The following is a 72,089-nucleotide window of genomic DNA, read 5'->3' on the forward strand; positions in this document are numbered from 1 at the left end:
ACAAGAATGAAGATAAATCTAACCATAGCATTAAACATGTTGATCCAAAACAGCCCCTTACGAATCAACACATAAACAAGGGTTTAAGCTTCTGTCACTCTAGCAACCCATCATATACTTGCTACTTCCCAATTCCTTCCTCTAGGCCCAAATCATGGTGAAGTGTCATGTAGTCGACGTTGAAATAACACCACTAGTGGAAAGACAACATACATCTCATCCAAATATCGAGCGAATACCAAATTCACATGATTACTTATAACAAGACTTTTTCCATGTCCCCAGGAACAAACATAACTACTCACAAAGCATGTTCATGTTCAATATGAGAGGGGTATTTAATATCATTAAGGATCTGAACATATGATCTTCCACCAAATAAACCAACTAGCATCAACTACAAAGAGTAACCAACACTACTAGCAACCCACAGGTACCAATCTGAGGTTTTGAGATAAAGATTGAATACAAGAGATAAACTAGGGTTTGAGAGGAGATGGTGCTGGTGAAGATGTTGATGAATATTGACCCTCCCACGATGAGAGGATTGTTGGTGATGACGATGGCTTCGATTTCCCCTCCCTGAGGGAAGTTTCTCCGACAGAATCGCTCCGCCGGAGCCCTAGATTGCTTTTGCCTAGGTTCTGCCTCGAGGCGACGGTGCTTCGTCCCGAAAGCCTCCATATGATTTTTTTGTAGGTCAAAACCCTTCATATAGCAGAAGATGGACACCGGGGACTGGCCAGGGAGCCAACAACACTACAAAAAAAAGACAAATCTATGACATTTTGGGCCGAACAATTTTTTTCTGCCATGCTTATGACACTTCTATGATGATAATTGTGACAAAAGCACATATCATCATAGATGTGGTGGGCTCCTACTTCTATGACAAAAATCATGACATAAAATGGGCTTTTCATCCTGGGCGGGCCGGGGACGCACCTACATGACATTCTTTGGGCCGTCCATGACGGAAAAAATCGTGGTAGAAGCAAGGAAGAGGAAAATATCGGGGAGTTCCCGGTTACGATGGGTGGTCGGGGCCGAGCGATGCACAGAGGTTTGCACATTTCTCTCGTACATGTACGCGTGTGTGCGCGAGGCGTTGGGCTCTAACTAAACCCGAGCGAGGCGTTCCCTTACTGAACCCGAGCGATTGCACTAGCTACACGCGTTACCGAACCTGAGCGATCGACCCCTTGGCTGTTAACTGAATCCAATCGAGCGATTCCTTAGCTACTACTGCTAACTGAAGCCGATCGAACCTGCTGCCTCTTGATGAAAAGTGACCGTTGTTGGGGGTTGGATGAATAGTTCCCGGTGGGGGTTGGATGAACATGACCCTGTGGTAGTAGTGGACGTTGCCGCTGGATGAACATGACCTCAACCGAGAAGGTGGGGGTGGATGAACAGGACCCCATGGAGGGCTGGTTGAACAGTAGCCGGTGGAGGCTGGATGAACAGGACCCCGTGGATGAACATTAGTTGGTGGAGGCAGGAGGAAGGTCGCGGTGGATGAACAGTAGCAGGTGGAGGCTGCAGGAAGTCAACGGTTGATGAAAAGTAGCCCGTGGAGGCTGTAGCGACGCAGTAGACGGTGGATGAACAGTAGCCCGTGGAGTCCCGCTTTGCGGTATGCCACACCCCTCCTGATGAACAGGACGTCGTTTCGATCGTAGGTGCTCCAACACAAGTCCGTTTCTTCCACAACCCTCCCGATTAACAACACCCCATTTTGACTGTAGGCACTCGAACAGAAGTCCGTTTCCTTTGTTTTGCGGTATGCCATACCCTTCCCGATGAACATGACCCCATTTCGACCGTACGTAATCGAACAGAAGGCCGTTTCCTTTGTTCTGCGGTACGCCAGAGCTCATTTTGGCTATTCCATCAAGCCGGTTGGCTCCCGATGGATAGGACGTATTCCGACCCAGTCGGTTGCCTCCTGATGAAGACGACGCTCTTTCCTCCGTTCCGACCCAGCCGGTTGGCTGCCAATGAACATGACACCATCACTGTACGTGTTCGAGACCACACCCGTATGTACGTATGTGGCCGTCTTTTTTGCAGCATAGCCATTGTATGTGTACAGGATTTAGATGGGACTGCCTGAACTGCTACCGCTCCTTACTCGGCCATGGTTCATCATGGCAGACAGATCGATCGATCGGTATGTACACAGACAATGCTACATACGCTTCGACGGGTGGGTCCCAGCTGTCACGGAGGACAAGGAGGCACTTCCTTGCGTGCGAATATATAGCTGGCGGGTCCCTGCAGTCAAGGACAAAATCATATATTTTTTGCCCGTAATAAGGAGGCACTTCCTTATGTGCAAAGATGGTGTTGGTGGGTCCCAGCTGTCAGGGATAGGAATAAGGAGGCACTTCCTTCCTTGCGAAGATATATGTGGTGGGTCCAGCTTTCAAGGGCAGGAATAATTTTATTTTCGCGTACTAAGGACGCGGTTGCATGCGTGCGTCCATGGGCCTGGTGCATCTCCACTCTCAGCCTCTCCACGTACAGTCCTCTTCCGATGACTCTTGTTTGTTGACCACATTGACTGTCGGTTCTATATCCGGCATATCTCATAGTAGGGGTCCTAAGCTAAGCGTCTTGGAGCGATGGTAACATGGACACATGGTTATACCCAGCTTCGGGCTCTCTTGATGAGATAATACCCTACATGCTGCTTTTGATTGTATTTGTATGGGGTGTAGTACAGATTGTAGTAATGAATATTAGCTGATCTATTTTCTAGCCTGGCCTCGGTTTATATAACACACCGGAGGCCTAGGGTTTTAGGAGAGTCCTCGGCTTGTGCGCCAAGTCTTGTGGAAACCTCCTTGTATGCGACATGGGCTGCCCGAAGTGGCCCATGAGTGAACCGCCACGGGGGTCCTCGGCCTCATCCACCCGATCGGGGGACGACGTGGTGAGTACCCCCTAGTCCACGACACGTTAGTAGCCCCCTGAACCGGTCTTGAAGTTGGGGACACTCCTCGATTCTTACAAATAGTTCTTCATCTTCGGTCGTCGGTCTTGAAAATGGGTTCAACAAATCTTCTCATCTTTGATCTTGAGGATCGCCGAAGTTAACCCGAAGAGTTTACACGTCGGGTATACGAGGAGCCCCTTTAAGTTTTCGGCCTTTATCAATGCCTTGTTATTTTTATGCCGCACCTTGGGTTTGAAGTTGTTCCCGTGCGGTGGTGTCCTCTTGCATCCGAGCTCCAGTGCCAGACTGCTTTTGAGGTATCTTTTGCAGCCGAGCACCAACGCCGAACTGTATCCGAGCTCCAATGTCGGACTGTATCCGAGCTCCAACGCCGGACTATATCCGAGGTGTCATAGATCACCTTAGTTTCAAAAAGTTTGAAGGATGTTAAACCAAGCTTAATGCCGGAGATGCCCTCCATGGAGCCAGCCACTTGCAACTGAGCTTTATGCCGGACAGCATCCGAGGTGGTGTACTACCTTGGTCTTGAGCTGATTGTTTGTGGATTTTATTTTATTTTCTGATGAGATATATAGCTAGTAGCCCTCAAGGTGCGTGTCGGCCTAAAATCCGAGATGCACATTAGAGGAGATAGTGATCGGGGGACTGGCCCTTGAGAGAGGATTTTGAGTAGTCATCGTAATATATTAGCTTGATGCCGAATAGGTCCTAGATGGTTCCCATTGTTGTCCGAAGATGCGTTTGCCCATAGTTCGGTCAAGACGAACACTGAGCCCTTTGAATTTTCTTCATTGAATAGGCAATGCAGTAGCCCCCGAGACGCTGGTCGGGTGGCAACACCAAATCAGGGGATCATTGTGCCCCTTTAATATTACTAAAAGATAAGCTCGAAGCCCAGTAGCCCCCGAGCCTTAATGTGGGCACGGTTGGCCGAATTAAGGGTCGATATCCAGAGTAAAATCACAAAGTATGTGTAATGATTCCATGTATCCAAGTACTCTACATCATTAATACTTGGATCCGCATTGTACAAAACTTTGTTGACCGACCATCGGCTTCAACCTCCTCGGCCAGCAGCCAAGGAGTGTTTGTCCTACTTTATAAAGCCTTTATGAGGGCAAAGATTTACGGCAAACAAGGGAATTCGGCCATACAGTTTTATAAACAAAGGTGCATGGAGAGATATGCTATATTGCTTTTTAATATAAGAAACATCTTCCAAAGAAAATAGTCCCGCTATCGGTTCCTTTCTTTGGGTTATCATGCTAAGCATGATCATGGAACCTCAGCTCCGATCAATGTGGGAGCAAAATATTGAAGATTTAGTTTGGTAAAAGTTCCCGAACTCTGTGGTCTTTAAAGAACCTAAATTTTCACTTCCGTCGTTGCCGACCAATTATATCCTTTAAGATCGCTAGCTTTCGGCTTCACCCAGTCCGAGGTACTAACTCGGATGACCCGGTAGTAACAATCACAGAGGTGCTCCCTTTACCGCCTAGCCGAACAATCGGGAATGTAGGGTAAGCACAAGAGCCAGGTAACCCAGCTTGGCCAAAATCTGAAGTCAAATTGATGCATATATTTATGGCTTTATAACGATGATTACGAAAGGCAACCCTTGTATATTAAATACAAACGCTGATGATATGTTTATTTTGACTCCGTTGCGATCGTTTATCAGTTGAAAGTGTCCCATCATCGGCTTCCACCCCCTTGTAGATGCTACACAAGGTGTTTCCGCAATAACAAACAACCCTTAGCCGATATCTCGATGCCCGAAGGCGGTTGTGTTAGCAGAAACGAGGCAATCAGATATGCGGGCTTTATAACTTTCACTTAGTCATAGGAGCTTTAAAGTTGGGAGGCCAGCTACTAGCCCCTGGTTAGTGTGCGGCAAGAGCCGAGGTCAAGCCGTAAACACTTCGGCCAATGTTATGAACGGCCCATCATTTAACACAGTCATTGGATCACTGACCAGTTTACACTTATTGTGACAGTCAGTTTTTGGCTTTCTCCACTGAGGCGCTTAACCATGCAAGCTGGAAGCACAATCGTAGTGGTTCTCCCTTTGCACACCTAGCCAAACAAAGCGTAATGTGGGAGACAAGCACAGGAGCCGGGTAACCCAACTATTGACCGAAGACACAAGTCGAAACCGATGCATATATAGCAATATCCGAAAATGTTTTTGCCTAATCTCTAAAGGTGTCCGGCGTTTGCACTACGAGACTTATGCTGGAAACACAAAAACAGTTTAAAAGTGCCACAGGCTTGGAAAACCAAAAACTTTAGTAAAAACTTTATGCCCGAACTAAATCAAGTCATTTGGTGCCAATCCAAAAATTGGTCTTACTTTTGTGCTTCTGTCGTGCATTAATATGACACATCCAATCTCAAGACTTCAAGCGGGTCAGCCTTCGTCTTCAACCTCCCTATCCCGAAGGCGGAGTGCTTCTCCGAGGCCAGTTTAGCAAACAAAAATCTGGCGGCTTTGTAGAGAAGCCAGGCTATTCGGCTATTGACCATACACTCGAGTCGAAAAAGGAGTGGTAGAAAAAGATTTTGCAACGACCAAGAAGAAAACACATTTACTATGAAATGACTCATATAGATTTTAAGAGCCCCCAGTTAACATGGGTAAAGGGAATTTATTTTTAAAAAAACAACGTATGTGAATGGTCAAACCGAACACAAATTTAAAAATTAAAACTTTGAGTATGAAAGCAACTTAGCTGGTTAATGTGTTCAACATTGAATTGATGACGCTGACCCAGCTTGACGCAGGACAAGGTCCCAGGCCCCAAGCCGGTCCTGAGGTGGCGGAGCGAAGTTCTCGGCACTCCGAAGTGGCGACATAGCATGGCCAATGTGGCGAGGTGGAACCCCCGGTCCGACCGAGGCAACAGAGCAGGCCGAAAGTATGATGCCGAAGTCCCTAGCGTGGGTTAATGAAAAGATGACGAAGCCTCCGGTCCAGCTGAGGTGACGTGGTACGTCGGTACGCCGAGGTGACAGTGCTGCCCAACCCGGATCATTTACCTGTGCATAGAAAAGAGAGCAAGCTGGAGATAATAGTAATAAATTAAAAAAATCATTGCATAATTAATAATTTATGCAAAGTGAGTAATAAAAGAAATATGGCATGTGTGACGAACACTTGATGAGGTAGAGCTCTCTCAACGATGCCGAAGTCCCTGAGGCAACCGAGCATGTCGGTATGGCAATTCGACCAACAAAGTGATCACACGAGCTGATTTATGCCGATTGGGACGACGACGTCGGCTTGCCGAAGTGACCACGTGACACAGTCGAAGTCGATTACCACGACTTGGTTAACACAAGGGGGGCGATGAGTTCGGCTTGCCGAGGTGTTAGCGCAGCCAAACCTAAATAGATTGCCTGCACACACAAAGTAGCGCAACCAAGAAATAATAATAATGAAAAAAGGGTGCATAATTAATTTATGCAAAGTGAAAAAGTTTGGTAAATATGGCCTGTGCGCTGAGGCTAGCTCGACGGCGCGATGATGTTGTGGCCCGGCGATGTCGACGAAGGTCGACCTGCCCAGGTGACAGGGAGGAGCTGGCCGGACTGACGCTAGGTACAAGTGTCGACATAATATCTCTGCAGAAATAATGTAGTGCAAAACAACAGAAGATATTCTGTGTGCAATAATTTTAGGAGCTAACCGAATAGTTAGGAAAAATAAAACCTGTTCGGCGGCGATGACCTAGACTGATTGCAAAATAGGAGTTGGAAAAAAATCTCCCTAATGTGTGTTTGGAGGTCCTCGTCTCCATGTGGTCGCTCGGGACGTGCTGCCGCCGCTCCATGTGTGAGTTGCTGCATGTGCGCCCCTGAGAAGCCGATCAAGCCGGTGCTAGCGCCCATAATGTGGTGGCAACAATGGCAAAAAAAAAGAACTATTAAATTAGTAATCCAAGATGAATTAGTATATCAAAGTAAAAAGAGGATATCTATCAATTAAATAGGGAAAACATGATCAATTTAGCACAAGTAGTACTTCCCTTGCTAGTATATTTATGATTACGCTTTTACTTTGCTAGCTTGATTATGGGACTTGTGCGGGGATCATCTCCTCCTGTGACTTTATGTACGGATGGGGCCGCCGCATCGACGGACCGAATTTTAAATCGGTCGCTAAAGGTTTGCACAGAAAAAAGCATGCAAACTAGCAGAACAAAATCCAGTGCGTATTTAATATATATTGTGCGGTTAACTGGAAAAATAGAACCTGATATTCCTGTTCGAGTAGCTCGGCATAGAGCTCCGTGAGGAGCAAAGTGTGCAGACAAACAAACTTGGCCTTTGATCCAGCAAACTGTCTAGGGTGAGCCGCCGCCATGAGGGCGGCAGGGATACACGCCGCATAACTTTGCCGACCATTGGAGTTCGGAATCGTAGATGCGTTTTGCGTGGACTTGCATGCATGTACGCCGGCTGCCACCGATCTCTCTAGAATTAGATCGGATTGTCCTTGTCATCTCCACATAGACTCTTTCATCCAAATTCCTCTCGATTTGATCCGGCACAAATCTGTGCGCATAAAAAAATGCAAACCAGTAATAATAATCGAAAAAAGAATAGTCGATAATTAATTTATGCTAAGCGAATAATTTGATAAATATAGCCTGAACGTAGTGGTCGGTTTGGTGGCATGATAACGCGGCTGTGGACGATGATACATGCCAAAGTTTGGCGAGCGACAGTAACCAGGTGTTCGCGCTGGCGTCGTGACGAAGTTCAAGTACATAATGTGCAATATTTGCCGACCTGTGGACATCAATATAGGCTCCAAATTGCGAGCAATTAGCACACTTTGATAGAATAAACAATCAGACATAAAGATGTACAAGGAGACTAGTAGTAATACGTGCAAGGAAAGCAAACTATACTACCATTAGGTAGAAGCATACACGGCCTTTTTAGCTAAACAATAAAGAAAAGGAAGGGTCAAATCTCCCTCTGACTTGCAGCTTGACAGGCCTATGTCCGATCGGGAGTCCTACGCTGGAGCACCTCTTGATGGATTGGATTTCCTTTGTAGGATTTGCACAAACAACTCTCTGCGTGTTAGGCCCTGTATAGTTCCAAATAGGTCACCAACTTATAAGTAAAAAAAAGAAAAAAGTGACTTATTTTGCCAAACATCTCCAACTTATAAGTCACCTCAATTTATAAATCATAAGTTGCTCCACCCCAACTTAAAACTTATAAATCACCCCCTTTTATGTGGGTCCCACCACCTGCATGATGTGGATTAGTGTGGGAAAGTGTGGTGAGGTCACTTATAAGTCAGGTGACAACCAAACAGACGTGACTTATAAGTCACCTGACTTATAAGTCAGGTGATTTATTGGAACCAAACAGGCCCTTAGCCTCCTTGGGACCTTCTTGGAGCACCTGAGTTTAGTAACTGCAGCATAGCTCCGGTCCGGCGTATTGCCCCGCACAGGGTACGGCCGATGGCAGCTAATTTTTTTATCCTGATCTGCCTGTGACCTAAGTAGCACGGAGCGAGCGGCAATGATTTGAAAAAAAGAAGAAGATAATTCATGTAGAACAGATCTAAGTCAAAAGATATCACCTGATCATTGAATTTGATTTCCATCGAACCGCGACGAACACCTAGTAGGCTCTCAATGAAAGCACCAATGTCGGTTCTATATCCGGCATATTTCATAGTAGGGGTCCTAAGCTAAGCGTCTTGGAGCGATGGTAACATGGACACAGGGTTTTACCCCGCTTCGGGCTCTCTTGAAGAGATAATACCCTACATGCTGCTTTTGATTGTATTTGTATGGGGTGTAGTACAGAGTACATGTATCTATCACAAGATTGTAGTAATGAATATTAACTGATCTATTGTCTAGCCTGGCCTCGGTTTATATAACACACCGGAGGCCTAGGGTTTTAGGAGAGTCCTCGGCTTGTGCACCAAGTCTTGTGGAAACCTCCTTGTATGCGGCATGGGCTACCCAAAGTTGCCCATGAGTGAAACGCCATGGGGGTCCTCGACCTGATCCACCTGATCGGGGGACGACGTGGTGAGTACCCCCTAGTCCAGGACACCGTCATTGACCATGCCGCGCCGAGCGTACCAAGGTGGTGGACGACGGCGAGGCCCCGGACGGCAACGAGCCGGTGATGGGAAGACGCGGCAGTGGAGTCGCAAATGGAAAGGTGTATGAGGGTTAATTGGTTCTGGTGCGGCGTGGTTCTGCAGTCTACAAAGAATAACAGGAGGTGTGGAGGGATGGCTTGGCCGGCGGTGGGGTAGCGCTTCGCAGCGAAGCATGCTAAGCAGAGCTGCTAGCACCCGGAGGCGGAAGCAGGTGGTTCCGGCGGCGCCGGAGGAAGAAGACGAGAGATTGAAGATGAATGTCGGCCGTTGGATGTAAATCCAATAGCTATCAATGTCATAATCATTTGGTTGACTAAGTTGAAAATGCCTTGCGTTGGCTTCGACCTATTGGCCCACATTTCAGCCTCCAAAAATGCCGCACATATTCAACACATTTTTTTAGAATTTATAGTCCATTGGCTGCGCTGGGTGAACAAATAATGTAGCGTTCATGCGACGCATTTATTTTTTTCTAAAAAACTACAACCCATTTGCACTTTCTAGAAATACATGAATTTGCTGGCTTGGGTGAACATATAATGTAGCATCCATGCGGCCCATTTATTTTTTCCTAAAAAATTACAACCCATTTGCACTTTCTCGAAATACACGATTTTGCTAGGCTGGTTCTAATTATAATGTTGGGTTGGGCACAACTATGTTATCAAAAAATAAACAGGCGCTGAGAATTTTGTCATAAATAAATTAAAATAATAAGTGCTTTATTTACATTGGTCCTTAAATCTTACAAGCTTTTGTACAGTCACCTGTATTTTCGTTGACCTTAAGTAAAAAAAAACCCAGGATTTTATTGTTAAATATTTATTTTTATAAGTTCATAATATGTTGGATATTTTTTCTTATATATGTAAGTATCTGTTAAATATACGATGATAATAACAATAATATATAATAACATATAAAATAATATAAATATATATATAATATAGTTAGAAGGGAAACATAAGTTGGACCTGGCGTTCCTATTCTTATATAGAAAAATAGAACAGACCTCTGCGTTTTTTCTTCAAAAAATATATAAGTTGGGGTGCAGATGTTAAAAAAAATAAAACCTAGGATAGGAGGGCCATAGGCCGATCGATACATGATGACCCTCAAAAAAATACAAACCGACATGTCGTGGGCTGCACATGTTAAAAAAGAAAGCCTAGACTGCGCAGCCCACAACCCAGTCGATACTTGTTGGCCCACTGATAGGATATGATACCTGCCAGCTCCCCAATGACTAGCTTCATTGAAAATTTATCTCCTTTAGTAACTACGTTGACAAACCTGTGGCCCCCAACATCAGTATAGCATTAGGAGGAAGTATTTTTTCAATGAGGCACTTGCTTGCGTACGACCATGGACCTGGTGGGTCCCGACTGTCCGCCTCTCCGCCTATAGTCCTCTCCAGATTCCTCTCGGTTGTTGATCATGTCCACAACGGCAGACAATGGCGCCGCGGCGAGCACACAAAGGCTAAGGATGACATCCAGGCCCCGGACAAGAACGCACCGGAGCCGGGGAAGAAGTGCTACAGTAATGGTAGATGTTGTGCCCAATTTCTAGCGAAAGTACTTGTGACGCCCCTGATTCAATCGTACACTAATCATGCATGCAAATGTGTACGATCAAGATCAGGGACTCACGGGAAGATATCACAACACAACTCTAAAACATAAATAAGTCATACAAGCATCATAATACAAGCCAGGGGCCTCGAGGGCTCGAATACAAGTGCTCGATCATAGACGAGTCAGCAGAAGCAACAAAATCTGAGTACAGACATAAGTTAAACAAGTTTGCCTTAAGAAGGCTAGCACAAACTGGGATACAGATCGAAAGAGGCGCATGCCTCCTGCCTGGGATCCTCCTAACTGCTCCTGGTCGTCGTCAGCGGCCTACACGTAGTAGAAGGCACCTCCATTGTAGCAGGAATCGTCGTCGATGGTGGCGTCTGGCTCCAGGGCTCCAGCATCTGGTTGCGACAACCAGGTAGAAGGGAAAGGGGGAAAAGAGGGAGAAAAGCAACCGTGAGTACTCATCCAAAGTACTCGCAAGCAAGGAGCTACACTACATATGCATGAAGAATATATGTGTAAAGGCCATATCAGTGGACTGAACTGCAGAATGCCAGAATAAGAGGGGGATAGCTAATCCTGTCGAAGACTACGCTTCGGGCAGCCTCCGTCTTGCAGCATGTAGAAGAGAGTAGACTGAAGTCCTCCAAGTAGCATCTCCAAGTAGCATCTCCAGTAGCATCGCATAGCATAATCCTACCCGGCGATCCTCCCCTCGTTGCCCTGTGGAAAAGCGATCACCGGGTTGTCTGTGGAACTTGGAAGGGTGTGTTTTATTAAGTATCCGGTTCTAGTTGTCATAAGGTCAAGGTACAACTCCAAGTCGTCCTGTTACCGAAGATCACGGCTATTCGAATAGATTAACTTCCCTGCAGGGGTGCACCACATAGCCCAACACGCTCGATCCCATTTGGCCGGACACACTTTCCTGGGTCATGCCCGGCCTCGGAAGATCAACACGTCGCAGCCCCACCTAGGCAAAACACAGAGGCCAGCACGCCGGTCTAAACCTAAGCGCACAGGGGTCTGGGCCCATCGCCCATAGCACACCTGCACGTTGCGAGGGCGGCCGGAAGCAGAACTAGCCCCCTTAATACAAGAGCAGGCTTACGTTCCAATCCGGCGCGCGCCGCTCCGTCGCTGACGTCTGAAGTGCTTCGGCTGATACCACGACGTCGGGATACCCATAACTACTCCCGCGTAGATGGTTAGTGCGTATAGGCTCGTAGCCGACTCAGATCAAATACCAAGATCTCGTTAAGCGTGTTAAGTATCCGCGAACGCCGAACAGGGCCAGGCCCACCTGTCTCCTAGGTGGTCTCAACCTGCCCTATCGCTCCGCCACAAAGTAACCGTCGGGGACCGTCGGGAACCCAGGCCCACCTCTACCGGGATGGAGCCACCTGTCCTTTCAGCCCCCAACTCCGTACAGTATCACAGGTAATGTAACAGTGTAAAGTATATAGTATATGCCCGTGATCACCTCCCGAAGTGATCACAACCCAGTAGTATAGCATGGCAGACGGACAAGAGTGTAGGGCCACTGATGGAACACTAGCATCCTATACTAAGCATTTAGGATTGCGGGTAAGGTATCAATGACTGTAGCAGCAATGACAGGCTATGCATCAGAATAGGATTAACGGAAAGCAGTAACATGCTACACTACTCTAATGCAAGCAGTATAGAGAAGAGTAGGCGATATCTGGTGATCAAAGGGGGGGCTTGCCTGGTTGCTCTGGCAAGAGAGAGGGGTCGTCAACTCCGCAGTCGAACTGGTCAGCAGCAGCGTCGGTCTCGTAGTCTATCGGAGAGAAGAGGGGGAAGAAGTAATGAATACAGAGCAAACAAAGCATCACAAAATATAACAAGGCAATACGCGGTGTTCGGTGTGCCCTAACGCGGTAGTAGGTGATACCGGTGAAGGGGGGAAAACATCCGGGAAAGTATTCCCGGTGTTTCGTGTTTTCTGACAGATGAACCGGAGGGGGAAAGTTGCGGGTTTGATATGTTAGGGGTGTGTGGCGGACGAACGGAGGGTGTAACCGGATTCGTCTCGTCGTTCTGAGTAACTTTCATGTATAAAACTTTTTCATCCGAGCTACGGATTATTTTATATGTTTTTTTGAAGATTAAAACAATATTCGGAAAACCCTGAAATTTTGCTAAGTCTGAGAATTCGACAGTTTTAAACATTACTTGGCTGTTTTCAAAACACTACAACTATTGATCTATAACTCCTATGATTTTGTGCCTTATATCAATATGCAGCATTTTTCTGTGGTCTATAAGATAGTAGCACTTTCAACTCTGTTAGAGTCCATTTGATTGATCATTAACAGCTCTAAAGTAGCTATGAAATTAAAGCTATTTTCAGCTTTCTATTAACAGAACATTGGAATTTGTGATTTTTGTAGGAATTAAACCATACATCAAAAGGATTTGGTCCAGTTGGATAAAATGGAGTTTGTCATGTATGCTTTCTACTCATATTATTTTTACCCATGTTAACCGCTGGTTAGAAGTTGTTTAGAGGCTGTACAGAGGGTCAGATAATGTCAAATTAGAAAAGCTAGCACTAGCTACAGTAACTGAATGTTACTGTATCCGTGTAGCATAGCAGCAGGCAGAGCTGCAGCGAGCAGCACGGGCGCCTGGTGCGTGCGGTGCGTGTGGTGGGCGGGCCCAGGAGCTCAGGCGAGCAGCATGCCGCGGCGTGAGCAGCAGCAGAGGCCAGGGGCGTTGGGCGCAGGCGGCACGGTCGCGGCGACTACGGGCACGATCAAGGGCAGGGCTGGTGCGTGCGGGCGTGGTGACGCGCGTGTGGCGGGTCGGCAAGCGCCGTACGGGGCGGCGCTGGAGCAGTAGCAGGCGAAGTAGCACTAGACCACGGCGAGGCCGGCGCGCGTGCATAGAAGCAGCCACAGCACGCACGCACGTACGCGTACGCGACAGCTCGGACGAGCTCGGGGACGGCGGCCTACGGCGCAAGAATGGGAGGGAAGAGGATGTGCTCACCGAGCAGGCACAAGGAGGCCCGTTGAGTGGCTTAGGAGCAGCAGAGGTGGCCGGTGTTGGCGACGGCGGCGGCGACCGACACGGATGGAGGTTGAGGACGGGGAAGCAGCGGGTGTCCCGGTGGCTTCCGGCTCGATCTCGCCCATGTAGTCGAAGTAGGCGACGAAGATGGTGCCCCTGGCGTGGTCTCTGGCAGCGAGGAGGCCATCGGCGACGGCTACACCGACGACGCGTCCATGGCGGAGATCAAGAAGGAGGGGGATCTGAGGAGGGAGGCAGAGGGAGATGGGGGCGAGCAAAACTAGGGCTGGGCGCCGGCGACGCGGCGGTGGCTTATAGGCGTCGGGGAGGTCGGGGATGGCCGCCACGCATGTCCCTGGCGCCATGGATGGCTGCCACACCCCTCCATCGTCCCTGTAGCGAGGGGAAGGGGATAAGTGGGAGTGGGCTGGTATTGTACTCAGGTGGGTCGGCCAGTTGGGCCGTCTGGCCCAGTTGGCCAGGGAGGCCTTTCTCTTTTTTTTGTATTGTATTTTCCTGTTGTTTCTTTCTTTTTTGTTCTCTTTTATTTTTAGTTTTTGTAAAAATACTAAAGTGGCACCCAAAATAGATGTTACAATTTATACCACAGCCACAAACAACTTAGCACTGAAATAAAATAGTTTGAAATTGTTTGTCATTTTAAAAGCATTTATATAATTATTAATGCTGCTATTTTATTCCTTTTAGAGTGTTTAAACATTTTATAAAGGTGTGGTTTGACCAACATAATTACCTATGCATTATTTGGCACAACCCGAACATTTTAGTTTTAGTCTTTGAAAACTTTTGTTGTTTGCCTGATTTTTAAATTGAATTCAAATCAGTTTCGAACTAATGCGAGATTAGCCACAGTACTCGAGGTGATGTGGCATCATTAGCGGAGGGTTACTGTGGCGTAACTATCCGGGCGTCACAATTCTCCTCCACTACAAGAAATCTCGTCCCGAGATTTAAGAGGTGGAATAAGGGGTGAAGGTGTTGGTAGCGAAAAACCTAACGAGTCTTCTCGGTCTTGGCTTCCCTTTCGAAGAGGTTGATCCCTTTCGTTGATGTCTTCATTTCACTGCTTCAAGTCACCATGATCAATTTTTCATCCTTTCTTCGGGATCTCCATAGTACTTACGAATAGGTAAGGGGCAGCTCTACAACGATAGGATGTTACAAGGGAAAATCTTCTGGGGGTTTCCCAAGTATGAACATATGAGTATCTCTCGAGTTGAACAAATGAAACACATCGAGAGCAAAGTAAGACGGTGCAATAAGAAGTTTCAAGCGGATAGGCAGTCGTTCATTGCCTGAAACAGAGTGTGAATGGGGTTCAGAGCAACGGGAATAAGTATTGTGTCCGATACCAGAATTGATCACTAGGAAGGTGGCTCACAAATTACATACGAAGTCAAGCTATAGGAATAACTTTGGCAACAGGGTGTATAGGAGAGTCAGGTTTTGATCCTGTGAAACTGTGGGTTATGGGCCCACCATGTGGTTCTTTTTTTTTATAATAGGAGTAGTGACATCTTGCACGGTCATGATAGCAAGGCATGTCAGGGAGTACCATGTCAGCTATGTCGGCAACAACGTTGGTACCAAGGGCGAGGGACGAAGAGAACCATTTTCCTGCTCGTTGAAACGAGGCGGACCAATAGGCAAGGTTCCCGTCCATCGGTGGTTACCGGAATGTCATCATCAATAGTAACAAGGTCTTACTGACAGAGTTGTACATCGAGGTGTTTGCACAAGCAGTGGATTATTACTGCTTATATCATATAGATCATAGAAAAGGTTTAAACAAACAAATGGAAGGAAATATGATCATCAGATTAAACAGAACAATGGAAAGGAAAATATGTTTAAACACATATTTCGAGGGTATATCCTTCCCAAGGACAAGCAGAGCAAGATATCCATGACAGGATATAAAGTAGAAAATCATTTAGGTAAGGGGGGAGGAATCTCATGATATTACTCATACAACGGTGTTAGGATAATTGATAATTAAAATATAGCATCGTGCTTCAAACGTGCCTGTTGAAAATCGGAGTACCATTGACATGCTTCGAGATAGCAGTGACATGGTCTTCAGGTGAAGATCAGACTTTGGAAACACGAAGGATCCATCAAGAATAACTTGTAGAATAAGTCTTACAATTTCCTCATGGATGAATGGATAACCTTGCTGAAAAGGAATCTATAATGATAGGTCCTCCAGCCGGGGGGGGGGGGGGTGCTAGGCATGACATCATGTTACCGGGTCATCAAAGGATCAACGTCATAACTCTTGGAAAGTTGTCCCAACCATCATATCTGACCGAGATTCAGATCCGATTGGTGTCAGGATACCTGAGACTTAGGATACCTGAGAAGAAAAGGTGCAACGCAAATTGACGAGATGACATTGTAAGATTCTCGGGGAAATGAACTACGAAGTGATTTCCGTTAACAAGAGTCCATCATTAACCCAAGGAGAGGACAAGGAGGTGTCTGGTGAACTCAACGGCAATTCACCGAGATTACCAAAAGATGGATTTCCACCATTAAGTGAACAAGGAGATAACATTTGTCAGATCAAATGATATAAGGAAGTATGCTCGAGGAAAACATACACAATTAAACATTGGTTGAAAGGTGCGCCCGAAATATGGGTTGGGTTGCACGACCAATGTCAGAATGGTGATTCAATTAGCGAAGGACTTAGAATGAACTATTGCCCATTCACTTCAAAGCAATAGGGTTGTTAGAAGTTTTGAATTCACACGTCATAGCTCCATTGTCGGTATTCCGGTTGAAAACAATACGGGGACCAAGGAATGAACGAAGATGGCAAGAAGTATTATGTTATGAAGAATTATTAAGAGGTGGTGAAATTCTCACCACATTCTTGACAAAAAGAGATGGTAATACTACCGAGGTAAGGAAGATCGACTGCTGGGTAGCAGTGATCTCAAGGTTTACACCAAACATGAACAAGTTGTGTTGAACGGAAGGCAATAAAGTGGTCGATGAGAACAGGAATCATCGAGGGGCAAGGATGGTATTACCCATCATGAATTCAATTGAATTCCTGGAAGAGCTCATAAGGTTGATGATGATCACGACACATTTGTCGAGAGGTTACACAAAGATGTAATCGATCGACGATGACATCAAGTCAAACGAATGATGAAGCGAAAGGTTATTGGAACCACGGTTAGGACACAAACTCGAGATCAAGTTTGTGGTTCAAGGAGAAATGATATGACGACGAAAATCGACGCAAGCTTAGTTCATCATTGAAAGTTGTGCTCCGGGAATAAGGACCAGGTAGCAAAGTTAAAAAAAAGTATGATGATGATATAGCTGATCAGGCTAGGAATGACTTAAACGATTATTAAACTCGTAAGCAACGAAAATTACTTAGAGTTATTGAATGGGAGTGCTGAATCGATTCACTTATCGGTGTTCTCGGTTAACAAACAACCCAGAAGCATGAAGTGACAAAGACAGGGTAAAGGTAGTACTCCATCAAAGGACAGGGTAATGTAGTGCAATGACATGATATCCTCGAGATACCAGGGGTAATACTGGACGAAGATCAAAGTAGAGGTTAGACTGGGGTATTGCTCTACAGAAGACAAGTGCTTAAACTTGCACGAGAAATGGTATTTAAAGGAGAACATGGTCGGAACCACGATTGCAAAAGATCAATCCACCGATACCAAAAGGATAATATATCAAGGAAATAGTTACAAGAAGCTTCCATGATAGGATCTACATCGTGTCCATGGGCATGAACACAAAGTTCAAGGTCGACTCCCACTTTTCCAATGCATAACCTTTCATTCACTTCTCGCGTTCGATGAAGTTGCAGTGTTGAAATTTTTTCCGGCGAAACATCAGAAGAGTATGGCTCGTGAAAACTTTCGAGTTCACACATATTAAGGAAGGCATAGGTTCAAGCCATCGGGGCTTCTTAGAACATATACCACGAACTTTAGGAGTAATTAACACAAACTTGATAGTAGAGCAAGTTCAAAAGCAGATGATACAATTTACCAAAGGCATTATATACCCATGGAAAGGTTCTCAAGGTTATTAAATATGAAGGACACTGTCGGATAGAATCCAACAAAGGAACCGATGGTCCACAAGGGATCTGATGTGAGCATCGATACTCAACCAGAGGAAGAAGAATGCACGGGCATCATATTATAGAACATCTGAACAATTCGATGCTTAGATAACAAAGGAATTATGATTTCCAAAACAGGGGATCAGAAGCAGACGCTCTGATCAAGGATGGATAAGTTGGATAGACCAGAGGCACAATTGACGACAAATAGTTTGGTCAAGAACCAACTCATGTTCAAAAAAATGATGTCTGAGCCGAAAAGATAATTTAAAAGGATCAAATGATGATTGCGTGCTTTCACACACATGTTGAATCGATAGGATCAAAATGATCGTGTCAAGGGATACTAATGAATATTGCTACACATATGGAAAGCATCCATATTGCAAGCAGACAAGTATTTGCCGAGCAATAGTTTGAAGAGGATACTCGGAAGATCGAATAGCATTTGGAAGACTTTTATGAAACACATGAACAACTGGGGATGAGCGGATACTCGACAAGTGCGAGGATTTATTTGAAGGGGTATTCATGTGGCAAGGAACTGCTAGGTAGTAGGCACAAAGTATTCTCGGAATAATAGAGAAAACTTCGGGGTATCTTGTAATAACAAGATCAATGGGGGATGATCGTATGCATGGCAAGTGTAAGTAGTCATCGATAAGGATTTATCGGTGGTCGGGAATAGCAAAAGTGATGGGCACAAAGTCTCGAAAGAATATCAAAGAGTATCTTCGGAATCTTCTGATGTAGCAGGCGATCCTCTGCAGTAAGGGGCTCTCCGGGTGGATGCGATCACGAGATCCTAATCTTAGAGTTAGCAAATTCATTTAACCCGAATAGTAGAGAGATCAGAGTCCCAGAGTAAAGGTCGAGGAGTAAAAGATCCTAGTACCACCCGATGGCGACGTGGGCCCGTAAGGCACACAGCCAAGTTAGTAAAAGTTTTTGTAATGTCTAGACTCGACTTTGGCCAAGGAGTGTGGAAGGGGGATTCCTACAGGCAGTCGGCTCTGATACCAACTTGTGACGCCCCTGATTCAATCATACACTAATCATGCATGCAAATGTGTACGATCAAGATTAGGGACTCACGGGAAGATATCACAACACAACTCTAAAACATAAATAAGTCATACAAGCATCATAATACAAGCCAGGGGCCTCGAGGGCTCGAATACAAGTGCTCGATCATAGACGAGTCAGCGGAAGCAACAAAATCTGAGTACAGACATAAGTTAAACAAGTTTGCCTTAAGAAGGCTAGCACAAACTGGGATACAGATCGAAAGAGGCGCAGGCCTCCTGCCTGGGATCCTCCTAACTGCTCCTGGTCGTCGTCAGCGGCCTACACGTAGTAGAAGGCACCTCCATTGTAGCAGGAATCGTCGTCGATGGTGGCGTCTGGCTCCAGGGCTCCAGCATCTGGTTGCGACAACCAGGTAGAAGGGAAAGGGGGAAAAGAGGGAGAAAAGCAACCGTGAGTACTCATCCAAAGTACTCGCAAGCAAGGAGCTACACTACATATGCATGAATAATATATGTGTAAAGGCCATATCAGTGGACTGAACTGCAGAATGCCAGAATAAGAGGGGGATAGCTAATCCTGTCGAAGACTGCGCTTCTGGCAGCCTCCGTCTTGCAGCATGTAGAAGAGAGTAGACTGAAGTCCTCCAAGTAGCATCTCCAAGTAGCATCTCCAGTAGCATCGCATAGCATAATCCTACCCGGCGATCCTCCCCTCGTCGCCCTGTGGAAAAGCGATCACCGGGTTGTCTGTGGAACTTGGAAGGGTGTGTTTTATTAAGTATCCGGTTCTAGTTGTCATAAGGTCAAGGTACAACTCCAAGTCGTCCTGTTACCGAAGATCACGGCTATTCGAATAGATTAACTTCCCTGCAGGGGTGCACCACATAACCCAACACGCTCGATCCCATTTGGCCGGACACACTTTCCTGGGTCATGCCCGGCCTCGGAAGATCAACACGTCGCAGCCCCACCTAGGCAAAACAGAGAGGCCAGCACGCCGGTCTAAACCTAAGCGCACAGGGGTCTGGGCCCATCGCCCTTAGCACACCTGCACGTTGCGAGGGCGGCCGGAAGCAGAACTAGCCCCCTTAATACAAGAGCAGGCTTACGTTCCAATCCGGCGCGCGCCGCTCCGTCGCTGACGTCTGAAGTCCTTCGGCTGATACCACGACGTCGGGATACCCATAACTACTCCCGCGTAGATGGTTAGTGCGTATAGGCTCGTAGCCGACTCAGATCAAATACCAAGATCTCGTTAAGCGTGTTAAGTATCCGCGAACGCCGAACAGGGCCAGGCCCACCTGTCTCCTAGGTGGTCTCAACCTGCCCTGTCGCTCCGCCACAAAGTAACCGTCGGGGACCGTCGGGAACCCAGGCCCACCTCTACCGGGATGGAGCCACCTGTCCTTTCAGCCCCCAACTCCGTACAGTATCACAGGTAATGTAACAGTGTAAAGTATATAGTATATGCCCGTGATCACCTCCCGAAGTGATCACAACCCAGTAGTATAGCATGGCAGACGGACAAGAGTGTAGGGCCACTGATGGAACACTAGCATCCTATACTAAGCATTTAGGATTGCGGGTAAGGTATCAATGACTGTAGCAGCAATGACAGGCTATGCATCAGAATAGGATTAACGGAAAGCAGTAACATGCTACACTACTCTAATGCAAGCAGTATAGAGAAGAGTAGGCGATATCTGGTGATCAAAGGGGGGGCTTTCCTGGTTGCTCTGGCAAGAGAGAGGGGTCGTCAACTCCGCAGTCGAACTGGTCAGCAGCAGCGTCGGTCTCGTAGTCTACCGGAGAGAAGAGGGGGAAGAAATAATGAATACAGAGCAAACAAAGCATCACAAAATATAACAAGGCAATACGCGGTGTTCGGTGTGCCCTAACGCGGTAGTAGGTGATACCGGTGAAGGGGGGAAACATCCGGGAAAGTATTCCCGGTGTTTCGTGTTTTCTTACAGATGAACCGGAGGGGGAAAGTTGCGGGTTTGATATGTTAGGGGTGTGTGGGGGACGAACGGAGGGTGTAACCGGATTCGTCTCGTCGTTCTGAGTAACTTTCATGTATAAAACTTTTTCATCCGAGCTACGGATTATTTTATATGTTTTTTTGAAGATTAAAACAATATTCGGAAAACCCTGAAATTTTGCTAAGTCTGAGAATTCGACAGTTTTAAACATTACTTGGCTGTTTCCAAAACACTACAACTATTGATCTATAACTCCTATGATTTTGTGCCTTATATCAATATGCAGCATTTTTCTGTGGTCTATAAGATAGTAGCACTTTCAACTCTGTTAGAGTCCATTTGATTGATCATTAACAGCTCTAAAGTAGCTATGAAATTAAAGCTGTTTTCAGCTTTCTATTAACAGAACATTGGAATTTGTGATTTTTGTAGGAATTAAACCATACATCAAAAGGATTTGGTCCAGTTGGATAAAATGGAGTTTGTCATGTATGCTTTCTACTCATATTATTTTTACCCATGTTAACCGCTGGTTAGAAGTTGTTTAGAGGCTGTACAGAGGGTCAGATAATGTCAAATTAGAAAAGCTAGCACTAGCTACAGTAACTGAATGTTACTGTACCCATGTAGCATAGCAGCAGGCAGAGCTGCAGCGAGCAGCACGGGCGCCTGGTGCGTGCGGTGCGTGTGGTGGGCGGGCGCAGGAGCTCAGGCGAGCAGCATGCCGCGGCGTGAGCAGCAGCAGAGGCCAGGGGCGTTGGGCGCAGGCGGCACGGTCGCGGTGACTACGGGCACGATCAAGGGCAGGGCTGGTGCGTGCGGGCGTGGTGACGCGCGTGTGGCGGGTCGGCGAGCGCCGTACGGGGCGGCGCTGGAGCAGTAGCAGGCGAAGTAGCACTAGACCACGGCGAGGCCGGCGCGCGTGCATAGAAGCAGCCACAGCACGCACGCACGTACGCGTACGCGGCAGCTCGGACGAGCTCGGGGACGGCGGCCTACGGCGCAAGAATGGGAGGAAGAGGATGTGCTCACCGAGCAGGCACAAGGAGGCCCGTTGAGTGGCTTAGGAGCAGCAGAGGTGGCCGGTGTTGGCGACGGCGGCGGCGACCGACACGGATGGAGGTTGAGGACGGGGAAGCAGCGGGTGTCCCGGTGGCTTCCGGCTCGATCTCGCCCATGTAGTCGAAGTAGGCGACGAAGACGGTGCCCCTGGCGTGGTCTCTGGCAGCGAGGAGGCCATCGGCGACGGCTACGCCGACGACGCGTCCATGGCGGAGATCAAGAAGGAGGGGGATCTGAGCAGGGAGGCAGAGGGAGATGGGGGCGAGCAAAACTAGGGTTGGGCGCCGGCGACGCGGGGGTGGCTTATAGGCGTCGGGGAGGTCAGGGATGGCTGCCACGCATGTCCCTGGCGCCATGGATGGCTGCCACACCCCTCCATCGTCCCTGTAGCGAGGGGAAGGGGATAAGTGGGAGTGGGCTGGTATTGTACTCAGGTGGGTCGGCCAGTTGGGCCGTCTGGCCCAGTTGGCCAGGGAGGCCTTTCTCTCTTTTTTTTGTATTGTATTTTCCTGTTGTTTCTTTCTTTTTTGTTCTCTTTTATTTTTAGTTTTTGTAAAAATACTAAAGTGGCACCCAAAATAGATGTTACAATTTATACCACAACCACAAACAACTTAGCACTGAAATAAAATAGTTTTGAAATTGTTTGTCATTTTAAAAGCATTTATATAATTATTAATGCTGCTATTTTATTCCTTTTAGAGTGTTTAAACATTTTATAAAGGTGTGGTTTGACCAACATAATTACCTATGCATTATTTGGCACAACCCGAACATTTTAGTTTTAGTCTTTGAAAACTTTTGTTGTTTGCCTGATTTTTAAATTGAATTCAAATCGGTTTCGAACTAATGCGAGATTAGCCACAGTACTCGAGGTGATGTGGCATCATTAGCGGAGGGTTACTGTGGCGTAACTATCCGGGCGTCACAGTACTGGAGTAGCCCAGTAGCCAAGTTCCACTCCCTGACCGCTGCTCCGCCCGGGTTCGATTCCACATGATGTAGTGAAAATATCCACAAATTGTTGCCACTGCCTCTGACATGTGGGTGCCCATTGCCATCTACTCACACCACCTCCAACACTTGCCAAAACTTCCTCCCTCGGTTTCTCTGTCATTCGCATACTCAACATTGTGTGGGCATTTTGAAAATAGCATATCTTTTTGACTATGCATCATATGAAGATGTGTGATGCATGACGTTGATCAGCATGATGTTAGCTGGCTAGTAGTTCCATTTTCGACCATGAATAAAACTTCCAACATGATGTTACCCTTGTTTGAAAAGGGTGTGTTAATATAAATGCTCTGCCTCTAAAACTTGCACTTTCTTATCTGAAACTGAAACTTGCAGTTTCTTCTTTGAGAATCACATTGTCTTCACTTTTATATGAAACTACATTTTTTAAAGTGTTAAAAATATATCTCTAGAATTCATAAAATACTTCATACACCCAATACTGCAATATGAAATTCAAAAGACATTCATATCTGAAAGTACTCTCAACTCTGAAACACAAAGCACAATTCACAACCTACAAATACTGACAACCCTAAGCTCCTCCTCAGACTATTTCGGGGGGGGGGGGTTCCCTCCCGTTCCTCAGCGGTAGACAGCCGCCCCATGGGACAAGGTGAACGACTTTGGAGAGGATGGCGGGGAAGTGTTGTCACGCCCAATATGCGACCCTATCCAAAAGGAACTCGAAGGTCCCACCAAGGATAGACCCGCATAATGAAACGCTTTTGCAAGGTGAATATCATTACATCAACATTACATAATAGATGGGGATACATACATAAGGCATACAATGCCACACGAATACAACATCATAATACATAAGAGCATCATCCGACTACGGATGAAACACAAACAGAAACTCAAACAACATCCACCCTGCTAGCCCAGGCTGCCGACCTGGAACCTATCCCCTGATTGAAGAAGAAGCAGAAGAAGAACTCCAAAACAAGCAAACATCACGCTCGCGTCATGATCATCGCATAACCTGTACCTGCAACTGTTGTTGTAGTAATCTGTGAGCCACGAGGACTCAGCACTCCCATTACCATGGGTATCAAGACTAGCAAAGCTTAAAGGGAAAGGAAGGGGTAAAGTGGTGAGGTTGCAGCAGCGACTAAGCATATATGGTGGCTAACATACGCAAATGAGAGCGAGAAGAGAAGAAAAGGAAGGGTCGTGAAGCTAGCAATGATCAAGAGGTGATCCTGAACTCCTACTTACGTCAAACATAACCCAAAACTGTGTTCACTTCTCGGACTCCGCCGAAAAGAGACCATCACGGCTACACACACGGTTTATGCGTTTTAATTCGGATCTGGTGTCAAGTTATCTACAACCGGACATTAACAAATTCCGATCTGCCACATAACCGCGGGCACGGCTCTCAAAAGTTTATACCCTGCAGGGGTGTCCCAACTTAGCCCATGATAAGCTCTCGCGATCAACGAAGGATATACCTTCTCCCAGGAAGACCCGATCAGTCTCGGAATCCTGGTTTACAAGACATTTCGACAATGGTAAAACAAGACCAGCAAAGCCGCCTGATGTGCCGACAAATCCCGATAGGAGCTGCACATATCTCGTTCTCAGGGCACACCAGATGAGAAAGACGTCGGGTTGGCATAGACCCTGGTTGCCCAGGGGGCGCCGGACATCACTCAGGTTGGACCAACACTCGGAGGAGCACTGGCCCAGGGGGTAAAATAAAGATGACCCTCAGGCTCCGGAAACCCAAGGGAAAAAAAGGCTAGGTGGGGCAAATGGTAAAACCAAGGTTGGGCCTTGCTGGAGGAGTTTTATTCAAAGCGAACTGTCAAGGGGGTCCCATAAAGGACCCAACCGCGTAAGGTACGCAAAATCCAGGAACATAACACCGGTATGATGGAAACTAGGGCGGCAAGAGTGGAACAAAACACCAGGCATAAGGCCGAGTCTTCCACCCTTTACCAAGTATATAGATGCATTAATTAAATAAGAAATATTGTGATATCCCAACATAATCCTGTCCACCATGGAGCAATCTTCAACTTCACCTGCAACTAACAACGCTATAAGAGGGGCTGAGCAAAAGCGGTCACGTAGCCAAACAATGGTTTGCTAGGAAGGGTGTAAAGGTTAGATGCTGACATGGCAATTTGGGAGGCTTGAAGAACAAGTGATAGGTAGCGCAACAAAGCGATAGAACGAAGCAACTAGCATAGCAATGATAGTAGTGAGATCCAGGGTAGCGGTCATCTTGCCTGAAATCCCGCTAGGAAGAAGAAACAGTCCATGAAGAAGACGAACGGGAGTAGTCGAACGAATCCTCACAATCGCAACATTACCGGAACTAAGAAGCAACACCAGAAAGAAACAAACAACACGGTAAATGCACAAGCATAAACATGGCATGATGCACAAACAAGTATGATGCATGTCCGGTTTAAAAGCATGGCGAAGCATGGCAAAGTGCAACAAACAATACTACAAGTTAAGTGGAGCTCAATATGCAACGAGTTGCATATTGACAAAACACCACATCAAGTTATTTAGTTCACTCTCGTTTAGGTACACAATAGTATTAACTGTTGTTAAACATGGCAACAGATGAAACATAAGTAAACTAACTATCTATGCAAGTTTAAATGAGGCCGGAAACTCAAACAACAATTCCGGAAAATCCTCATGTCCATATTCGAATTCGGTACTGTTCTGCCCTAAACCATATTTTATGTTGTTAAACAGGAAAATAAAGTGCACCATGTTAAACTAGGCATTTTCCACCCCATTTACATATAAAGTTTATTTCAAACCGAGCTACGGTTATTTAGTTATGAAATAAATCATTTTAGCATGGCATTTATGCAAAATTAAACAAACAGCTAGTTTAAACATATTTAACATGGATGAAAGTGGCAAATTATTAATCTACACAAAATTCTAAGCATTTTACATATATAAATCATTTTAATCCGATGCACGGTTGTTGAGTTATAAAATGCATGAACATGAGGGTGCAATCTGTAAAACAGTAAAACACAGGATAATGCTAAAATCGTAGTGCAGGGGAAAAACACACTGGGCCAAATCTGGATCACTGTAGGGCTGAACAGAGAGGAGGGGCTGTTGTGCTCACCATGGGCCAAGCCCAGTCGATGGAGAGGGGAAGCAAGAGGCTGGAAGGGGGCGCTGGGCCTTGGGGAGGCGTTGTCCACGCGCTGGTCAACGGGAGCGAGGCGAGCGGGCTGCTCCTTCTTCGTAACTAAAGAACCGCGACAGCAGAAGAAGGTTCAGGGCGACGGAGGGCGGGAACGGCTGCCGGCGACGGGATCCGACTGAAGAGGGTCTTGGCGAGATGCGAGGAGGCGGAGCTTGGCGAGGATCCATGGCGATGAGGAGGGGCACAGTCAACATGCTCGAGGCAGGGGATCGAGCGAGCCGCAGCTGCGGCAGGAGCTGCTGCTGAAAAAAATGACAGAGGGTTCAGAGAGAGGGACGGGGAGGAAGAACTACAGGAGGAAGAAGGAGAAGAAAGGGAAGGCACGGGGCAAGGGGCGAGTGGACCTGCTGGTCCGAGGACGGGGTCCTCGGCGCTCGGGAGATGGATCCGGGCGGCAGGACTTTGGGGCGCCGGCAACGCTTGGTGCGATGCAGGGCTCCGTCGGCACGGTCAACGGACAGGAGAGGCAGGGTCGAGGCGGTTGGCCGCGCGAGAAGACGAGGACGGCAGGGTTCGGACCTGCACTCGCAGGTGACCTCGGGAGGACGGGGCCTCGGGTGCTCGCGGACGAAGGCAGTTGCAGGGCCGAAGGCCGACGGGGATGCAGGCGCTGCTGTAACCTGAAGAAAAGGGAGACAGAGGGAAATGACAGGGAGAGATCGAGAGGGAGTAAGAGAGAGAAGGGAGGAAGGACAAGGATGGCACGGCCTGGTGGTGGAGCTGCGGCCAGAGATGCTGCCGTCGGGGACACGTAGCCATGGTTGAGGCAGCTGCTCGGGCGCGGGCGCCGATTGGGTGGACGGGACGCGTCCAGGGAGGACAGAGGGAGCTGATGATTGGAGCGACGGGAAATCAAGGGAAGAGGGTGGAGGCAGATCTGGTTGGATCGGGAGGAGATCCCGAGGTGGAAGAGGACTGGCGGCGGTGGCTGGGAGGATGGGACAAGGCTCCTAAATTTTAGGGTTAGGGGTCTATTTATAGGAAGGATTTGCTTAGTGGCTACCTAGTCCCTTGGATCGAAATCGAACGGACGAGAATAAATATGCTAGGGAGTCCAAAAACAAAAACGAAGATGTTTTGTAGATGTTTGGAGATGATCCGGACCCATTGTCATGACAGTCCGGGTCGGGTTCGGGGGAGTTTCGGACGCGCGCGCGAGGGGGCTGCGAGCTGGCAAGAGAGGTTAGGTGGTCGGACAATAGGGAAACAAAAACACGGTTGGTTTCGGGGCGGTCAACAAAAGCAAGGGGGGACGTGGCAACTACGAGCGGATGCAAGTTAAAAAAATAAAGATGGCAACGAGTGCCGATGCAATGCAAATGATGCGATGATGAAATGCATGACAAGAATAAAATGCAAAACAAAAGACAAAAACCCAACCACGAAGGAAATAACATATCGCATCTCCGGAAAAGGCAAGAGTTGGATTTAAGAATATGGAAAGTTGTATCCGGGGCATTACAACACTCCACCACTACGAGAGGATCTCGTCCCGAGATCTAGGATGGCACCGGAGAGAAACGGAAGAGGAAGAGAAGAGGTAAAACTAAGTTGCTTCTTTGACAAACGAGTGAAACCACGAACCTTGAGAGATTGAATGAACGAAAAGAGAGAAAACAAGGGAGATGAACGAGATTGAAAACACTTTGTTATCCAAGGAACACGGAAATACGGCAGGAAAGAAGAGCTTAAGTGACAAGATAGACATTGAAACCACTCCGGTTAAATGGATAAGCAAGAAAAGAACACGATCCTCACAATTCGAGATGATGAGTGAAAAGAGCAACATCACAATGTCTCCGGGAGAAAGAATAGAAGATAGATCATTGAAATAAAGGAATGGAGAAGAAAATGCCAACTTCTGCCACAAAAGAACTTGGAAAGCACCCTTTTAAGAAGGTTATAACGGAGTTGTTGGAAAACCAACAACGAAACGAATAAGCTTGTAGTGGGCTTATGGAAGACAACTCAAAATTATGAGGTGACAAACGGCCACTAACTAAAAACAATTTATTGCTTGAGAGCAACGAAGAGATGAAAACTTCTTTCATCGAGAGGATAGGAGGAAACATGGATCTTAGATAAGCAGCACAATAGCAACATTCCTTAGGGAAGGCTTTAGGTGAAATCTATCCCAAGATAACTCCAACAAAGAGATTGATGGATTTAAAATACCTCATTCTTGACAACATGTGAATCACGAAACATGAATGGAAATTATCAAGAATGAGATATCACCATCTCAAAAGATAAGGTAGAAAGAATTGCACTTCGAAATGCAAGAAGAAGAATACTTGAACGCCTCAAAACAAAACATGTGTTGAGCACCATGTTTAATTTTGAGTGTAGCTTGGCGGATCATAGCTTCAAGAGAAATCTTGAAGAACAATTGAAAAATGAAGGGAATCCTTGATGAACCACCATGTAGAGCCTCCATGAAGAACTCTAGTAATAAAAGGGTGATAGAAAGGAAGAGAAGTAGAAAACACAAGGTGAAGCCTTGTGATGATTTAGAAGGAGCTTCGCGACGAGATAATGCGGAAAACTTGGAACACCGGGGAAAAAGATGAAACACTAGAACCGAGAATTACTTCATCATGAACAATCTCCGGAAGGAAAGAATTGAATCACCTCGAGGAAATAAGAATAAGATTTATTGTATGCTTATCCTTCATCAAATTAAATTGACAGCAAGCAATGGATTTTGCATACTACTTATTCTTCTAGAAAGGGTTAAGAGAGATATAGTGCAAACTTGAGAAGGTATTGATGGAACCACCGGTAGGATTGGAACAACGAATAAATTAATATGATAACGAAGGAAGTGAAATCTTGAACGAACCACCATAAGAATTGAAGATGAAAGTAGCAAAGGCACAAATCACCGGGAAGAATTGGAAAACGAATGAAGATACTTGAGGGGATTTAGATACATGAGAACAAAGAGATCATGAACTGATTAGAGGGTATTAGAACGATTCACCGGTAAGATTTGGAGAATGATAGCTACACGCTGAAAATGAAAAATTATGACATGATGGCCTTCGGAGGAAAGAAATGGAAACAACTCATGAAATGCTCCGGATGGTAAGAAAAGAATTCTCACAATCGAAAGCAATTATGAGAGGATGGCATCAATTTAGAACCATGAATCTTGAAGAGAATGGAGCAAGATTTAAGAGAAATCCTTCTTCGGTCTTCAATTGATGACAAGAAACGCCACCAAAAATTACTGAGATACTCTGGGAGAATGAGAAGAGCAAAGGTTGAATCAGCAATGAAAAGAATTGAAATCGATCTTGAAGATGGCAACTGACTGATGGGATCCATTCTTACGTCACACTTTGAAAAGAATTTGGGAATAGCTCCGGGAGAATTAGAAGAGTCAGGTAAGATCCCGGGAAAAGACCTGTGGGTTAGGGCCCACTCAAAAGAAACATCATTGAAGGATTGCTTGAAATAGAGATTGCACCGGTAGAATTAAATGGCTTGGATGAGATAACAATTTCCAAATAGCTTGAACGGATTAAGAATGGAAATACAAATCTTCTGAGATATCTTCAACACTCTGGAACAAATGAATAGCAAGAGGTGAGTGATTGAGAGGTGCACCGGCATGAGAAAGCATTTGACACGAGGAAAAGAATAAGATCAACATTGAAAGCTTGAATTAAATCCACCGGAGAAGAAAAGAGACGGAGAATAATGAACTTGAAGCTCCGTTAGTATCTTCACGAGGGATCACCGGATCAGAACATTGATTGAAAGAGTGAAGTGACTTCACATGAATAAATGGATACTTGATTAAAACAAATGAGTCCTTGAAGAAAAGGGTGGGAGGGTGGGAAAAACAAAGGCAACTTGGGATGAACGAAACAAACACCGTTGAGAAAATGTAGAATTGATCTTGCGGATGGGTAGAATGATGGGATCATCTCGAAGAGAAGTGCACCGGTTGGAAAAGAATTAACATGACAACCTCAATGATCAAAAGGATTAGTATTCACATAGCAATATGAGAACACCGTTTAGGAAAGGTATGGATTCAACATTTGACTTCGAAGCAACTCGAATACCACATATAAAAATAAAACAAAGGATTGGCTTGCAGAATAAGCCGGAACAAATACATATGATAGAGATTTACCCAATGCCATATCATGCATCTGTCGAAAAGATATTCTAGGAGCTACTTGAATTCCCACCTATAAAACTCCTGAAACTTTCTGGTTATGCAATCTGGTGTTGGGGATACAGGGGAAGCAATATATCTCACCCAAACTAACAGTCCCTACATCCAGCTGTATCCATCCGTCAACACATAACCAAGAAAACTCTGGAAATCGTGTACCTCAATGTTCAAAAAGCATCCGTTATACGAGCTATGGCAATACTCCCGAACTCCCCAGTACTGGGTGGCATCGAGGTTATCTCACCAACAACTGCATAAAAGAGATTTTCGATGTCGGCAAAACTCAGGTATTCCAGAACTGCAACGATAAAATTGTGACGACAACACCTCGGAGCTCAACTCCCCGGGACACTGCCACAACCCTAAATGTCAGGAGGCACCAAGAACAATGTTCTCGTCACAAGACTATCGGAACGATTCCAAGATACCCGCGTGATCCTAAAAAAATTTAGTGAAATTTGAGGAGAGGAAAGACAAAACATCTACGTCAGGAGACCTCACCAGAGCGACGAAGGGGGCTGAGGAGTAAAAAGAATCCTACTCTCCGATATATATAATCCTAAGACTCAAATAGTTTTTTTCTAGACTCAACAACGGCCAACAATCAAGGGGGCTCCTATGGTCGGTCGAGGCTCTGATTACCAACTTGTCACGCCCAATATACGACCCTGTCCAAAAGGAACTCGAAGGTCCCACCAAGGATAGACCCGCATATTGAAACGCTTTTGCAAGGTGGATATCATTACATCAACATTACATAATAGATGGGGATACATACATAAGGCATACAATGCCACACGAATACAACATCACAATACATAAGAGCATCATCCGACTACGGATGAAACACAAACAGAAACTCAAACGACATCCACCCTGCTAGCCCAGGCTGCCGACCTGGAACCTACCCCCTGATTGAAGAAGAAGCAGAAGAAGAACTCCAAAACAAGCAAACATCACGCTCGCGTCATGATCATCGCATAACCTGTACCTGCAACTGTTGTTGTAGTAATCTGTGAGCCACGAGGACTCAGCAATCCCATTACCATGGGTATCAAGACTAGCAAAGCTTAAAGGGAAAGGAAGGGGTAAAGTGGTGAGGTTGCAGCAGCGATTAAGCATATATGGTGGCTAACATACACAAATGAGAGCGAGAAGAGAAGCAAAGGAACGGTCGTGAAGCTAGCAATGATCAAGAGGTGATCCTGAACTCCTACTTACGTCAAACATAACCCAAAACCGTGTTCACTTCCCGGACTCCGCCGAAAAGAGACCATCACGGCTACACACACGGTTGATGCATTTTAATTTGGATCTGGTGTCAAGTTATCTACAATCGGACATTAACAAATTCCCATCTGCCACATAACCGCGGGCACGGCTCTCGAAAGTTTATACCCTGCAGGGGTGTCCCAACTTAGCCCATGATAAGCTCTCGCGATCAACGAAGGATATACCTTCTCCCAGGAAGACCCGACCAGTCTCGGAATCCCGGTTTACAAGACATTTCGACAATGGTAAAACAAGACCAGCAAAGCCGCCCGATGTGCCGACAAATCCCGATAGGAGCTGCACATACCTCGTTCTCAAGGCACACCAGATGAGAAAGACGTCGGGTTGGCATAGACCCTGGTTGCCCAGGGGGCGCCAGACATCGCTCAGGTTGAACCAACACTCGGAGGAGCACTAGCCCGGGGGGGGGGGGTAAAATAAACATGACCCTCGGGCTCCGGAAACCCAAGGGAAAAAGGGCTAGGTGGGGCAAATGGTAAAACCAAGGTTGGGCCTTGCTGGAGGAGTTTTATTCAAAGCGAACTGTCAAGGGGGTCCCATAAATCACCCAACCGCATAAGGAACGCAAAATCCGGGAACATAACACCGGTATGACGGAAACTAGGGCGGCAAGAGTGGAACAAAACACCAGGCATAAGGCCGAGTCTTCCACCCTTTACCAAGTATATAGATGCATTAATTAAATAAGAAATATTGTGATATCCCAACATAATCCTGTCCACCATGGAGCAATCTTCAACTTCACCTGCAACTAACAATGCTATAAGAGGGGCTGAGCAAAAGCGGTCACGTAGCCAAACAATGGTTTGCTAGGAAGGGTGTAAAGGTTAGAGGCTGACATGGCAATTTGGGAGGCTTGAAGAACAAGTGATAGGTAGCGCAGCAAAGCGATAGAACGAAGCAACTAGCATAGCAATGATAGTAGTGAGATCCAGGGTAGCGGTCATCTTGCCTGAAATCCTGCTAGGAAGAAGAACGAGTCCATGAAGAAGACGAACGGGAGTAGTCGAACGAATCCTCACAATCGCAACATTACCAGAACTAAGAAGCAACACCGGAAACAAACAAACAACATGGTAAATGCACAAGCATAAACATGGCATGATGCACAAACAAGTATGATGCATGTCCGGTTTAAAAGCATGGCGAAGCATGGCAAAGTGCAACAAACAATACTACAAGTTAAGTGGAGCTCAATATGCAACGAGTTGCATATTGACAAAACAACACATCAAGTTATTTAGTTCACTCTCGTTTAGGTACACAACAATATTAAATGTTGTTAAACATGGCAAGAGATGAAACATAAGTAAACTAACTATCTATGCAAGTTTAAATGAGGCCGGAAACTCAAACAACAATTCCGGAAAATCCTCATGTCCATATTCGAATTCGGTACTGTTCTACCCTAAACCACATTTTAATGTTGTTAAACAGGAAAATAAAGTGCACCACGTTAAACTAGGCATTTTTCCACCCCATTTACATATAAAGTTTATTTAAAACCGAGCTACGGTTATTTAGTTATGAAATAAATCATTTTAGCATGGCATTTATGCAAAATTAAACAAACATCTAGTTTAAACATATTTAACATGGATGAAAGTGGAAAATTATTAATCTACACAAAATTCTAAGCATTTTACATATATAAATCATTTTAATCCGATGCATGGTTGTTGAGTTATAAAATGCATGAACATGAGGGTGTAATCTGTAAAACAGTAAAACACAGGATAATGCTAAAATCGTAGTGCAGGAAAAAAACACACTGGGCCGAATCTGGATCACTGTAGGGCTGAACAGAGAGGAGGGGCTATTGTGCTCACCATGGGCCAAGCCCAGTCGGTGGAGAGGGGAAGCAAGAGGCTGGAAGGGGGCGCTGGGCCTTGGGGAGGCGTTGTCCATGCGCTGGTCAACGGGAGCGAGGCGAGCGGGCTGCTCCTTCTTCGTAACTGAAGAACCGCGACAGCAGAAGCAGGTTCAGGGCGACGGAGGGCGGGAACGGCTGCCGGCGACGGGATCTGAGTGAAGAGGGTCTTGGCGAGACGTGAGGAGGCGGAGCTTGGTGCGGATCCATGGCGATGAGGAGGGGCACGGTCAACACGCTCGAGGCAGGGGATCGAGCGAGCCGCAGCTGCGGCAGGAGCTGCTGCTGAAAAAAATGACAGAGGGTTCAGAGAGAGGGACGGGGAGGAAGAACTGCAGGAGGAAGAAGGAGAAGAAAGGGAAGGCACGGGGCAAGGGGCGAGTGGACCTGCTGGTCCGAGGACAGGGTCCTCAGTGCTCGGGAGATGGATCCGGGCGGCGGGACTTGGGGGCGCCGGTGACACTTGGCGCGATGCAGGGCTCCGTTGGCGCGGTCAACGGACAGGAGAGGCGGGGTCGGGGCGTTTGGCCGCGCGAGAAGACGAGGACGGCGGGGTTCGGACCTGCACTCGCAGGTGTCCTCGGGAGGACGGGGCCTCGGGTGCTCGCGGACGAAGGCAGTTGCAGGGCCGAAGGCCGATGGGGATGCAGGCGCTGCTGTAACCTGAAGAAGAGGGAGATAGAGGGAAATGAGAGGGAGAGATCGAGAGGGAGTAAGAGAGAGAAGTGAGGAAGGAGAAGGATGGCACGGCCTGGTGGTGGAGCTACGGCCGGAGATGCTGCCGTCGGGGACACGCAGCCATGGTTGAGGCAGCTGCTCGGGCGCGGGCGCCAATTGGGTGGACGGGACGCGTCCAGGGAGGACAGAGGGAGCTGATGATTGGAGCAACGGGAAATCAAGGGAAGAGGGTGGAGGTAGATCTGGTTGGATCGGGAGGAGATCCCGAGGTGGAAGAGGATTGGCGGCGGCGGCTGGGAGGATGGGACAAGGCTCCTAAATTTTAGGGTTAGAGGTCTATTTATAGGAAGGATTAGCTTAGTGGCTACCTAGTCCCTTGGATCGAAATCGAACGGACGAGAATAAATATGCTAGGGAGTCCAAAAACAAAAACGGAGATGTTTTGTAGATGTTTGGAGATGATCCGGACCCATTGGTCATGACAGTCCGGGTCGGGTTCGGGGGAGTTTCGGACGCGCACGCGAGGGGGCTGCGAGCTGGCAAGAGAGGTTAGGTGGTCGGACAAAAGGGAAACGAAAACACGGTTGGTTTCGGGTCGGTCAACAAAAGCAAGGGGGGACGCGGCAACTACGAGCGGATGCAAGTTAAAAAAAAATAAAGATGGCAACGAGTGCCGATGCAATGCAAATGATGCGATGATGAAATGCATGACAAGAATAAAATGCAAAACAAAAGACAAAAACCCAACCACGAAGGAAATAACATATCGCATCTCCGGAAAAGGCAAGAGTTGGAGTTACGAATATGGAAAGTTGTATCCGAGGCGTTACAAGTGTCGTCGTGCCAAATGTTTTTCTCCTCTTGTAGTTGGGTTCGGTTGACAAAGACTCCACCGGCTTGCTGTACCACGGCACCCTCACAACGGCACCGTGTAGATGCTCGATCCTTCGATCTCGGGTGGATGCTCCATCTTGGATCGGTACTCCCACCACCGTAGCTTCACGATCGTATCCAGTGAATCTGTTTGCTCCATGGCCCAAAGAAACAACTCTATGTACTCCCGCGCGACTCCCTCTGGGAGTATCACTGCCTTTTTGATCTTTTCCAGATATTTGGCCATCGCTGTCGCTGTTGCCGCTAATTGCTCCAGGTTGTCAAACCAAGACTTTATCTCCAACATTCTAGATAGCTTCATGGGGTCGCTGCCTGCGAGCCACATGTATCGGTGTACTCCTCCATCGATCTACTTCTCCAAAACACCTTCACTCGCTGGTGGTGGTTTTTTAATGGAAGAGGAGAGGAGCGTCGCTGGTTTTGGATTAGAACATGACAGGACCGATGGAGGTTTTGAAATGGAAGAGGAGAGGAGCGGTGCTAGTTTTGGATTGGAATAGGAGAGGAGCGACGGTTGTTTTGATATGGAAGAGGAAAGGAGCGATGCTGGTTTTGGATTGGAACAGGAGAGGAGCGACGGTGGTTTTGAAATGGAAGAGGAGAGAAGTTGCGCTGGTTTTGGATTGGAACAGGAGAGGAGCAGCGGTGGTTTAAGAGGAGAGGAGTGGCGCTGGTCTTGAAAGTATTTTTTTGTTTTGCGTATTTTGGGTCAAAGTTTGACCATGTATTGTATTTGACAAGCAACATGTGAATGCATGTAAATTGTATCATTTGGTTCGTATCTGATTGTACTTTCAAATTATATTATTTTTGCAACGTATAACATATATTTTATTTGTGAAAATCAGGGTCAAATATGACCCAAAATACATGGGATACTAGTTAATGTGGGGTCGCTTTCTTAATTGAAGGGTAAATTGATTTTGATTTTGATCCAGTCACACCGTGTCGGCCCTCTTGTCCAATCCTAAATCGCTGTCGCACGCTCCTCTCCCTCTTCTCCATTGCAAAACAACCCCTCTCCTCTCCATCATCTCCATTCCAAAACCACTGTCTCGCCTCTCCCTCTTCTCCATTGCAAAACCACCCCTCTCCTCTCCATTTTCTGCACTGAAAAACCACTATCTCGCCTCTCCCTCTTCTCCATTGCAAGACCATCGTCTCTCGTCCCATCTTCCAAAGCTAGCACAGGACCTCTCAGAAGGACATCTATGGATAGGATGTAGCAGCGAATCAGGTAGATTGCTGGCGGCGACCAGGCAAAGTTAGCCAGGTTGAAGGAGATCCTTACTTGGTTTGACAACTAGTGGGAGATTTCGAGGACGGTGGGGCCATGTGGCAATGTATGCGAAAGAGTGAGACGGCGGTGATGTACTCCCTGGCGGTAGTCACATCGCAGTCCTTTGAGTTCATCGAGTATCTCCTCTGGGCGATGGAGCAGACAGATTCACCTGAGGCAAAAGTTAGGCGGAGGTGGTGGGCATATAGGTCAAGCATCCAGAGGATAACGAATCGATCGAGTACGATGTTCCACTCGTGAGGGTGTAATGCCAGCCGGAGCCACAGGAGTATTCGTTCTCCCACCGCAAGAGGAGGCTGGATGGCGCGGCGTCGCTTCCCCGCTGTTCTCCACGGTTCCCTCGCTGCTCACCTCGTTTCAACGGTGGCGGTAGGATTTAAGGTAAGATTTGCACTAACCTAATCTTTCATATGCTCATACTTACAATTAGTGTGACGCCTAATGAAAATCATATGGGTAAGTACTGGGTAGTACTCCGAGTCTCCGAGTGCTACGCCAATCACCCTAAAATAGCTCTAGACCAAAAACAAAGTTGTGACACTGTGTACAAATATAGAAAAATCGACTGGTGCTTCTTTCATAAAAGAGTACACCCTAGAAAAGTGCCAATATAAGCTACTAGTATTTGATTAGAGGATTTGTTGCTGAGAAAGATCCGTCCACAGAGAGCACCACCCATCCCACCGGTGGTGGATGCCAATGCTTAGATGGGGCATGGTTGGTGTTGGTAATTTTTTACTTGGCACCTCGCACTCTGCATATATGCTAGTTCCATTCGTATATATGTGTAGTTCCACCAAAATGCATCTGAATACCCCTATTTGCACATATGATGAAAAAGCGTGATTACCTTATAGTGGCACTAGTTGATGAAACATACACTAATAAATAAAAGAAACTTCATTTTCTTAATGGGAAAATATTGCGATATTATCATAGTATGCCATGCTGTGAGGGCGAGATGGGCCCTACGACGCCTCATACGGTAGGCCTCATACTAGAAATTGACCCAGTTCTCCCCGATACACCTTCCGCCAGTGATGAACATCAGTGTACATCGGTAGTACAAGGAGGGGCCTTGAGACATTCCGATCTCTATTTTTGTGCAGATCAACTAAAATTAAGCACCCCAGTTTGCAGAAACACTTAAAACATTAACAATGGGACTAGTTGATGAAACATATACTAACAAAGAGAAGCAATTTCTTTATCTACATTGGAAATGAAATGATAGAGCGGACACTAGCTCTATTTTACCTGTATTATTACTTCATTTTACCAGCGGCACTAGGGTCGAGCAGGTGGCAAGCAAGGTGTACCGTGCGTCACAAGGATGGAGGCTGGGGGTGCTTAGACTGGGTTGCTGAAGCTGGCTCTTTCAGTCCCTATCTTCCCCCTGATGTTTCTATGGTAGCTTTTGGGTTGTAATCCAAAATTGGTTGAGCTGGTGATGTGTCCCCCTACCTGCCTAGCTTATGTGGTGAACTTGTCTCCTGCTAGTACTCAGTCCGTTCTAGTAGTAGTTGCATAACTGCCCACTTACACTAAGATGTTGTCGGATAATGGTTCTCTATGGTTTGGTTTCTTTAATGAGATCGGAGGAAGCCCCCTCTTTTGATATATAAAAAAATCAGTGGCACTAGCGGTGCCAAAACATTGCCTCAAATTAATAGTGCCGCTAGATTAAGTTGCAAACTAATAACATTACTGCTTTATCATGGCAGTGCCAAAACAATAGCACAAGAGCAGAGTCAACATGCAGGATCTTTGGCAAATGGTCGGACCAAAAGTGAACATACCTCGTGATGGGAACCATATCTGCAGTCAATGCCATCATAAAAGGGATGACACGAGTCACCAACATGGATGATTCAATTCATGGGACCTTTTTGTGCAGTTCACCTAAAATGAAGCAATGTTTGCATCATGCAGTTGGCATGTACTCGGTCCCATGAGCTAGCAGCTTCTTCTTCATTAGTTGAAATAAGATAGATCAAAATCAAGGTTGGTAGTGAAGCTCGTGGAATGTTCAGTTATAATTTGGATATCATTCTGTGAAGTTCAACTAAGATCAAGCGTGAAATGTATATCTTTGTTTTATTGCAACCAATCCAAACTTGGTCGAGCTGGGGCTGCATTCCCCTACCTGCCTAGCTTATGTGGTGTACTTGTCTCCTGCTAGTACTCAGTCTGTTCTAGTAGTAGTTGCATAACTGCCTATTTACACTGAGATGCTGTCAGATAGCTTTCTTTAATGAAATCGGAGGAAACCCCCTCTTTCAATATATATAAAAAATCAGTGGCACTAGTGGTGCCAAAACATTACCTCAAATTAATAGTGCCACTAGATTAAGGTGCAAAACAATAACATTACTGCTTTATCATGGCAGTGCTAAAATAGTAGCACAAGAGTAGAGTCAACCTGCAGGATGTTTGGCAAAGTGAACATACCTTGTGATGGGAACCATATCTGTAGTCAACGCCATCGTAGAAGGGATGCCACCAGTCACCAACATGGATGATTCAATTCATGGGACCATTTTGTGCAGTTCACCTAAAATGAAGCAATGTTTGCATCATGTAGTTAGCAAGTACTTGGTTCCATGAGCTATCAGCTTCTTCTTTAGTTGCAATAAAATTGAGCAACATCAAGGTTGTTCATGAAGCTCATGGAATGTTCAACTATAGTTTGGATATCATTTTGTGTAGATCAACTAAGATCAAGCGTGAAATGTATATCTCTATTTGCACAAAAAGGTGGAAAGGAGGGTGACTAACAAGTGATGAAACATACATCAAATGAAAAGAAGCATGTTCCTTATCTGAATGGCATCCTACAAGGACAATAGCAATTTCTAAAGCAGCAGCATTGCTAGATATTAGTGTGGACATTAGGATTAAATATGACAACCATTAAATACGACATTACTTTAATGGTGCCATTGCTTCATTTTAGCAGCAACATTACATTAACAACTGCTAAAGAGTTGGTATTTGGGCACGTGAGAGTAGGCGGACTAGGAAAGTTGCATTACTAACAAAAAGAAGCAACTTATTTTAATGGGAAATTTAGCAGGACATGAAAAACAGTGCCATTGATTCATATTACTGGAGGCATTACATTCAAAACAACATTGGTTTAACATGTCCTTACTTTAACAATGGGACTGCTACATTTTACAAGTGGCATTATATAAGAAGGGCTCGGGGCAACAAACATCCAAACAACATATCTGGGTTGGTCCCATTTTTGTTCAGTATAGCCACCTTATACTGTGTGAGGCTAGCAAATCTAGTGCTGGACATACTATATTGACTTATCCCCCAGTCTCCACTTTCTTTCCTTTTTCAACCAATAGATCGGTTTATATCGAGTTTGTACCGCGTTTCCCTTTATTTCCCTATTAGACCAAGAGACCAGTTGAATAGCCAGTCTCTGCTACTTTTTGCCCCCATTATTTCCTCTTTCGACCAAGTCCTAGATTCAGGTAACAAATCTCCCCCACCCCACCCCCTTTCTTCCCTGTTTGAACCAAGTAGTACTAGATTCAACTGCATGAAGCAGTTTTACCTCTTAACAGTAAAAATGTCGCTTTCAAACAACCGATCAATCCTATCTACAAGGGGGCCTAAGAAATAGTAAAAGAGACAAATGTAGTGATGTGAGGAGCTCAGGCAGTAGAGCAAGTCCGGTTTCAAAGGAAGTTATACCTGAGGGTCGCCGGGATGTCGCTAGGTGTGTGGTGGGAGGCCGGATCTGCCCACACTACGGCAGCAAGGAAGAAGGGGCCGGAGGCCCTCCCTAGCCGGCGCTGCATGGGAGAGAACGACAAGGCACGTTGATCGGGACGCGCCAACAGTGGGTAAGAGCCATCACCGAGGACGACCATGTGAACATTGCACGTTCTCACCTTCCTCGACGGAGAGGATCCGACTGGATCTATGACCAGTGGCGAGCAGAGAGAGAGAGAGAGTGTGGCCACCGCTATCGTGGTTAGATCTAGAGAGGACGAGAGAGTGTGAAGAGAGCAACACTAGCAAGCGAGCGCGGAGGCTCCTGCCTATACTCGAGTAGTTTTCTTTTTTTTCTACCAGAGCCGGCTTGACCTCGTCAATGAATGCCGAGAAGTCTTCAAGCACGTGCCCCGGAGGCACAGTTGTTGTCATTTTGATCTAAAGCACCGGATTAACATATAACACGAAAAAATGCCACATGACAAGAAACCATAACCTCACTGCCCCAAGGAGACAACATGAATCCCAACGGACAAACTAGACGAGGATCAAAGCTCAGATTAAAGACAAACTCGTAGAAAAGGGGTCAATCAATAGATGTCCTAATTAACATAGCCGGCTTGACCTAGATGGTAGCCGAGTAGTCTTCGTGCATGTGCCCCCAATGACCAGTGCCTTGGAGGAACGCAGTTGTTGTTGTTTAACCCTCGCAGTGATCTGAAGCACATGACACCTAATATTGCAAGATGACAAGAAACCTTTTTTAGATTTATCATCAAAACTACAGCCATGTACAACATAGCATGCACAATATTTAGACGATAGCCAATCCAGCCGTCTGCTGGAGTCTGGTCATATACATGGACGAACTGATCTCCCGTGTCGTGCAGGGATTGTCCAGGCACCGATGTGTTTACAACACTGCTCCAGTACTATCGCTCGTCTCTCTCTTCTATTAACTTAGCCGACTTGCGGGGACAGGGGAGTGTGCCTATAATCGGTTCTCAATTGCGGTCCCACATGTGTGTGCAAATGCAATATGATGTGCATTCCATTTGGAGAGCGGCATGCCAGACCGACCGACCGTCTGGGGTGTGACGTGAACGCGACGAGCGTGCTGCATACATGTGTACTGCTGTTTTCTTCAGGCTTTGCTCCATGGCGCAATCCATGGATACAAAATTATATTTACAAGTCCAGGGCGGGGCTTTTCCCGCATGGTAGGCGGGGCAGTTCCTCCTAGTCAGTTTGACAGAGAGGCGAGAAGATGAAGGAGTAGACTGCTGCAAACGTAGGGCTGTGTAAATTGACGACTCGTTACTGCTGGACAGGTGGGGCCCTAATATTTGACTTGACATTATCATTATTACTGCGGTACTATGACTGGCGCGAGTCTCCTGATTCCTGACCACCTCCATGGTATACAGGTGCCAAGTACTGTACTACCTCCATCCTAGTTTATTGGTCCCATTTTATATTTTGTCAAATTTTGACTATAGATTGAACTAACAAAACGTTCATGCATGTTACCAAAAATTATACCATTGAAAACTATGTTCAAATACGAATCCAACGATTTAATTTTTGTTGACATGCATTAACATTTTGTTAGCTTTGGTCCAAATTTGGCACAAACTACAAAGGTGACCTATAAACTAGGACGGAGGTAGTACTCTACAGTAATGGGCTTATAGCCCGCTTACATGGCACTCTTGGTTATATGTCAAGGAGAGAGACATGGGAAAAATGGTGGGAGTGGGATCTTCTGCAACACCCTAGCTACTTACTCCTTGGAAAATGCAATAAATAGTATGAAGAAAGAGATAGAGAGAAGTAAAAAAAATACTCTTATAGCCAACCTTATAGCTAACCTAGTTGTATAAGTGACTATAAGTGATGACTATGTATGGCATGCCAACATTAGATAGCCTAACGCACCTGGACAGAGGAAGTAGTTTCATGCATGCGAAGTAGGCAAAAAATTGCTCATTTATGGCCATATGAAATCTCCAAGGGCGCGACCGCGCGAGAGAGGTGATGGTCATGGTAGGTGCGACCATGATACGGGTTGCTGACAGCCCTTGGATCTGAGATCGAATAGTCGCATGCTATGTTGCTAAAAATTTGTAGAATAACCCTCTAGGATAGGATATTCACCCATAGGTCTAGAATCATGCCATGAAACCGTTCGATCTCCGATCCAAGGGCTCTCGGAAGCCCGTATCTTGGGAGCTTAGAAAGCTTCATATCACCTGTAATTTTCCCGATGCTTGACGTGGGAATACACATATCTTATACTGTCAGGCCTACAAAGTGGGTCTAGTAGACATGATATCTAATTGAGCCCCAATGGTGAATCCATTTATCCATCGGGCAAGCCACTACCCTGCCGTTCACATGTCCCACTCAACATTTTTACAATTAGAAAACCGCTAGCAGTTCACTCCTACTTGTCCTGACTTTCCTTTAACATTACGGCAGTTTGCTACTAGTCGTCCGTTTATTTTTTAGAACACCTCATTGAGTTCCAGTGCTAATTTGCCTCAAATTTTAAGGGTTAGGATATGATCCAGGGTGCGAGATATCCGCTGCTTGTGTCATGCCGATCATGATTATGTCATGCATCATCATGTGCATACATGACGCTGCCACGAAAGGCATTGGACGTCTGCATGTCCATTGCGCGGGAAGGCTTCACACAGAATGTGTGCTCAATAAGATTATAGTATCCTACATACCTAATAGACTTATCCTCGCTATCTTATTTATCTCAACAAGCTACTTGTTCATATCTACAACCATGCCATCTCAAGAAAAATTGTGCAACCTGGCATTTCCTATGAACTCATGAAGCTACGACACCTTCTCATGTCATTACTTTTTTCAGGACTCATCTAGCACAGTGAGTCCCTATCATGCCCCCCCGCACATGCACTAATATCATCTTATGTCCTTAATTACTCTCACGCCAATTGAAATCCCTTTTGTCTTCATCTTCACCACCACTCTTAGAGCTTCCCCTGTAGGTCATCTCCATCTGGTTGGGAAACAAATTCTATGGAGGCGTACTCCACGCACGCTCCTATGAATACCTGATGTGATCTGTGTTCACGTGCCCGACCTCAGAATCCGACGACACCCTATTAGGATCATGCGCTGCTGGCGGTCACCGCTCGGATCATGTGCAACACGTCCTTCTAGCTCAGCTCCAATCGCTCATCTCATATGATTATACATGATCCCGTCTGGTTCGACTATCCGATTGGGACCGAAGAGACATGCCATGGCCGTGTGACAGAGGTAAATCAGACAGATCTCCGGGTGGGGGATCCCAAGCTAAGTGTATAGGTACGATTGTAATGGATGAAAGGGCATTTGAAGCCTTAAGTGTTTTGGTGATGACAATGCAATTTGCGACTAACCATGTGCCTAAGCTACATAGGTATACTCTATATGGCACAAGATGGTTGGGCACCCCGCCGGATGGAAAGAGCAAAGACAATATTTCTGACACTTTTAGTTCTTTGGTCATAGGAAATCTGTAATATTAAGAGGGGGTCCGCATTAGAAGGTATTGGGTGAATCAAACATGTACACATCTACTAAGCGGGAATACTGCTTGTGCATCCAGTTCCTTAAATCCAAAGTTGTCCCATATAAGTCCACCATACCTACCTATATGCGGTATTTACCTACCGTTCTAAGTAAATTTGCATGTGCCAAACTCTAAACCTTCAAATAATAATCTGTTTTGTATGCCCGAATCGCTCATGTAGCAACTGGGGGCTGTTAGTATCTTCCATCCTAGGTGGGTTATTCTCACGATGAGTGTTTATTCACTTGTCATTCATGAGAAAGTGTTTGGTATTCGAGATGCCTAGTTCCATGCTCAAAATCAAATCAAAATATAATAATGAAACAAAACTCCCCCGGGGATTGTTGTTGGTATGGACGGTACCCGTGGATTCGGCTAGCCGTGGAGTGTGATTGTTGGTGGAGGGGGAGTAAAACTTTACCATTCTGTTTGGGAACTGCCTATAATATATCTAGCACGGAAGATAGTGAGATCTCTTGGTTATTATGTTGACAATGAAAGTATACCGCTCAAAATTATATTCATCTCTATTTTAAAAGCTTTGAGCTCTAGCACCTTTGCAAATCCATGCTTCCCTCTGTAAAGGGCCTATCCATTTACTTTTATTATTGAGTCATCATCTTCCTATAAAAAACACCAGTTAGAGAGCACCACTGTCACTTATATGCTTTGTTATTAATTGATATTGAGTATGAGTGTGACTTGATCTCTTTTGCCATGAATTATAATGTCTAGTGATATCTTCTAGAACTACGTCGGTATTTCCCCAAAGAGGAAGGGATGATGCAGTATAGCGATGGTAGGTATTTCCCTCAGTGATGAGACCAAGGTTATCAAACCAGTAGGAGAACCAAGCAACACAACATAAACATCACCTGCACACAAATAACAAATACTCGCAACTCGACGTGTTAAAGGGGTTGTCAATCCCTTTCGGGTATGGCGCCTCTAGATAGGCAAATAACATGAGGTAAAAGTGGTAGATAGGATAAATAGATCACGGAACAAATAAATTGCAGCAAGGTATTTTTGCATTTTGTGTTTAATAGATCTGAAAATAAATGCAAAGGAAAATAGATCGCAAAGGCAAATATGATGAAAAGAGACCCGGGGGCCATAGGTTTCACTAGGGGCTTCTCTCGAGAAAAATAGCAAACGGTGGGAAAACAATTACTGTTGGGCAATTGATAGAACTTCAAATAATCATGACGATATCCAGGCAATGATCATTATATAGGCATCACGTCCAAAATTAGTAGACCGACTCCTGAATATGGTTGTTAGAAGAAAGCGGGGATGCCACTCGGGGGCATCCCCAAGCTTAGTTGCTTGCTACTTCTTGAATATTATCTTGGGGTGCCTCAGGGATCCCCAAGCTTAGCCTTTTGCTAATCCTTATTCTTTCACCCATCGAAGATCACCCAATACTTGAAAACTTCAATCACACAAAACTCAACAAAACCTTCATGAGATCCGTTAGTATAAGAAAGCAAACCACTACTATAAATACTGTTGCAAATCTATTCTTTTTTTGCATTATATCTAATGTATTCCAACTTTTTTATGGAAAAAACTCATCAAAGAAAACTATAGAATCATCAAAACAAGCACACAACGCAAAGAAAACAGAATCTGTCAAAAACAGAACAGTCTGTAGCAATCTGAATATTTCAAATACTTCTGTAACTCCAAAAAGTCTGAAATAAATAGGTTGACGTGATAAATTTGTCTATTAATCTTCTGCAAAAAGAATCAACTCAAAAGTACTCTTCTGTTAAAAATTAAAATAATCTCGTGAGCACAAAGTTTCTGTTTTTCAGCAAGATCAAATCAACTTTCACCCAAATCTTCCCAAAGGCCTTGCTTGGCACAAACACTTACTAAAACACAAAAAACACAATCATAACAGTAGCGTAATTGTGCTAACACACAAGAATAAAAAGCAAACAGAAAAAATAAATTTTATTCATTGGGTTGCCTTCCAACAAGCGCCATTGTTTTACGCCTCTAGCTAGGCATAACGCGTAGGATCTAAGTTTTGTCATCCTTGGTTCTGGATCCATAGGATGCCCTCATGATTTATTCATATGGTGTCCTAATTCTTGTTCTAGGGAAGTGTTTCATGCCCTTCCATAGTGTAAATTGAAATTTAATATTGCCTTCTTTCATATCAATCACGACACCAATAGTACACAAAAATGGTCTACCGATAATAACTGGACAAGACGGATTGCAATCAATATCAAGAACAATAAAATCTATGGGCACATAATTCCTATTTGCAAGAATAAGAACATCATTAATTCTTCCCATAGGATTTTTAATATTAGAATCCACCAAGTGAAAATTTAAAGAGCATTCTTCAATATTGGTAAGACCAAGCACATCACAAGATTTCAGAATTGTAGAAACACTAGCACCCAAGTCACATAAAGCAAAACACTCATAATTTTTAATCTTGACTTTGATAGTAGGTTCCCACTCATCATGAAATTTTCTAGGAACTGAAACTTCTAATTCCAACTTTTCTTCAAAAGCTTTCATCATGGCATCAACAATATATTTATAAGCATGGGGTGAATTTATCATGGATTGCAACAAAGAAATACAATCAACCAAAGAGCAACTATCATAATTAAAGTCTTTGTAATCCAAAATAGTGGGCACATCACTAGTTAAAGTCTTGACCTCTTCAAACCCACTTTTATCAATTTTCTCAACAAGATTTTCACCCTCTGAATCATAGGGACGCCTTCTAACTAAAGTTGACTCTTCTCCAGTCCCTTTTTCATCAATCTTACTTTTACTAAACAAAGAATCAATAGGAGAAACACCAATCATTTTAAGATCTTCATCACTTTTATGATAGTAATCACTAGAAAACGCTCTTTCTAGAAATTCTCTTTTAACTCTAAGCATAGAGGTTCTTTTCTTACTTTCATGCATAGAAACATAAAGAGCTTTAATTTATTCTTCAACCTTAGGCACAAAAATTTTCATCTTAAGAGTTTGTACATCATGAGAAATTCTATCAACACTTCTAGACAAATCATCAATTTTATTCAACTTTTCTTCTATCGAAGTGTTGAAAGCTTTTTGCGTATTGATAAATTCTTTAATATTGTTCTCAAGATCAGAGGTGTTTCTATTATTATTATAAGTAGGATTACCATAATTATTAGAGGAATTACTAGGAAAAGGCCTAGGATTAAAATTACCTCTATAAGCATTGTTATTGAAATTGTTTTGTGAGACAAAATTCACATCTATGGCATCACTATTTGCTCAATCAAAGTAGACAAAGGCACATCATTAAAATCAATAGGAGCACTTTTATTAGCAACCAAATTCATAAGAGCATCAACTTTTTCACTAAAAGAATTTATTTCTTCTACCGAATTGACATTTTTACTAGTAGGAGCTCTTTCAGTATGCCATTGTGAGTAATTTGCCATAATATTGTCTGGAAATTTAGTAGCTTAACCCAAAGTAATTTCCATAAAAGTACCCCCCATGACAGAATCTAAAAGATTTCAAGAAACAAAATTCAATCCCGCATAATTTTTTCGTATGATCATCCAAAGATTTAACCCATGAGTTGCGCAATTCCTTAGCATGAATTTCATCCTTTCCCAAGATTGTGCAACATGCTCATGTTCATGTTGCTTGAAATTCTTGATCTAGGTTCTAAGGGAAATAATGTTTGCGGGCAGAAAATACTTAGTGATAAAAGCATCCTTGCACTTGTTCCAAGAATCGATACTATTGCAAGGCAAAGAAAAAAACCAAATTTTTGCACGATCTCGCAAAGAAAATGGAAATAATTTCAACTTCACAACATCATTCTCCACATCTTTTTTCTTTTGCATATCGCATAATTCCACAAATGGGTTAAGATGGGACGCGGCATCCTCTTTAGGACTACCGGCAAATTGATCTTTCATGACAAGATTCAGCAAAACAGTATTAATATCGCAAGACTCCGCACTAGTGGCGGGAGGGGCAATCAGAGTGCTAATAAAATCATTGTTGTTGGTATTTGAGAAATCACACAACTTGGTGTTCTCTTGAGTCATGATGACTTCACAACAAGATTGCACTCAAAAGCAGATCTGACGAGAAAACCGCGAACGAAAAAGAGGGAGAATTAAACAAAAAGTTTTTACAAAGTGGGGGAGAGGAAAACGAGAGGCAAATGGAAAATAATGTAAACTTCAAGGAGATGAGATTTGTGATTAGGAACCTGGTTGATGTTGAAGATCTTCCTCAGCAACGGTGCTAGAAATTCCTTTTGATGTCTGCTAGAACTACGTCGGTATTTCCCCAAAAAGGAAGGGATGATGCAGTATAGCGACGGTAGGTATTTCCCTTACTGATGAGATCAAGGTTATCAAACTAGTAGGAGAACCTCCTCAGACCACGTAAACAGCACCTGCACACAAATAACAGATACTCGCAGCCCGACGTGTTAAAGGGGTTGTCAATCCCTTTCGGGTACGACGCCTCTAGATAGGCAAATAACATGAGGTAAAAGTGGTAGATAGGATAAATAGATCGCGGAAAAAATAAATTGCAGCAAGGTATTTTTGTGTTTTGGTTTAATAGATCTGGAAATAAATGCAAAGGAAAATAGATCGAAAAGGCAAATATGGTGAAAAGAGACCCGGGGGCCGTAGGTTTCACTAGTGGCTTCTCTCGAGAAAAATAGCAAATGGTGGGAAAACAATTACTGTTGGCCAATTGATAGAACTTTGAATAATCATGACGATATGCAGGCAATGATCATTATATAGGCATCATGTCCAAGATTAGTAGACCGACTCCTGCCTGCATCTACTACTATTACTCCACACATCGACCGCTATCCAGCATGCATCTTGTCGGCGTTCTGGGAACGGGGGTACCTAGACTTGCCTGCCTGCGACCTGCGGCATGGCACAAGGAGTGGCTCAGTACGACCCATCTTCACCAACAGATGCTCAAGACCCTCGCGAGGGGCCAAGCCTCGCGGGACGGACGACAGGTGGCTTCCTCAGGCACGGCCTCGTTAGGCTGGATTATGAGGAGGCGGAGAGATCAAGGCGGGGTACCTCACGAGGTGCCCGTGACGCAAGCCATGAAGACCAAGCCTAGGCGGGCGCTGGCCTGCGCAGAGTCCTTGTTTCCTCTTTGGTGCAAAGGGGGCAAGCGCAGGCGAGGGTATCAAGCAAAGGCAACCATTTCGGTGCAACAAGACCAAGACCAGCAGGACAGCAGGACGAAGGTCACCGTGGAGCCCAAGCCGGCGTCATCGTCAGGGTCTTTGGCTGGCGAGGACCAACTTTAGTCAGGATAAGTGTACTAGATGTTCCCCTTCAAAATGGCCAATTGTTGGCGCCCTTCCCGCTCAATATTTGGGAAGAGGCCCAGGGCCTCCGCCTATAAATAGGATTAGCCACCCCCAGGGTAGAGGCATCTAGAGATCAACCAGAGAGAAGAACCTTAGCCAGCACCACCATAAGAACTCCTCCCCTCGCGAGGCAGTTCTTCCTTGTATTGTTCATCATCAGCCCTAGAGGCAATCCACCACACCACAAACTGGAGTAGGGTATTACACCACAATGGTGGCCTGAACCAGTATAAACCTCGTGTCCCTTGTGTTGTTCTTCGTGTAGTTTTAGATCCTGGCGAGGCGGTGAGACATGGGTAGGCTGGAGGTGTGATCTTTGTGCGCACCCCATTGTTCGAACCTTGAGGGTCTCCCGGAACCCGAAATCTGCCATTTCGCGTGCCAGGTAGGGGTGCGCCGGAATCTGCCTTCCGTCTCCTCGTGTTTCGCCGCCCGTCGCATCATCGTCATCATATCTAGCGACCTAATGGGCAATCCAGATCCCTGGGCGACCTGGCACACCCACGCAGAGCCGCTTGCCCAGGGCGACCTCAACCCCATGCCCCAGGCAGCCCGCGGTCCGCAGGGCGCTACGGGCCGCGGGCAACGCGGTCAGACGACACCAGCTCTCACGACGCGGCAGGTGCGGTCGGCAGCCAGGGCCTCGAGCCACGCCGCGGCCACGACGTCGTACTCATGGCGAGAGCAGGCGAACTCAAGGGCTGCGCTCATTGTGGCCCGAGAGCTACTGCGATGCAGGCTGCTGGAGGGCGGCCACGACGTGCTCCTGGAACGGGTGGCGGAGCTCCTGGGCTCCACCGCCTCGGGGGCTCACCCCTTCGGCGCCCAGCCACCGCCTCAGGCCCAAGGCGGATCGCACGAAGGACCCACACGCGCCCACGCAGCCCCGAGCGGGTTCCAGGGCCACTCCAACACCACCCTGGCCGTTAGTGCCTAGCTGCCGCTAGTGCCGCCTCCGCCTCCGGCTAGCGAAGGGGGATCCACTGCAGTCCACGGTCCAGGTGGGCCACCACGCCACCACCCCCAGGCGAGCACCTCGAGCGGGACCGCGTGGCACAAGGGGCACTATAGCGAGGCATTTGGGGCGGTGGCCCCAGAGGCCTATGTGCCCCACATGGTAGATCAAGGACACGCGCAGGAGGAAGACCATGGCTCGTTCCTTCGCCCAGGCTGTGGGGAAGAGACACACGAAGCCGAACTCTTTCAGGAGCCCAGGGAAGGCTTCGTCGACCGCGCTGGAGGCAGCGACTATCGGGTACCACTAATCCCGCAGTAACAGGCATACGCTAACCTTGGATCGCAGGAGGAATAGGTCGTCGCGCCGGGTGGCTGCCCCAATCCAGCAGCCTCCTACCCCTCAGGTGGAGGGCACCGGGGGCTGCAGTAGGGGGGCTGAGATCCGGCCTCGCCGCCGTGGCGCTCGGAGCAAGGCGTCCTCAGGAGGTAGGCCCTCTGTCGGGGAGGTGCCTTAGGGCCAACCCCCGGCAGAGGACCCGTGGTCGTCGGGGGAACCGCTGGCGACCGCTCTATCCCATCAGCGGCGTCCTTGGTCTCCGGCCATCGTCAATGGCAATAGAGTGTGGCCAAGGCGGGGCCCTCGTCTGGCGATATGAAGCAAGGCCGGTACCTATGAAGAAGGCCCACTGCCTGTGAAGCTCGCCGCCCCTTGACACTCTCACATAATAATGAGTGGGGTGGTACACGCCCCGGACTGTCCAGAGAGCCGCCCTCGGGCCTCAGGGGCTCCCGCCCACGTCTAGTGGCAGCACTTAGCTCCGCGCTGGTGAAGACATCGAAGACTAGACTAGGTGCCGGACGCGGCTTTTTCCGCTTTCCTTGCTTTTCCCCTTGGTTGTTGCTTTTCCCTGTTCGGATTTAAGTTGGATTTGAGCTTGAGACTTGCGTGTGTTCGGGGAAGGGGTGTTTAGTCTCGTTCGAGCAATCTCTCGTGTTCTGGTCACTGCTTTGCGTCCATCCGGCCTCAGCCGCCTCCTCTCGTGAGCCCCTCGCGAGCCAGGCTAGGCCCAGCATGCGCGCAGCCCAGACTGTCGTCGCCACGCCCTCTCAGGAGGTTCTCCTTGCAGGTTCAACAGGCTCGTTCAGGAGACACTCAGGACACCACGGCCCTCCGCAGGCTAGCTCAGGGCCCACGCGGGTCGAAGGGTAAAAGCAGGAACAACACACGGTCAATCGGATAAATCCCCCAATGCCATCCTCGGGTACCCAGCCCTGGCCAAGTTCATGGCCGTGACCCATCACGGCTACAATGTCCTCAAGATGCCAGGAAGCGGCGGGGTCATCACAGTGCCCTGTGAAGAGAGAGACGCCGTGTGTTCTCTGGAACGTGCTTTCCAAGCCGCATCAATTGAAGACCCAGATCATAGGAACGGGAGGCCTCCCGAGGCTGCTCCTAAGAAGAAGAAGACATCGCCTGGCCCGACCCCTCAGGAGGCAGGCCCCTCAGGGTCTGTGCCTGTTCAGGGGGCACCTCCTTCTGTCGCATAGGAAGGCGCGCCCGGTGCCCTCGTCGAGCAAGGCCCGGGGGCTCTCTCCTGGAGGGCCATCGACGTTGCTAAGATCACGAGGGAGGCGCTCGGGCACCACTTGGAAGCGTGCTTCAATGCACATTTCCCTCAGGAAGGAGCAAGGCAAGGAGGGTCAAACCCTCAGGAATTCGTCAGCGAGATCATTCAGGAGGTGCAGGAGTCAAGAGTCATGAGTGGCAGCCGCTGCTTACCCGCCTTAGCTCCCCATCCAGGCGAGGATGGTGGGCTGCGCGTCTGCATCGACATACCAGGACTCAACCGAGCCGCCTCTCAGGAGCGCCTCTGGCCCTCACGCATGGGGCGCTGCGAAGGTCCACCCCAGCTATGTTCGCATGCCTTAAGGCCTGCCGAACGCGGCTGCTATGCGTTAGCATCTCATGAGGAGCATCTTGGAGGCTCAGGCGGTCAGGCACTCCGCTGTCCTGGAGGAGATGGAGATGGTCCGCGAGGAGCCACCAGCACCTCCGAAGCCTCCCGAGGCCCCTGGGCCTGGGGGCTCATGAAGATCGTCTCCCGCAGCGCACGCCGTCCGCTACTTCAGCATCCCTCCATCTTCAGCATCATCAGGTGACATCCTTCGAGTTTCATTTCCAGCTGGGAGCGCCCCCCAGGGCTGCATCATTCCCAGGCCGCGTGGGCCCGTCCCTGCGGCATGTATCCCTTTAGTTCATGTTTTCGGCTTACTTTATCGGGGGTGCCCCTCGGGCTGCATCATCGCCAAAGTCGCTCGGGCCCGACCCAGCGGTGATCGTCTTTTTCTGCGTCTATCTAAATGGATTTGCTCCTTCATGATTAACGTGCTTGACCTAATCGCCCGCTTGATTGACACCAGTTGACGGAGCTGCTCCCTCACGGCACGACGCTTGCGCATGGGTCCATCCCTGCAACGTTGACAAACCTGGATGGCTGAGCTCTGGCCGCGGCAACCCCGCAGGGTGCCACCTCACCAAGCCTTCAGTGCCTCGTCACCTTCCTAGAGCAACCAGCAGTTGGCCGGCAATTGTAACGGCAAACCCTCGCTTTTCTCATGATGAACTCGCAGGATCGCTTTAAGGAGCAGCTCGGGAAAGGCCTCAGCAGCGTCTCCTTCGCTCTCGTCCACACGAACCGCTTGCACGTTAAAGGGGGGGGGGTACCTGAGCATCGCGACTCATGGGCTCTTACTGGCTCTCCAGCCGTCACCCTCTGGCCTTGTCCACGGCATCGCGACCTGGCATACCAGTGACGGCTGAGCCTGCTCGAGGGCCGGGACCCGAGGATGTAGAGCATGAAGGGGAGCAAGGTCAAGATGAGAGAGGCACGTGGGGACCTCGCCAGGCAACTCCTCAGCTGTCAACACGCGGGCCCGGCGCTGCGCCAAGGAGTGGTTTCTGACCCTCGAGATAAGTCATCCTCCGGAAACACTAGCTATCGCAGCACCGACCTCGCACCCAATGCAGTTCCGTTTTGGCGACGTCGCACTCCTTTCTCACCGAGCGATGGCTGCTTGAGCGCTAAAGGGGACCTCCTGAGCATCGTGACTCAGGGGCTCTTACTGGGCCCCGGGCCGCTCACCTCCTGGCCTTGACCACGGCATCGCGACCTGGCATACCAGCGACGGCTGAAGCCTGCCTTGGGACCGGGACCTGTCAGCGCAGAGCGTCAAGCCCTTGCAAGGTTTGAAAGGAGGGACTAAGCTAAGACGGGATGAGCACCCCTCACCGCTTCACGATAAGGATCATATTAACAAATGGAACTACAAGCACCTTACAAACCCCCACGGGGTGTGTTCTTCGATTCCTCGTAGGGAACAAAAGGAGCAAATCCTAAAGAGTGCTAACTGCACGCGCCTCCGCAAGAGACGCCATCATCAACAGTGGGCCGTCAGCCACCGGCGCCGACCCCATACAGATCAGTGGTGACGGCGGCTTGACGAGCCCGCCCTGCTCCAAGGGCGATGCAAGCTCGGGGGCTTGTAGCTGTCCTTGCTCGTCCCCGGGGTCGCGAGGAGCTCGGCGGAGTCGCTGGATCCTCCGACACCTCCGCTGCCTGAGGAGCTGTTGGGGAAGCGGTTGACGAGCCTAGTCCTCGCCGCGGCAGGGCCCCGGCCGCCTTTCTCAGGGCAGCACTCCAGTCGGCGTCCCTCTGCGTCGAAGACCTTGAAGAACATCAGGGAGGTGCCATCGTACTCGAGGTAGATTGCGAGGGCGCCACCCGTCCTGCCGACCCGGGCGATCTCGCCCCAGCCACGGGTCAAGTAGACCCTGCCCGGAGCGACGACCTCGACCTCTGATTCGGTCGCAGGGGTACTACAGTCAGCATGCTGCAGCCAAAGCTCGATAGGCCCCCTCGGCGGGATCTCAAAGGCGAAGGAAGGAGGGAGGCGAATCCATGACCGAGGAGGCGTGGCAGCGTGAAGCACGAGCTCTCGAGAAGAACCCATGGCGTGAACTTCGGGAGGAACGACGCGCACCGCCGTGATCCGCCGGCGGTGACGGCGCCTTTGGCGATGCCGCTCGGCGCCAACATCTTCAGGACCCTCGATCCGGGCGTAGAAGGGCAGTGGGAATCCCGGCGGCGGCCGCTCAGACCACGGCCTCGACACCTCCTGCCAAGCGCCCCCTTCTCCACGGCAAGAGACGAGCCTTTTCTTCGGAGTAAGCGGGACGGGACCCTCTCGGTGGGCCTTCCCCTTCTCTTTGGCAGAAAACCGACGGATCGGTGCCATTGGCGTAGGGAGGAGCAAGGGCGAAGAGGAAGACGAAGAGTAGCGGGAAGAGATGGACTGGAGGGGCTCGCCCCGTTCCGTACATATAGCCAAGGGAGGCCAATCGTCGGCCTCCACGATCGCAGGTAATCATGACATTCTGCATGCAGGGACTTGTCAATTCATGCAATTGCCGAGGCGTCGTGGGAGAGCCAGGACGCCCATGTCCAATCAACCGCCACGCGGCGCCCAAGGCCGCAGGCTATTGGGGCCCGCGGCACTTCGCACTTGCCTCTTCGCTTCTCTGCTAAGCCAAGTCCAAGCGCGCCTTGGGCCCGGGGGCTACTGTCGGCATTCTCGGAACGGGGGTACCCAGACTTGCCTGTCTGCGACCTGCGGCGTGGCACAAGGAGTGGCCCAGTATGGCCCATCTTCACCAACACATGCTCAAGACCCTCGCGAGGGGCCAAGCCTCGCGGGGCAGACGACAGGAGGCTTCCTCAGGCACGGCCTCGTTAGGCTGGCTCGTGAGGAGGCGGAGAGATCAAGGTGGGGTACCTCATGAGGTGCCCGTGACGCAAGCCATGACGACCAAAGGCCAGGCGGGCGCTAGGCGGGCGCCGGCCTGCGCAGAGTCCTTGTTTCCTCTTTGGTGCAAAGGGGGCAAGCGCAGGCGAGGGTATCAATCAAAGGCAACCATTTCGGTGCAACAAGACCAAGACCAGCAGGACGGCAGGACGAAGTTCACCGTGGAGCCCAAGCCGGCGTCATCGTCAGGGTCTTTGGCAGGCGAGGACCAACTTTAGTCAGGATAAGTGTACTAGATGTTCCCCTTCAAAATGGCCAATTGTTGGCGCCCTTCCCGCTCAATATTTGGGAAGAGGCCCAGGGCCTCCGCCTATAAATAGGACTAGCCACCCCCAGGGTAGAGGCATCTAGAGATCAACCAGAGAGAAGAACCTTAGCCAGCACCACCATAAGAACTCCTCCCCTCGCGAGGCAGTTCTTCCTTGTATTGTTCATCATCAGCCCCAGAGGCAATCCAACACACCACAAACTGGAGTAGGGTATTACACCACAATGGTGGCCTGAACCAGTATAAACCTTGTGTCCCTTGTGTTGTTCTTCGTGTAGTTTTAGATCCTGGCGAGGCGGTGAGACATGGGTAGGCTGGAGGTGTGATCTCCGCGCGCACCCCAATGTTCGAACCTTGAGGGTCTGCCGGAACCCGAAATCCGACACATCTAGTGTATTAAGTTATGGAGAAACGGAGTAATGCAATAAGAACGATGACATTATGTAGACAAGATCTATTTATGTAGAAATAGACCCCATCTTGTTATCCTTAATAGCAACGATATATACGTGTCGTTTCCCCTTCTATCACTGGGATCAAGCACCATAAGATCGAACCCATCACAAAGCACCTCTTCCATTTGCAAGATAAATAGATCAAGTTGGCCAAACAAAACCCAAATATCAGAGAATAAATACGAGGCTATAAGTAATCATGCATATAAGAGATCAAGGAAGACTCAAATAACTTTCATGGATAAAAACATAGATCTGATCATAAACTCAAATTTCATCGGATCCCAACAAACACACCGCAAAAAGGCTTACATCATATGGATCTCCAAGAGACCATTGTATTGATAATCAAGAGAGAGAGAGAGAGAGAGAGAGAGAGGAAGCCATCTAGCTACTAACTACGGACCCGTAGGTCTACAAAGAACTACTCACGCATCATCGGAGAGGCACCAATGGAAGTGGTGAACCCCTCCGTGATGGTGTCTAGATTGGATCTGGTGGTTCTGGACTCTGCGGCGGCTGGAATTGATTTTTGTCGACTCCCCTAGGGTTTCTGGAATATTGCGGTATTTATAGAGCAAAGAGGTGGTTCAGGGGGCACCCGAGGTGGGCACAACCCACCTGGGTGTGCCTGGGCCCCTAGGCGCGCCCTGGTGGGTGCTGCCCTCGTCGGGGAACCCCCAGGTGCTTCCTTGGCCCACTGGCTGTCTTCTGGCCCAAAAAAATCCTCAAGAAGTTTGGTTGCGTTTGGACTCCGTTTGATATTGATTTCATGCGATGTAAAAAACATGCAGAAAACAGAAACTGACACTGGGCACTATGTCAATAGGTTAGTACCAAAAAATGATATAAAATGACTATAAAATGATTGTAAAACATACAAGAATGATAATATCATAGCATGGAACAATAAAAAATTATAGATACGTTGGAGACGTATCATCTAGTCAGTCCTTGATCTTTAGGGGTGCTCTGCATTTATGTTTGCCATCTCAGAAAGGGCTAGCGAGATACCATTTTGTCATATTATATCATGATTGTTTTGAAAAAGTGTTGTCATCCGAGATTTATTATTATTGCTCGCTAGTTTGTTATGCTTGATATGAGTAAATGTGAGACCTAAATGTTATTGTGAATATGGTTAGTTCATAATATTTGCTGAAAACTTGAATATTGCCTAGACATATTTGCAACAACAAGATCAAACGGAGTTTGTAAAAGTTTTTCTTTGTCACTTTCAGTTTGTCAACTGAATTGCTTGAGGACAAGCAATGAGTTAAGCTTGGGGGAGTTGATACGTCTCCATTGTATCTACTTTTCCAAACTCTTCTGCCCTTGTTTTAGACTCTAATTTGCATGATTTGAATGGAACTAACCCGGACTGACGCTGTTTTCAGCAGAATTGCAATGGTGTTATTTTTGTGCAAAAATCAAAGTTCTCGGATTGACATGCAAATTTATGAATTTTTTGTGTGGAATATATAAAAAATACTGGCGCAAGAGTTAACCTCATAGGGGGGCCACCCAGAGGCACAAGCCTTGGGGGTGCGCCCACCCCCCTGGGGCGTGCCTTGCAGGGTTGTGGGCCCCCTGGACCTCCTCCGACCCCAACTCCAAGTCTATAAGTACCTATTCGGGAGAAAAAATCAGAGAGAAGGATTCATCGCATTTTATGATATGAGCTGCCGCCTCCTGTTCTTCATGGGGAGGGCTGATTTGGAGTCCATTTGGGGCCCCGGAGAGGGGGATTCATCGCCATCATCATCATCAACCTCCCCCCATCACCAATTTCATGATGCTCGCCACCGTGCTTGAGTAATTCCATTGTAGGCTTGCTGGACGGTGATGGGTTGGATGAGATTTATCATGTAATCGAGTTAGTTTTGTTAGGGTTTGATCCCTAGTATCCACTATGTTCTGAGATTAGTGTTGCTATGACTTTGCTATGCTTAATGCCTGCCCGAGTGCCATGATTTCAGATCTGAACCTATTATGTTTTCATGAATATATTTGTGTTCTTGATCCTATCTTGCAAGTTGTAGACACCTATTATGAGTTATGATCCGCATACCCCAAGGTGACAATACTTGGGATTATTTCTGGTGATTACCGTAGTTTGAGGAGTTCATGTATTCACTAAGTGCTAATGCTTTGTTCTGGTTCTCTATTAAAAGGAGGCCTTAATATCCCTTAGTTTCCATTAGGATCCCGCTGCCATGGGAGGGTAGGACAAAAGATGGCATGCAAGTTCTTTTCCATAAGCATGTATGACTATATACGAAATACATGCCTACATTATATCGATGGATTGGAGCTAGTTCCGTGTCACCCTAGGTTATGACTGCTACATGATGAATATCATCCAACACAATTATCATTGCCGATCCATTGCCTACGAGCTTTTCACATATTGATCTTTGCTAAGTTACTTTCGCTTTGCTGCTGTTACAATCACTACAAAACTACTGTTGTTACTTTTGTCACTGTTACCGTTACTTCCATACTACTTTGCTACTAAAAACTTTGCTGCAGATATTAAGTCTTTCAGGTGTGGTTGAATTGACAATTCAACTGCTAATATTCACAAATATTCTTTGGCTCCCCTTGTGTTGAATCAATAAATTTGGGTTGAATACTCTACCCTCGAAAACTGTTGTGATCCCCTATACTTGTGGGTTATCAGCATGCATAAGCTTTCACCTCCTTGGGAAGGGCCTTTGTGGTCGGCAAAAACCTCAATAGTGGTTCATATTATCACATTGACATACGTGAACACAATAAGTCACGTACCTATGAGGAGGAGACCAACAGGCCTTGGAATATTGCTCATCTTCGGCCTTACTATACTTGAGCCACTGGCTCCAGTTATTGTACATATTCATATCATGTATATACCTTTTTTATGATCAAATATAATAAAGCCGGCATCCCCAAAACTCGGGGCCTCTGTCGTTTCATCTCATATATTGTGCATGAGTCTTTTACTTATTGATCATAGGTCACTTGGGGGTTTCCAACTCACCGAGTTTAGCTTTCTCACCCTCTTGACCCGGCAAATACGCCATACTATGTTGGTTAAACCTGCATGTCTGCTTGATGCTACTCCGAAAAGATGACCCGTCGTTCTCTTGACAGTCAATATTTATGACCTTGAACTTGTCAAGGTTAAAATGGCAGCTTAAGTCATGTGAGAGCCAGCTTACAGAAAGCGAGGATAAACCAAGGCTATCATGTCAGCTTCATTGAAGCAAAGACTTGAGCCTTGAAAGCCAGTCTTTTTGTCGAGCCTCGAAAGCCGACTTATACTTCATTCAATATAGATGTGGATATTGTTTATTTCTGTTTTTGCAGGAATTTTTTGCTCTGGATCATATTATTGCAATGAATATAAGTCTCTAGCTCAAAAGAACTTTGGGTTACTTATGATCAGCATTGAGCTTTAATCAACCATGAGTCACCGGGTTATAAATCCACAATTGCTTTTCAAAACAAATCATCATGACTATAAGTCGCCAGTGGACAAAATGCTGGGTTACTTCACAACCAGTTATCATTTGGTGCAATTTTTGCAGCCACATAAAGCTGGTGCATCAACTAGTTGCTACAAGTGACAAACAAGTCTTGGTTCACAAGTTAAAACATGCACGAAGGCATGACAAGGCAGCCAAGTGTTTTGCTAAAGCCTATTACAAAGCTCCAGTTGAGATCAAAATATTCAATAAAGTTTTGTGGAGTATAAACTACTCCTGCAAGCCAGCATCTATGTCGTTCCGGTTGCTTCCCTTTGGGTTAGCTCCTTGCTGGCCCCTAACAATTGACGCCTCTAGATCATCATACGTAGACTCTTCTTCATCTTTGATCTGAATGTTAAGGTTGTCCGATATTCCAATCGACATTGGTTTACAGGATAGGAGACAGGTCAACATCAGGTGCAATGATACACTTACGCCATTATGGAGTCAAGTCAAAATATTCGGGTATTGGTGGTTGAACTCGTGTGTTGTTGCCATCATAAGATGACTGATATTTCTTCAATTCCATTTCTGCGACAAGTTGACTCGCTAGTACTCGAGTCTCCCCTCACACAACGGGTATAATTTGCTAGTGAAAATTCAGTCCCGTCATCTTTGTACTGTGGGAACCCGCCGGCCATCTCCAAAGGATCAAACTCTGGTGCATAAGCTATAGCCTGGCTTAGCGAGGTCATTGCTCCTGCTCGGGCGGTTGATCTCTTCAGCTCTTCGATATGCTTCAGGATGGTCGACAGTCGCTTTAGCACATCTCTTATGAATTATGGCGGGTCTTTTTCACCCATTACAGCTCTGAGGGTATACATGCTTCCAACATATAATTTCTCTACGATAGAGTACACAGCTTTCAATTTCATCAAGTTGTCATCGTGGAGGTTCTGACTTCTATTACCTGCAATCAATTCCAATGTATGAGTCGCCAAGCGAGTTATTACTTATCTATGACTCGTGAGGCGAAATTCATGGCATGAACTTAAGGGGTTACTTACCAAATATGGCTTGGGTCATTTGGGAGATATGGCATTTCAGCCCAGCTAGCTCTTCAGTAACTGGGTTAAGTTGGCTCTCGGTGGCTTCTACACGCTTGATTACAGCCGCCTTTTCAGTCTCAAAGGTAGTCTTTTCTGTTTTGAAAGCCGCCTTGATTTTTTCTAGTTCTTCCAAAGAAGACTGCAGGCTTTATTCGGCCTTGGATCGTAGAGCTTGTTCAAATTCAAGTTCTTTTTTCAAGCCAGTCAAATTTGACTTGGCCGTGCTCAAAGCTTCCTCCAAGATAAGGAGGTAATTCATTTACAAATTTTTGAACCAAGCCAGCAACAATGTACAACCCGGTACTTGGGAGCTATGACAATTCAATGTTAGTTGGGAAGTCCCAAGCAGATTGCAAGCAATATGCTTAGCACTTGGGGGCTAATGCATCTCAGTTTTTCTTCAAAAAGATAATACAAGTAGACCCGACTCAGTTCATAGAAACGAGTCGGCCCTTGGGGGCTACATGCTACTTTTACAATGTTATTCATTTGGAAGACCCGACTCGGTTCATAAAAATGTGTCGACCCTTGGGGGCTACAGGTTACCTTTCTGAAGTTTTCTTTATTTGAAAGACCCGATTCATCTCAATAAGATGAGCCGGCCCTTGGTGACTACATGGTATATCTTTTCAATATATATACATACTCAAGGTTTCCTATGTTTAAGTCTTATACATACTCAAGGTTTCCTATGTTTAAGACTTGGGGACTATAGGAGGATATATAGTATGGAAGAGGGTTAAGTGCCTTCATACCTCATATTTCTTCTTCATCATATTTACCATGCCGGCTTCCAAGTCGCGGCTGGTGGAAAGGCGTGCTAGGTAGCCCGTGTGCAGTTCTTCTGCACTGAAGTCCTCATAATTGAGCAGCTCAAGTTTTGTTTTTCCCTTCTCAGACAAGGGCATCTCGTCTTTTGCTGTGAGCTTGGTCAGCACATTGGAGACTTCTAGGATTTATAAGCCGCCTCGGTGATAGCAATCTCATCACTGTTCTTTTCATGAGGAGGAATGTCTTCAGCCGCCTTAGCGGAGCTTGAAGCATGAGCCATACTTGGCGGGTTAAGATTCTCTGTCGAGTCGTGAATGTTAGATTGGGCGTCCATCGCTTCAGTAGTCGCTGGTGCATTTTCTAGGGGCGGCTTAGTATGATCATCAAGACGACCTTCTGGAGTTACAATATGAGCCTCAGGGATTACCAAGGTTGGGTCCTCTGACTCTGGAACTTCAGGAGTTGTTGATGACTGACCAACTTTTCTCTTCTTGGCTTTAGCTTTGGCCCTGCAAACAAGATAAGCATGTTAAATTTTATGCGGTAATAACCTTGATGAAGTATAAATCAGTTAAGAGAAGATTACCCTAGGTTTATGATTAAAGATGACAAATGAGTGGTGGACGAGTCTCCTGAGGATGGTGGAGACTCAGGATAATTGGAATCAGAAGGATTAATAGGTTGCCTAATAAGTCCGACTTGTGGAAAATAAGAAGTTGGGTTGTGAGGCACCTCATTACGCTGCTTGCAGGCGGCTGTTTTGTCAGGTAAGCCGGCCATCAGCTCTCCAGAGCCACTCCGAGTCTGGTGCATTGACTCATGCTGGGTTTTCTTTAAAATAAACTTTGGATCCAAATGAGCATCTAGATGAGAAAATCTTACTTTCCGAACAACCCGCCTTGTTTTCTTCGGGGACAAGGACTCTGAGCCGAAAGAAATTGGAATTATCTCAACATCGTTGGTCCGGCTTGTTTCACTATTATCCTGAGAATAAGAAGTGTCAGCAGGTTGAATAAAAATATGGCCAAGCGAGTCTAGGTCTACCTCTGACTCATTGTCAGCCGCCGGTGACTCATGTCTAGTGGTCGGCTCTTCTGCGGTAGCCGGCTTGTTCTTCTTCCATGTTGGGGCAGTTTTTGTCTTGCGGATTTCTTTCCATCTCCGAAAGACATTTGTAGACTGAAAAGCTGACAACAATAACGATCAGTATAGCAATGGGTGAGTTAACATGCGGAGTAAATAAGGCCAAGGAAATTGTACTTACCAGAGGCATAGGATTCTCAAGCAGAAGGGAGCGAGCCCGAACTTGCTACAAGCTTCTAGAGACTCGCCCAAGAATTTCTTGATGGTTTTATTTATGTCTGACTTAGATAAGTCACGATCGCTGAAGCGTTGCATGTCATTTGACTCACTAGTATAATTGAACATCAAGTTGGAACTAAAGCTTAGTGGTTGGATCTGCCAGCTAATCCAACATCGGGTTACATCAACTCCGGTAAGGCCGTTTGCTTGCAAAGCCCTTACCTTCGGGAACAAGTAGGCAATTTTCTGGCGTTCCTCATCTCTGCCATAAGCTGGAAATGAAGGATTTCTGATTTGAGTGGGCCTGTGCTACCTCTTGAGCACTGCGTTGAATTTCCCCGAAGAGGAGAGGATGATGCAGCAAAGTAGCGTAAGTATTTCCCTCAGTTTTTGAGAACCAAGGTATCAATCCAGTAGGAGGCCACGCACAAGTCCCTCATACCTGCACAAAACGATAGCTCCTCACAACCAACGCGATAAGGGGTTGTCAATCCCTTCACGGTCACTTATGAGAGTGAGATCTGATAGAGATGATAAATAATATTTTTGGTATTTTTGATATAGAGATGCAAAGCAAAAAGTAAAAGCCAAAGTAAAAAAAGTAAGTATAAAAGTGATGGAGATTGATATGATGAGAATAGACCCGGGGGCCATAGGTTTCACTAGTGGCTTCTCTCAAGAGCATAAGTATTCTACGGTGGGTGAACAAATTACTGTTGAGCAATTGACAAAATTGAGCATAGTTATGAGTATATCTAGGTATGATCATGTATATAGGCATCACGTCCGAGGCAAGTAGACCGAAACAATTATGCATCTACTACTATTACTCCACTCATCGACCGCTATCCAGCATGCCTCTAGAGTATTAAGTTAAAAACAGAGTAACGCTTTAAGCAAGATGACATGATGTAGAGGAATAAATTCATGCAATATGATAAATACCCCATCTTGTTGTCCTCGATGGCAACAATACAATACGTGCCTTGCAACCCTTTCTGTCACTGGGTAAGGACACCGCAAGATTGAACCCAAAGCTAAACACTTCTCCCATTGCAAGAACTACCAATCTAGTTGGCCAAACCAAACGGATAATTCAAAGAGACTTGCAAAGATAACTAATCATACATAAAAGAATTCAGAGAAGATTCAAATATTATTCATAGATAAGCTGGATCATAAACCCACAATTCATCGGTCTCAACAAACACACCGCAAAAAGAAGATTACATCGGATAGATCTCTACGAGAGAGGGGGAGAACATTGTATTGAGATCCAAAAAGAGAGAACAAGCCATCTAGCTACTAGCTATGGACCCGAAGGTCTGAAGTAAACTACTCACACTTCATCGGAGGGGCTATGGTGATGATGTAGAAGCCCTCCATGGTGGATGCCCCCTCCAGTGGAGCTCCGGAACAGGCCCCAAGATGGGATCTCGTGGATACAGGAAGTTGCGGCGGTGGAATTAGGTTTTTGGCTCACCTTCTGATCGTTTGGGGGTACGTAGGTATATATAGGAGGAAGGAGTACGTCGGTGGAGCAACAGGGGGCCCATGAGGCAGGGTGCGCGCCCTAGGGGGGGCCCACCCTCGTGACCGCCTCTTTTGTTCCTTGGAGTAGGGTCCAAGTCCCCTGGATCACGTTCGGTGAGAAAATCACGTTTCCGAAGGTTTCATTCCGTTTGGACCCCGTTTGATATTCCGTTTCTTCAAAACACTAAAATAGGCAAAAAAACAGCAATTATGGGCTGGGCCTCCGGTTAATAGGTTAGTCCCAAAAATAATATAAAAGTGGAAAATAAAGCCCAATATAGTCCAAAACAGTAGATAAAGTAGCATGGAGCAATCAAAAATTATAGATACGTTGGAGACGTATCAGGCATCCCCAAGCTTAATTCCTGCTCGTCCTCAAGTAGGTAAATGATAAAAAGAGAATTTTTGATGCGGAGTGATACTTTGGCATAATTTCAATGTAAATCTTCTTAATTGTGGTATGAATATTTAGATCCGAAAGATTCAGGACAAAAGTTCATATTGACATAAAAATAATAATACTTCAAGCATACTAATCAAAGTAATCATGTCTTCTCAAAATAGCATGGCAAAAGAAAGTTCATCCCTACAAAATTATATAGTTAGGCTATGCTTCATTTTCATCACACAAAGATGTTCCCAACTTCTATACCCCCGATGACAAGCCAAGCAATTGTTTCATACTTAAATAATCTCAAACTTTTTCAACCTTCACGCAATACATGAGCGTGAGCCATGGATATAGCACTATGGGTGGAATAGAATATGATGATGATGACTGTGTGGAGAAGACAAAAAAGGAGAAAATATCACATTGACGAGGATAATCAACGGGCTATGGAGATGCCCATCAATTGATGTCAACATGAGGAGTAGGGATTGCCATGCAACGGATGCACTAGAGCTATGAATGCTCAGCAAAAGAAAACTAGTGGGTGTGCATCCAACTTGCATGCTCATGAAGACCTAGGGCATTTGAGGAAGCCCATCATAGGAATATACATGCCAAGTTCTATAATGAAAAATTCCCACTAGTATGAAAAAGACAGCTTATGAGACTCACTATATGAAAAACATGGTGCTACTTTGAAGCACAATATATGAGACTCACTACATGAAGAACAACGTGCTACTTTGAAGCACAAGTGTGGAAAAAGAGATAGTAACATTGCCCTTTTAATTTCTTTTTTTTGAGCCTGTCTTTTTTTTCCTTTTTGGCCTTTCCCTTTTCTTTTTTTCGGGCAATGCTCTAATAATGATGATCATCACACTTCTATTGATTACAACATAAGGATTACAACTCAAAACTTAGAACAAGATATGACTCTATATGAATGCCTCCGGCGGTGTACCAGGATGGTGCAATGAATCAAGAGTGACATGTATGAAAAATAATGCACGGTGGCTTTGCCACAAATACGATGTCAACTACATGATCATGCAATGGCAATATGACAAACGTAAAGTATGTCATGATGATGATGAACGGAACGGTGGAAAGTTGCATGGCAATATATCTCGGAATGGCTATGGAAATGCCATAATAGGTAGGTATGGTGGCTGCTTTGAGGAAGATATAAGGAGGTTTATGTGTGATAGAGCGTATCATATCACGGGGTTTGGATGCACCGGCGAAGTTTGCACCAACTCTCAAGGTGAGAAAAGGCAATGCACGGTACCGAAGAGGCTAGCAAAGGTGGAAAGGTAAAAGTGTGCATAATCCATGGACTCAACATTAGTCAAAAGAACTCATATACTTATTGCGAAAATTTAGAAGTCATCAAAAATCAAGTACTATGCGCATGCTCCTAGGGGGATAGATTGGTAGGAAAAGACCATCGCTCGTCCCCGAGCGCCACTCATAAGGATGCACAAGCCAGGTACACTTCATGTTTCAAATTTGTTACACCACTTTAACCATACGTGCATGCTACGGGACTTGCATACTTCAACACAAGCATTTCTTAAATTCACAACTACTCAACTAGCATGACTTTGATAATATCACCTCCATATCTCAAAACAATTATCAAGCATCAAACCTTTTTTAGTATTCAATGCACTCAAAAGAAAGTTTCACATATCTTGAATACCAAGTATATTAATATTAAGCAAATTACCATGCTATTAACGACTCTCAAAATAATCTAAGTGAAGCATGAGAGATCAATAGTTTCTTTAAAACAAATCCACCACCGTGCTCTAAAAAATCTAAGTGAAGCACTAGAGCAAAAAATTATCACGCTCAAAAGATATAAGTGAAGCACTATGAGCAAAACTATCAAGCTCAAAAGATATAAGTGAAGCACATAGAGTATTCTAGCAAATTCCAATTTATGTATGGCTCTCTCAAAAGGTGTGTACAGCAAGGATGATTGTGGTAGACTAACAAGCAAAGACACAAATGATACAAGACACTCCAAGCAAAACACATATCATGTGGTGAATAAAAATATAGCTCCAAGTAAATTACCGATGGAAGTAGACGAAAGAGGGGATGCCTCCCGGGGAATCCCCATGCTTTGAATTTTTGGTGTCCTTGGATTATATTTGGGGTGCCATGGGCATCCCCAAGCTTAGGCTCTTGCCACTCCTTGTTCCATAATCCATCAAAAGGATTTACCCAAAACTTGAAAACTTCACAACACAAAACTCAATAGAAATCTCGTGAGCTCCGTTAGAGAAAGAAAACAAAAGACTACTTTAAGGTACTGTAATGAACTCATTCTTTATTTATTTTGGTGTTAAACCTACTGTATTCCAACTTCTTTATGGTTCATAGACTGAATTACTAGCCATAGATGCATTGAAATAAGCAAACAACACACGAAAAACAGAATCTGTCAAAAACAGAACAGTCTGTAGCAATCTGTAACTAACGCAAACTTCTGGAATTCTAAACATCCTACCAAAATAGGAAGTCCTGGACAATTTGTCTATTGAACAGAATAAAAAAGAATCAACGCAAAAGCTCGTTCCTGTGATTTAACAAAATTATATTCGTGCGCGCAAAGTTTCTGTTTTCCAGCAGAATCAAATCAACTATCATCGTAGGTTATCCTATAGGTTCTACTTGGCACAAACACTAATTAAAACATAAAACCACTTCTAAACAGAGGCTAGATGGATTATTTATTCCTAAACATAAGCAAAAAGCAAAAACCAAAAATAAAATTGGGTTGCCTCCCAACAAGCGCTATCGTTTAACGCCCCTAGCTAGGCATAAAAGCAAGGATAGATCTAGATATTGCCATCTTTGGTAGGCAATCCATAAGTGGCTCTCATGATAGATTCATATGGTAATTTTATTTATTTCTAGGAAAGTGTTACATGCCTTTCTTTAATGGAAATTGGAATCTGATATTCCCTTCCTTCATATCAATAATTGCACCAATCGTTCTAAGGAAAGGTCTACCAAGAATAATAGGACATGAAGGATTGCAATCTATATCAAGTACGATAAAATCTACGGGCACATAATTCCTATTTGCAACAATAAGAACATCACTAATTCTTCCCATAGGCTTTTTAATAGTGGAATCCGCAAGATGCAAGTTTAGAGAGCAATCATCAAAGTCACGGAAATCTAGCAAATCACACAAAGTTTTGGGAATAGTGGAGACAGTAGCACCCAAATCACACAAGGCATGAAACTCATAATTTTTAATTTTAATTTTAATAGTTGGTTCCCACTCATCATAGAGTTTTCTAGGGATCGAGACTTTCAACTCAAGTTTTTCTTCATAAGATTGCATCAAGGCATCAACAATGTGTTTGGTAAAGGCCTTATTTTGACTATAAGCATGAGGAGAATTTAGCACGGATTGCAACAAGGAAATACAATCAATTAAAGAGCAATTTTCATAATTAAATTCCTTGGGATCCAATATAGTGGGTTTAGCAACATCTAGGTTTTTATTTCTTTCAATCCCACTTTTATCAATTTCATCATCAAGATCTAAAAACTCCGAATTCTTAGCACGCCTTCTACGTAAGGGAAGATCATATTCAGTTTCATCAAGATTCATATTGCAAAACAAAGATTTAATGGGGGACACATCAATAACTTTTAGATCTTCATCTTGATTTTCATAGGAATTGGAAGAACATGCTTTAATAAAGGCATCTTTGGAAGCACACATCCTAGCGATTCTTTTTTGCACTCATTAATGGAAATTCTCATAGCTCTGAGAGACTCATTGATATCATGTTTAGGAGGAATAGATCTAAGCTTTAAAGAATCAATTTCAAGAGAAGTTCTATCAACGTTCCTAGCCAAATCATCAACTTTAAGCAATTTCTCTTCAAGCAAAGCATTAAAATTCTTTTGTGAATTCATAAACTCTTTAACACTACTCTCAAATTTAGAGGGCATCTTATTAAAATTTCCATAAGAGTTGTTGTAGGAATTTCCGTAATTATTAGAAGGATTACTAGGATAAGGCCTAGGACTAAAATTCCCTCTATACGCATTGTTACCAAAATTATTCCTACCAAGAAAATTCACATCCATAGATTCATTATTATTCTCAATCAAAGTAGACAAAGGCATATCATTAGGATCAGAAGAAACACTCTTAGTAGCAAATAATTTCATAAGTTCATCCATCTTTCCACTCAAAACATTAATTTCTTCTATCGCATGCACTTTTTTATTAGTAGATCTTTCGGTATGCCATTGAGAATAATTAACATAATATTATCTAGAAGTTTAGTAGCATATCCTAGAGTGATTTCCATAAAAGTTCCTCCCGCGGCCGAATCTAAAAGATTTCTAGAAGCAAAATTCAAACCGGCATAAAAATTTTGTATGATCATCCATAAATTCAAACCATGAGTAGGGCAATTGCAAAGCATCAATTTCATTCTTTCCCAAGATTGGGCAACATTCTCATGATCAAGTTGTTTAAAATTTATAATATCGTTTCTAAGAGTGATGATCTTAGCGGGAGGAAAATGCTTAGAGATAAAAGCATCTTTGCACTTGTTCCAAGAATCAATACTATTTTTAGGCAAAGACAAAAACCAAACTTTAGCATGATCTCTAAGTGAAAACGGAAATAACTTCAATTTGACAACATTGTTATCCTTATCTTTCTTCTTTTGCATATCACACAAATCAACAAAATTGTTTAGATGAGTAGCGGCATCTTCACTAGGAAGGCTGGCGAATTGATCTTTCATAACAAGATTCAGCAAAGCGGTATTGATTTCACAAGACTCATCATTATTAAGAGGAGCAATCGGAGTACTAAGGAAATCATTATTATTGGTATTCGAGAAATCACACAATTTGGTATTATCTTGTGCCATGGCAACAAGTAATCCAACACACAAGCAAGCAGAAAAACGGCAAGCGAAAGAGAGGGGAGGAGATTGGGAGAGAGAGGGCGAATAAAACGGCAAGGGTGAAGTGGGGGAGAGGAAAACGAGAGGCAAATGGCAAATAATGTAATGCGAGAGATAGGGATTGTGATGGGTACTTGGTATGGTTGACTTGCTCTTGCGTGAGCCTCCTCGGCAACGGCGCCAGAAATTCTTCTTGCTACCTCTTGAGCACTGCATTGGATTTCCCCGAAGAGGAGAGGATGATGCAGCAAAGTAGCGTAAGTATTTCCCTCAGTTTTTGAGAACCAAGGTATCAATCCAGTAGGAGGCCACGCACAAGTCCCTCGTACCTGCACAAAACGATAGCTCCTCACAACCAACGCGATAAGGGGTTGTCAATCCCTTCACGGTCACTTATGAGAGTGAGATCTGATAGAGATGATAAATAATATTTTTGGTATTTTTAATATAGAGATGCAAATCAAAAAGTAAAAGGCAAAGTAAAAACAAAGTAAGTATAAAAGTGATGGAGATTGATATGATGGGAATAGACCCGGGGACCATAGGTTTCACTAGTGGCTTCTCTCAAGAGCATAAGTATTCTACGGTGGGTGAAAAAATTACTGTTGAGCAATTGACAAAATTGAGCATAGTTATGAGTATATCTAGGTATGATCATGTATATAGGCATCACGTCCGAGACAAGTAGACCAAAACGATTCTGCATCTACTACTATTACTCCACTCATCGACCGCTATCCATCATGCATCTAGAGTATTAAGTTAAAAACAGAGTAACGCCTTAAGCAAGATGACATCATGTAGAGGAATAAATTCATGCAGTATGATAAATACCCCATCTTGTTATCCTCGATGGCAACAATACAATACGTAACTTGCAACCCTTTCTGTCACTGGGTAAGGACACCGCAAGATTGAACCCAAAGCTAAACACTTCTCCCATTGCAAGAACTACCAATCTAGTTGGCCAAACCAAACGGATAATTCGAAGAGACTTGCAAAGATAACCAATAATACATAAAAGAATTCAGAGAAGATTCAAATATTATTCATAGATAAGCTGGATCATAAACCCACAATTCATCGGTCTCAACAAACACACTACAAAAAGAAGATTACATCGAATAGATCTCCATGAGAGAGGGGGAGAACATTGTATTGAGATCCAAAAAGAGAGAAGAAGCCATCTAGCTACTAGCTATGGACCCGAAGGTCTGAAGTAAACTACTCACACTTCATCGGAGGGGCTATGGTGATGACGTAGAAGCCCTCCGTGGTGGATGCCCCCTCCGACGGAGCTCCGGAACAGGCTCCAAGATGGGATCTCGTGGATACAGGAAGTTGCGGCGGTGGAATTAGGTTTTTGGCTCCCCTTCTGATCGTTTGGGGGTACGTAGGTATATATAGGAGGAAGGAGTACGTCGGTGGAGCAACAGGGGGCCCATGAGGCAGGGTGGCACGCCCTAGGGGGGGCACCCCCCACCCTCGTGGCCGCCTCTTTTGTTCCTTGGAGTAGGGTCCAAGTCCCCTGGATCACATTCGGTGAGAAAATCACGTTTCCGAAGGTTTCATTCCATTTGGACTCCGTTTGATATTCCGTTTCTTCGAAACACTGAAATAGGCAAAGAAAACAGCAATTCTGGGCTGGGCCTCCGGTTAATAGGTTAGTCCCAAAAATAATATAAAAGTGGAAAATAAAGCCCAATATAGTCCAAAACAGTAGATAAAGTAGCATGGAGCAATCAAAAATTATAGATACGTTGGAGACGTATCAGCCTGTAACTCGGCAAGGGGTTTTCACTGGCAGGTGCAGTGTTTCGGTAATGGAACCGAGTATTATTCCATCCTTTTGGATGGCTCGCCAGTGTAACCTTTGGGAATGAGCTGTCCCGGCGTCTCTGCAATGATACCCCGCCTAGTTCGACACTAGGGCCATCTGCGCACTCTGTCTAGAAGTTGATGTAGAAGAATTCTTGAAATAAAGCAACAGTGGGCTCTATCTGAAGATAAACCTCACATAATACTTGGAGTTGGCATAAGTTCATTATTGAGTTGGGACCAAGATCTTGGGAGCGGAGGTCGAAAAAATGAAGAAAATCTCTGAAGGATTTGGATCCAGGTGGTGCAAAGCCCCTCTCAATACGATCTATAAAGACCACTACCTCTCCTTGGCTGGGTTGAGGAGGATTCTCTCCTTCTGATGCTCACTAGTGAATAATATCTTGAGCTGGCAATAGACTCTGCTCTACTAAATTATCCAGCACAGCTTGTATACACGGGATTTTACCCAGTTGCAAGTCATATACTTTGACATGATGAGTTGTGGCACCCCGGCTCAAAGGAACCGGAACACCCTGTATTCCTGCCAGAGATAAAGTCTTTTGGAATACGGCACTGCTTGGCATAGAACAAATCAACTCTTATTACAAGGGATAAGGGTACAAAGGTCTGATGTAACAAGGAATTACATCGGCACGACGACACTACGCATGCTAAGGTAACTCTATGCTAGCAGCAGAACAACTCATAGTAGTGGAATAATTCTACCAATGGAACTATGACGACGGTGATGAACTCCACTCCACAGGGACTCTGGCTGGGACATGGTCTAGCTCGCACGATCGGTAACCTCGACAAGCAATCAATCAAAGCATTGCCTGCAATCTGGCAAGACACGCCAGGTAAGTACTTTGAATGTACTCCCAAGTTCACAACAACAAAAAGAATCAAGGCAAAACAACAACATAGCATTTAACAGATTAACTTATGATCAATTACTATGTTGTGGATCAATTATTAAGCATGATATGATAATGCTAGAATCACTGATAAATCGTCATCTAGGATCTCAAGAATCATCTCACTCTTGTCTATCCAGCCAAGCAATATATCACCTCGATCACCGCGTGATCAATACATACCTCCTTGTGATCAC

The sequence above is a fragment of the Triticum aestivum genome, chromosome 3B, assembly GCF_018294505.1.
Source record: "Triticum aestivum cultivar Chinese Spring chromosome 3B, IWGSC CS RefSeq v2.1, whole genome shotgun sequence".
In the NCBI taxonomy this organism is placed as follows: Eukaryota; Viridiplantae; Streptophyta; class Magnoliopsida; order Poales; family Poaceae; genus Triticum; species Triticum aestivum.